Raw genomic sequence first — 72,089 nt, forward strand, 5'->3', positions numbered from 1 at the left:
TCATAATGAAGCTTCAAGTCCAAGAGGGACCTCAATCACAACCAATACAGCAACTTTATGATTCTATCATCCAAGGAGGGTCCAGATATGAAGTTACAACCTTAGATCTAGCCCATAGCTCATCCTTTCAACTTAATACTTCACCAAAAACCCTAAAACTCAACAATGGAAGAGATTCACAAGAAGAAAGGCGATTTGGTTACCTCCAAAAGATGATGACTAAGATAAGAGCTGATTTCCACACTCCACTTGCCCCAATACCCTTTTCCTCTAAGCCTCTTCTCGCCAAAATCCTCTTTTCAAGCTTCAATCACACAATGGCACACACACACATATTAGGGTTTTAAGGGCTCTCAAAGACTGCAAGGAGGCCAAAGGAGGCTGAGGCTCCTTTAAATAGGGGTGCAAACCCCGAGATTTAGGGTTTCATCTGCTAGCTCCTACTCGCCGAGTCCCAAAGTGGACTCGTCGAGTAGGTCACTTAACATGCGGTCCCACCCCGCTGCTACTCGACGAGTAGGTCGACCGACTCGTCGAGTAGGGCTTCAGCCAATAATTCTTATGTAATTAATACCTGGTAATTGGGGCGTTACAAAAAGCATAAATGAAACCGGTCTTTTCTGGCCGTGATTTTGGGGGTGTCACATAAATAGTAATAAAATACATCATCCCACTTTCCTTTCATCTTATAACAACATTCTACTTTCAGATCTACCCAGTTTTAGCAAATGTATTACAAATACAAAGTGACTTCACTGCTTAATTAGGTAAAAAAATTTAGAGTATAATGTCCTAATAAGCAAAACAATTATAAGTAGAATATCAGACATATTATATTCTTTAAGAAAATAAATGACATCAGGAGACAAAGGTGATGGCCAAGTTTGTCTTTCATTTTGTTAAATACTAATTTGTCCCACATAGCATAGGAGATGCAAGATATGATATCAGACATATTATATTCTTTAAAGAATGGAAAACTAAAAGTGCTGAAGAAAATTTTGTACATTGTTACCTTTATTTAGTGATGCTTGACTCCCTGCATTAAATGCAACTGCATTAGACAGTCTTTCTCTTAGACCACCAGATGACTTTACTGCATTCATACCAACACTGAATTAAGTAGACACCTAACTGAGTATCATCAATAAGCCTTACTGATTAAAAAAAATACATAAATTTATCATATGCTCTGTTGTATAATCATGGAACACAGTAGGTTTTTGGACTTTAGCAGTAGTAATAAAGACGTTACACCAAAATAAGAAACAGGGACAGGAAAGTAAACTTCATAGGGGACAAAATATGGTAATGACAGGGAAGGGAAAAACTAGAATATATGCAGTTTTGGTAATCTGAACAGGGAACAGAGTATACCAAAGCTTTAGAGGCTTTTCTTATTGAACTTGATAACTCGGAAAAGTGACACAACAGTCACGTACATAGCTAGACTATTTAAACAAAAAAACTTGCATAAAAATAGGAACTAACTCCACTAAGCTAGACTATTTAAACCGGGACAGGAAAGATTCAACTTTGATAGACTTGAAAAGAAAGAAAAAAGCACAAGTAAAAAAGAAATAGAAACCACTTGTATAACATATTGTACAAGTGGTAAAACATCCAAAAACTGACGTTTATGACCCTTTTGGAGTATTCCTTTGCCACAGTTTTGTAAAACTCATATACTAATAAATAAGAAAAAGAAACTGACGTTTATAGCCCTATTGGAGTATTCCTTAACCACACCTTTTGCCTCAACACCTTTTGCCTCGACATTATTGTCATTGTGTAGCACTTATCTTTGATTCTGTAACCATCCACATTGTCAATGTGTACAGACTTCTCTATAGAAATAGAAGATGATCTTACTCTGTTCACATCCACATTATTCTCTACCTCCATCTGTGTTGTTGAAGTTGGAACCTTAAAAGAAATGTTCTTAGTTGCATTAAGTTGTGAAGCTTTTTCAGCAAATATGGAAAGGCATGAGATCTGATTGGTTAATTCATCAACCGGAATGTCTTCTGTAAGCAAAAAGTAAAACATAAACTTCAACTTAAAAAAACTAATATAGAAAAAGACATAAATTAAAGGAGAATATATTATATATCAATGGAAACATACTAGATTGGATAAGTTTCTCAATGGTAATGATATCAGATGTTTTATCATTACATGACTCCTTAAGTAGATCAAGCAAAGAAAGAACTGTTTGTTTCCAATACTGAAATACAACAGCAAGTGTAGACTTTCCTTAACACATCAAATCATGAAGCCATTGATACCAAAATGTCTGGATCTCCTAGTATTATGTTCATAGATTGTTGGAGCCTTTGGATAATGACAGGTAAGCATTCAAGTATTCTAATACATGTCATCTGAAACAACAATAAAAAAAATGTTGAACTCCATTGGTCATGCACTCATGCTATGAATACAAATGAAAACTCTTAAGGAATTCAGAAAGATAGCTTAATCATACATGGGCGATCTTGTTGTCAATGAATGTGGCACCCCATCCAAGATCGGGGTTAAGAAGTGAGATCTAGAAGATGGAGAATATATTAGTAGTATAAAACATATAATGATGTGATAATGTAAAAATATAAAAATGATAAAAAAAAATAATAAAAAAAAAATAGGATGTCCATGAATAAGAAGCTTACAACACTTATCATAAAAGTAGCAATGGATCCAAATCCAACAAGTGAGTTCATATTTGGAGAGCCCTTAAAGAATGCCTTTAGACCATCATAAAGCAAATATGAGAAAAGTTTCATTGGATATATATATATATATATATATATATATATATATATATATATATATATATATATATATATATATATGTATTAAAAAATTGTACTAAAAAGACAATAGTATTGAAGTTGGTGTCTTCCACCACAAAATATCCAAGTGATGAAGCTTTTTTATTCACAAGAAAAATAAGAAAATAGGTTAGGGGATGTACAAAAGATGATGTCATCAGTCATTCTTAGAGCCTAACCTGAGTTTCTTCGGTTCCATAGGCTCGAACCACTCTTCTCGCTCTCTTTTTCTTGTTATTTGGTGCGCTTAATTTCGAAACCGACCGAATCTTTATAGCAGGTTCTTCATTCAGGCTTGAAGAATTTTCAAAATCCAAGGACGTATTCGTATTTTTGCTTATTACTTCCTTGGATGCCTCCAACTTCTCCATTGGTTTACCTGATTTTGGAAAAGGTTATATACAGGAGAGAAACAATGTATACTCAATTTTATTGAACTCAGACACCAAACTATTATATAGCTATTGATTTTTATAAAGTATATTTTTTTATCAATTTCATTTTACTAAATTTATAAAATATATATTCTTTTACCTTATTTACAAGCACGTTTACTTGGTCTTTGAACATTTCCTTCGGGTCCACAATATCAGCACAAAGCTTATTTTCAAATTTAATGCAGTGAAAAAGAATCTAAAAAGTAATAGTAAGCAACTAACCTTCAAGTTTCTAACTTGATGGGCACACCCAGTAGGCATAAATACAGCATCCCCAAGCTTCGGGACAAAAGTCCATGGTTTAATTTCTGATGACAACAAAAAAGATAAGCAAAATCAGAATTTTTATAACAGTGCAAGCTGATACAAAGCCTTGCAAATGTTTACTAACCAAACTTTTCTTTAAGCTTCCTTTTATGGTCCATGGTTAAGTGTCACACCCCAAAACCGAGAACGACGGAAACGTTCTGGGGCGGAGGACGTCATGTAATGTATCATAACAATGTAAAGTAGTAAACAAGCAACAACATCATCCATTGTATTAATAGTATAATTTTAATTACAAGTGTGTTCTTTCATAGTATGAGACAACATAATAAATAATCAAAATAAAAGAGGAGTCTTGATTTCTCCGTCTTCACAAAACCTGGTCTTCGTACCTGTCTATTTGTGACCTGAGAATACAAGTTATTTTGAAAGCGAGTATCAGCAATAAAGCTGGTGAATTCATAAGTATTAATGTGTCTTTGATTTGTAAAAACTATAAAGTAAAGACTTGTAAACGTTTGGAGAAAAGTATGAAAATGTTTGTAAGTAATTGTAAACGTTTGAAAACCCTAGAAAATCCTATATTTCCTACTAGTATAAAAGTAGTCTTCTACCAAGACTCGACTGTTTTGAAAGTAGTCTTCTACCAAGACCCGACTGTGTTGTAAGAAAGCATCACTGTAAATGTGACGGTTTTTCCCAGTTTAACTATTATTATAAAAGTTATAGTCTACCTCGTCGATTATGTGTATGACTCACAATATAAAGGTAATAAGGAAAAATAGTTTATCTATATCAAATATATCCTACCTCGTCGTTCATGTGAATGTGTCACAAAATAAAGGAAGGAGAATAATATAATAAATAAAGATGTATCCTTTTGCATTAGGATATTCACAGCGTGGAAACTCGCCGAACAGTACAACCGTGGACACCCGTCGACGCTCCTTTTCCCTACTGTAGCAAATAGCTTTGGTCCTGAAACTTTTGTAACATATCCTATGTAATAGTATCTATTAAACATATTAATGTAGACATGTTCATGTAAGCGTATCTCTGTAAACGTATCAATGTAAACATATCTCTGTAAGCGTATCTATGTAAATGTACTCATGTAAGTGTATCGATGTAAACGTATTCATGTAAGCGTATCTACGTAAACGCATTCATGTAACATGTAATGTATTAATATAGACTCATGAATGAACTGACTCTTGTGTGATTCCTTGTACTTGGAATTGTAAGTAGTATCTCCTAACTATACCTATTATAGTTACTAGTAATGTACGAGTATAACCGGAAGTATACCTTTGCTACCCAAAGGTGCTGAACTGACTAATGGAACCTTTATACCTATATATGTATACATGATATATAAATAATATTTACACGACATTCGGACGAGCAACCGATGCCCTAAGGGCACATCCCAACGAGGAAAAGGAAATAAAGCGAGCTAACCATCCTAAGTCCTTTAAACATTATTTATATAACTATAAATATGTAGGCATGCATTTGACAATATAAAAGCGTAAAAGAAGTTTTGTAAAACCTTTGAAAATTTTAATACTAAGAAACGATGACCTGATGCCAGTTTATAAAATGATTGAAAGTATTTTGTTTGATAAGACAATTTAAGTATAAGGAAAACCTTTGATTGAAAACACCTTTGTAACAGAGTTTGAAAGGATCTTACAGTGTGTAAGACAGTTTGATAAAGAGTTTTAAACATGTAAAAACGTTTAAGAAAGTCATTTGAAGGAATTTGTTTGGTAAAACAGTTAACGTATAGTAAATCCATTTGCATGCTAGTTATTAATCACATGTGATTGATATAATAACTAAACATGATTCAACTCGTATCCCCCCCCCCCCCCATAAAGCATTTATAAACATTTAAAAACAGTTAAAAGGTTAATTAAGGGGTATGAACTCACATGATTGATTGGGAGAAAGCAAGATGAAAATCGAGCAGAACTTATATTTGGAAGAGTTGATTTTCTCAGGATTCTCGGAAATCTCGGGAGTGTAGAACCTTCCTTCGGAACTTGAGTGTGAAAACTGGGGCTTTGGGATGGCTTTTCGGGGTAATTACGCAGAGTAACAACACTTAGATGGAAAGAGATGAGCACCAAACTCGGCACCCTTAAGTTTCTATTTATAGGATCATTTCTGGTGTGTCACGTCATGACCATCTGTGTCACGTCATGGTGAGCAAGATCTTATCCTCTTCCATGGATGGGATGCCCTCAGTCTCTTTCCGGGTCGTGGCAAACTATGTCACGTCGTGACAGATCTGACAGCCTCGGATTTTGAGCCTTAAACTTGTAAAATCCGTAACTTTCGCGTACGAGCTCCGTTTTCGACGTTCTTTATATGCACGCGTAGGTAAGAATATACTCTACAAATCTCGTTTAGACTTCGTCAGCAAATTTTGATTTTATTTTTAATTATTTATTTTTAATAGGCCGGGGCACGAAAAGTCCGTTTAAAATCCATAACTCCTTCATTCGATGTCCGTTTTCGTCAGAATTTTTACCGTTGCGCTAATATTTTTGAGACCTCCGATTCTCATTTAGGTTGTTTCGGCCAAAAGTCTCTCGATCTCTATTTCGAGTTTTTAGCTGTCTACTGCTATATCCGGAACTTGGAAAAATCATGACTTCCTCATACGAAGTCAAATTTGGACGTTCTTTTTACGTACGTTTACGGTTTAATGATGTCTACAACTTTCATTTAGATACCTAAGGCTAAAAAATATTTTATTGAAACTTCTCGTTTTACGTCTATCAGTGTTGTCAGTTTTTGCCACGAATCTTAGATTTGTCATAACTTCTTTGTTATAACTCGGATTTTAGTGTTCTTTATATGTACGAAAACCTTGTTACGATTCCTACCACTTTATTTAACCCAAATAAGATTTTAGGAACGTTATATTTTGACCTGAATGTAGCACCCGGTTCCTGGTACGTAAATGTTATTTGAGTATTTCCTTTCTTTTAGCCTTGGACTCGGCGAGTCATAGGTCCGACTCGCCGAGTGGATGCGGGACCCGAGACACGTTTAAGTTGGTGACTCGGTGAGTCCATATCCTGGACTCGGCGAGTCACAGCTGTTGGATGAAACCCTAAGTTTCAGGGGTTTGCACCCTATTTAAAGGACTTATCAACCCCAAGCCGGCCCCCATTGACCCTTAAAGCCCTGTATCTCTCGTTCTAAGCTATTCTTTGAGAGTTTGAGGTTAGTGGATGTGTTTTTGAAGGCTTTGAAAGAGGAAGGAAGTAGATCCAGAAGAAGGGAAGCCATCCAAGCATTATTTGTGTTCTTCCAGCAGTTCCTTTGAGGTATAACCCGTTTTCCCCTTGATTCTATGCTTAAAACTTCATTTGGGTCCTTCTTGATCTAATCCCCAAGCTTGTATGTGCATTGTATGTTGTAATAAGGCGTTTGGCCTTTGGACCTAGGCAAGATTGAGCTCCAGGAGCTCAGATCTGTTAGCTTTTTGGCTCCATGTTGCTTGTTAGCCCTAGGTCTACCCTTTTGAGACATTTTGAGCCCTAAAATCCATATTGGTGAATATCCACACGTAAAGTTGGAAACTTTACGTGTGATTCGTGCCCTAGAAGTCCAGATCTATGAATGGCATGGACTGGAATCGAGCAAATCGGTATATTTTAGGAGTGTATGGCAACGACTCGGCGAGTCTGCTCGCGAGTCTTCGAGTTTGTCCCCTTTTTCATAGTGTCGAATGAGCAGTGAGTCACAGGGTGTGACTCAGTGAGTCAGAAGCTTAACCCATCTATGGAGGTACTCGGCGAGTCAATGCCCTGACTCGGCGAGTTCAAGGCAATCTCCTTAGATCAAGAACAGACTCGACGAGTTGTTCATACAACTCGGCGAGTCTTAGCATGAGTGTTCTTCGGATGAAGATGAACTCGACGAGTTGTTCATACAACTCGGCGAGTAGGATGAAGGACTTGAATATTGGTCATGAAGGCGAACCCGTCGAGTCGTCGCCTAACTCGACGGGTAGGATCGGGATTCAGGGCAGTCGTTTGCGTAGGGACTCGGCGAGTTGGAAAGCCAACTCGGCGAGTCGAGGTCAACTGAAAGTTGACTCTGACTTTGACTTAGGGCAAGGTCAGGGGTAAAATGGTCATTTTACCCAAAGGTCAGTGAGCAGTGTTTGATTGAGTATATTGTGGGAATTGCAGCCGGAGGGTTTCCGGAGCAGCAGCAGCAGCAGTAGTAGGTGATCAGTTCCCACACAGACCAGCAGCTATTTCGCGGTGAGTTTCCTTCCCAGTAGGAACGGGTCTAAGACACCAAGGCCGACCCATGTAGACGAGATGCTAGTACTAGAGTGTCGGTCGAGCCCGTATCTCTGTTGTAGTTAAGTACGATATATGTGTTAATATGATAGAATTGCTTATACTTGTTGTCTGCGTGATACTTGTATGTTATGGGTTAGTGGTTGAGTGTGGGCAGGGCCCATATCTCTCCGAGGTCGGAGTGTGGGCTAGGCCCGTATCTCCCAGATAGCGAAGTGTGGGCAGGGCCCGTATCTTCACAAGTGTGGGCGAGGCCCGTATCTCCCGGCTAGCGAAGTGTGGGCAGGGCCCGTATCTTCCCGAGTGTGGGCAAGGCCCGTAACTCCTAGCTGAATAATGGTTGGTATATGTTGCATGGTATGTGGTATTATGGGGGAACTCACTAAGCTTTGTGCTTACAGTTTTTAGGTTTGGTTTCAGGTACCTCCTCAGCTAGGGGAAAGGAGTCGGCGCGGTAGCGGCACGTCACGCACACACTCTCCGGTTTCCGCATTTACGAGCTTCACTGGGATTTGTACTCTGATATTTTAATTGAATGTATGAATTGGCTTTTAGACATGGTTCACTGGTGTGATATTTTGATCAGACAACGTTTTAGCATTTTATATTTTCTAAAAGTAATGTTTTTAAAACGAAATTTTTGGTCATGAAAATTGGGTCGTTACAAGTTGGTATCAGAGCCCTGGTTTGAGGGATTCGGACACACCTTCGGGAGTGTCTGGACTCAAATCAAGGGATTAAAGGATTTTCTAAAAGAAAATGTTTTCTAAAATGGAGAAAAGAGTTTTGAAATAACGAAGTGTGTGATGTGCGCGACCGGCCGAGCTCAAGTAAGTATTCCCCAAAGCACCCATACCGGTTTATGTTGTGTTTATCAGCTTTCGTAGAACAGCATGCTAGAATAGGACTAAGGATCTAGGAGTGATGCCTTATGTGCCTGCTATTTGTGTTTTAGTTGCATGAAAAATTGCATGCTAGTTATCGGGTAGACAGTAAGTAGGATAGCCTAATTAGGTTATGCCTGGTAGTATGAGCTTAGCACTTTATGCTAGCTCAGTTCCTGAAGGTGATAGAGTTAGTTGAGATTGTTACCCTTATCTGAATGTCGCTTGCTTCGTGCTTCGTGGGACTCTGAATAATGGGAGTTAGCCATTAGGCGAATGCGTCACGTCACGTGTGACCAGGGTTGAATAATCTTAGAGTGCCGGATTTGATCCTACTGCGCAGCTCTTGTTTGAGTCCAATCGTTGTAGGGACGAGTCGGATACTCGAAGGATTATTTGGGCCTCGTCACATGTGATGGTATTCGGGTAATGGATAACTGGCATTACAAGGAGGCCTGTAGCAGCTGAGGACTGGTTAGAGTGGAACTAGAGATTTCCCTAGGGCAAGCCTAGGATAAGTATAGCAGTGATCAGCAGTAGTGAAAGGGATCTGGTGGAGTCGAGGCAATCCTTGAAGAAGGTACGGATAGATGTGGAAGGTAGTATGGGCCCGTACTACTGAAAGCAGAGGATCTGTACCCGAACCAAGGATGGCCAAGATAAGACCAGGGAACTTGTAAGTAGATGTGATCCCTCAGGGAATATGAGTATCATTAATGATTGTTGTGATGTATTGCAGAATGGTGGTGCTTCGATCGAGGCCGGTAGATGGCGGCTCAGGAGAGGGGTCAGGTTCGGGATCAGGTTCCGAGCCAATTGATGAGGGGCTATGCGAGTTCATCGCGTCAGAGGTCACCAGGGGTATCCTTGAGTCGACTCCCATTATTTTTGGGTCGATCAAGGAAGGGATCATGGAGTTGATGGAGGATCGCCTTCGGGCATTCAGGAGTGATATGGCATCTAGCCAGTCGGGATCTCGCACGCTGTCCTTCAAGGACTTCAGGGGCAGCGGTGCGTCGGATTTCCATGGGGTGAAAGACCCTATTGTTGCCAGGCAATGGATTGCAGACATCGAGTCTGCCCAGTTGACTAGCTTCTGCCCCGAGGGGTCGAAGGTGAGGTACGCAACGGGATGTCTACGGGACCGAGCCCGGGATTGGTGGGAGTCAGTGGGTGACTCGTTGGGAGCCTCAGCTATCGAGGCTATGACCTGGTCGGACTTTGTGACCAGGTTCAGGGCAGAGTTCACGCCGGCGGTCGAGCTTCAGCAGCTGGCCAGGGAGTTTCTTTACATGAGGCAGACGACGAAGACTGTGGCGGAGATCACCGCCAAGTTCAGGGAGAGGGCTTTGTTGGTGCCCCAGTATGCCGGTGACGAGGACATGAGGAGGACTCGTTACCATGATATGCTACGAGCTGACATCCGGGAGCATGTTAGCTTTTCGGCTTGCCCTACCCTGGACTCCATGATTGCCAGGGCAAGGGAGAGGGAGATAGATTTGGAGCACATCCGGAAACGGAAACTAGAGGAGGGTCAGGCAGGAGGGGCTTCGGGGAAGAAGCCCAAGGGATCAGATGGTAGGCCGAAAGGTCAGTCAGGACCGAGCCGCTGCGGGAAATGCGGCAGGACACATGTGGGGGCATGTAGGATGGGTTCAGTAGGCTGCTACAAGTGCGGCAAGGCAGGGCACTTTAGCAGGGATTGTACTGCTCCAGTTTCAGCTATTCAGACATCGGAGTTGCTGTGTTTTCACTGCAATCAGAGGGGCCACAAGAAGGCCAATTGCCCCCAGTTGACAGTTTCAGCGCCAGTGAAGGCGCCAGCTCCAGCGACCCTGTGGATCACGGATGGTCGGCAGGGCAAGGCAGAGGCTCCAGTGGTGAGGAGCCGGGCATTTCAGCTGACTACCGAGGAGGCACGCGCCGCACCCGATGTGGTGACGGGTATGATTCTTTCCCTCTATCTTATTTTTATGATGTTATGTTATTGATATGTGCTCTGTATGCTTTAGGATCGTTCCATGTGAACGGCATCCCAGCTCAGGTATTGTTTGATTCGGGTGCATCCCGATCGTTTGTTTCTCTTGCGCTTAGCAAGAGGTTTCATGAGGCTTCAGGAGAGTTAGATTGTCCTTTAGAGGTAGAGATTGCTGATGATCGTTCGGTGCGAGCATCGATGGTATTCCGAGATTGTGTTCTGCGATTGTTCAAGGAGCGTTACTTGGTAGACTTGGTTCCCATACCGTTGCGTGGGAACAAGGTGATTATTGGCATGGATTGGTTGAGCCCTAATGGGGCGGTGATAGATTGCGCGCAGCAGCTAGTGCGGGTCAGGACCCCAAGTGGGGGAGAGTTAGTAATTCATGGAGAAAGGCCGCAGTGTGGACCCGCTGTATGTTCAGCAGCGAGGGCTAGGCGCTATCTCCAGTAGGGATGCGCAGGTTATGTCGCGTATGTGATGGATACCCGAGAGGCGGGTAATGCATCGATGAGCGAGGTTCCGGTGGTTCGGGACTTTGCAGACGTCTTCCCAGAGGAGCTTCCTGGGATACCTCCGGATCGACAGGTGGAGTTCAGGATCGACCTTGTTCCTGGTGCGGCTCCGATAGCCAAGGCACCGTATCGGTTGCTCCTCCCGAGATGCAGGAGTTGTCTACGCAGCTGCAGGAGCTGCTAGACAAGGGGTTCATTCGTCCGAGCAGTTCGCCCTGGGGAGCCCCGATTCTGTTTGTGAAGAAGAAGGACGGGTCGCATCGGATGTGTATAGATTATCGGGAGCTGAACAAGGTAACGGTGAAGAACCGTTACCCGCTTCCGAGGATTGATGACCTCTTTGACCAGCTTTAGGGCGCATCTTGGTTCTCCAAGATAGATTTGCGTTCGGGTTATCATCAGATTAGGGTCAGGGAGGAGGATATGCAGAAGACCGTGTTTCGGACGCGCTATGGCCATTATGAGTTCGTGGTGATGCCGTTTGGGCTCACCAATGCTCCTGCCGCGTTCATGGACCTCATGAACCGTGTATGCAGACCGATGCTGGACCGGTCTGTGATAGTCTTTATCGATGATATCTTGGTTTATTCCAAGACCCGGGAGGAACATGAGGAGCATCTGAGAGAGGTGTTAGAGACCCTGAGGAGGGAGAGCTTGTATGCCAAGTTCTCCAAGTGTGAGTTTTGGTTGCGCGAGGTGCAATTTCTGGGACACCTCGTCAACCAGAACGGGATTCTGGTCGATCCGGCCAAGGTCGAGGCCGTGATGAGATGGGAGGTTCCGAAGTCTCCATCTGAGATTCGGAGTTTCCTGGGATTGGCAGGCTACTATCGGAGATTTATCCAGGATTTCTCCAAGATAGTCGTGCCCCTGATGCGGCTGACAAAGAAAGTCGCGGTCTTTCGGTGGGGACCCGAGCAGCAGGCTGCATTTGAGATGCTGAGACAGAGATTGTGTGAGGCGCCGATCTTAGCCCTGCCAGAGGGCGTAGAGGATTTTGTGGTTTATTGTGACGCGTCCATTTCTGGGTTGGGCGCGGTGCTGATGCAAAGGGGGCATGTCATTGCTTACGCTTCGAGGCAGCTCAAGCCTCACGAGGCGAACTACCCGACGCACGATTTGGAGTTGGGGGCGGTGGTATTTGCCCTCAAGATTTGGCGACATTACCTCTATGGGGTTCGGTGTACCATCTACACGGACCACAAGAGTTTGAGGTACCTCATGGATCAGCCGAATCTGAACATGAGGCAGCGACGGTGGTTGGATGTGGTGAAGGATTATGATTGCGAGATCCTTTACCACCCGGGGAAGGCCAATGTGGTGGCCGATGCGCTTAGCCGCAAGGCGGCGCCGATCAGGGACGTTTGCATGAGGATGACCGTGGTGACTCCCCTGTTGGAGCAGATTCGAGAGGCTCAACAGGAGGCTATCAAGGAGGAGCATCGGAAGAGCGAGCGTGTAGTAGGTCAGGTTTCCTCCTTCGATTATGATAGTCGAGGATTATTGACACTACACCGTAGGGTGTGGGTGCCGTATCACGGAGGCGTGCGCCAGATTTTGATGGAGGAGGCGCACAAGTCCCGATTCTCTATTCATCCCGGGGCGACGAAGATGTATAGGGATCTTCGTCTAGACTATTGGTGGCCCTGCATGAAGTGGGATGTGGCATGGTATGTCGAGCGATGTTTGACCTGCAGGAAGGTCAAGGCCGAACATCAGAGACCGCATGGCAAGATGCAGCCGTTGGATATTCCACTGTGGAAATAGGAAGATATCACGATGGATTTTATCACGAAGCTTCCCAGGACCGCACGTGGAGTGGATTCGATTTGGGTCATCGTGGATAGATTGACCAAGAGTGCTCACTTTATTCCGATTCAGGAGAGCATATCGGCCAAGAAATTGGCCGACATCTATATCAGGGAGATTGTGGCACAGCATGGGGTGCCAGTATCGGTGATCTCGGACAGGGATGTGCGTTTTACTTCCAGGTTTTGGAAGAGATTCCATGACGAGTTCGGCACTCGTCTGCATTTTAGCACTGCCTTTCACCCGCAGACGGATGGGCAGAGCGAGCGGACCATCCAGACTCTGGAGGATATGCTGCGGGCGTGCGTGCTAGATTTCGGTGGTAGCTGGGATACCTATCTTCCCCTGGCCGAGTTCTCCTACAACAACAGCTATCACGCGAGTATCGACCGCCCTCACTTCGAGATGTTATACGGACGGAGGTGTAGGACCCCGATATGCTGGGGTGAGGTTGGCCAGAGAGTCATGGGAAGCACCGAAGTGGTGCTCAAGACGACTGAGAGGACCCAGCAGGTCCGGAGCAGGCTTCAGACTGCTCAGAGTCGGCAGAAAAGTTATGCCGACAAGCGTCGATCCGATTTAGAGTTCCAGGTCGGGGATATGGTTCTCCTGAAGGTGTCGCCGTGGAAAGGCGTCATCCGATTCAGGAAGCGGGGCAAGCTGGGCCCGCGATTCATCGGACCGTTCAGGGTCGTAGCCCGGGTGGGCAAGGTAGCATATAGGCTGGATCTGCCAGCCGAGCTTAGCCAGATCCACAGCACTTTCCATGTTTCGCAGTTGCAAAAGTGCCTAGTAGACGATTCTGCAGTAGTACCTTTGGAGGATATTCAGGTTGATGACAGCCTGAATTACATTGAGCGCCCAGTCGCAATCCTCGACAAGAAGTCGAAGGATTTGAGGAACAAGAAGGTGGAGCTAGTGAAGGTGCAATGGCAACACCGCAAAGGTTCGGAACGGACTTGGGAGCCGGTGGACGAGATGATGGAGCATTATCCCGAGCTGTTTCAGGATCGAGCAGCAGACTTCGAGGACGAAGTCTAAAATAAGTGGGGGAGATTTGTAGCACCCGGTTCCTGGTACGTAAATGTTATTTGAGTATTTCCTTTCTTTTAGCCTTGGACTCGGCGAGTCATAGGTCCGACTCGCCGAGTGGATGCGGGACCCGGGACACGTTTAAGTTGGTGACTCGGCAAGTCCATATCCTGGACTCGGCGAGTCACAGCTGTTGGATGAAACCCTAAGTTTCAGGGGTTTGCACCCTATTTAAAGGACTTATCAGCCCCAAGCCGGCCCCCATTGACCCTTAAAGCCCTGTATCTCTCGTTCTAAGCTATTCTTTGAGAGTTTGAGGTTAGTGGGTGTGTTTTTGAAGGCTTTGAAAGTGGAAGGAAGTAGATCCAGAAGAAGGGAAGCCATCCAAGCATTATTTGTGTTCTTCCAGCAGTTCCTTTGAGGTATAACCCGTTTTCCCCTTGATTCTATGCTTAAAACTTCATTTGGGTCCTTCTTGATCTAATCCCCAAGCTTGTATGTGCATTGTATGTTGTAATAAGGCGTTTGGCCTTTGGATCTAGGCAAGATTGAGCTCCAGGAGCTCAGATCTGTTAGCTTTTTGGCTCCATGTTGCTTGTTAGCCCTAGGTCTACCCTTTTGAGACATTTTGAGCCCTAAAATCCATATTGGTGAATATCCACACGTAAAGTTGGAAACCTTACGTGTGATTTGTGCCCTAGAAGTCCAGATCTATGAATGGCATGGACTGGAATCGAGCAAATCGGTATATTTTAGGAGTGCATGGCAACGACTCGGCGAGTCGTTCATGTGACTCGGCGAGTCTGCTCGCGAGTCTTCGAGTTTGTCCCCTTTTTCGTAGTGTCGAATGAGCAGTGAGTCATAGGGTGTGACTCAGTGAGTCAGAAGCTTAACCCATCTATGGAGGTACTCGGCGAGTCAATGCCCTGACTCGGCGAGTTCAAGGCAATCTCCTTAAATCAAGAACAGACTCGACGAGTTGTTCATACAACTCGGCGAGTCTTAGCATGAGTGTTCTTCGGATGAAGATGAACTCGACGAGTTGTTCATACAACTCGGCGAGTAGGATGAAGGACTTGAATATTGGTCATGAAGGCGAACCCGTCGAGTCGTCGCCTAACTCGACGGGTAGGATCGGGATTCAGGGCAGTCGTTTGCGTAGGGACTCGACGAGTTGGAAAGCCAACTCGGCGAGTCGAGGTCAACTGAAAGTTGACTCTGACTTTGACTTAGGGAAAGGTCAGGGGTAAAATGGTCATTTTACCCAAAGGTCAGTGAGCAGTGTTTGATTGAGTATATTGTGGGAATTGCAGCCGGAGGGTTTCCGGAGCAGCAACAGTAGTAGGTGATCAGTTCCCACACAGACCAGCAGCTATTTCGAGGTGAGTTTCCTTCCCAGTAGGAACGGGTCTAAGGCACCAAGGCCGACCCGTGTAGACGAGATGCTAGTACTAGAGTGTGGGCCGAGCCCGTATCTCTGTTGTAGTTAAGTACGATATATGTGTTAATATGATAGAATTGCTTATACTTGTTGTCTGCGTGATACTTGTATGTTATGGGTTAGTGGTTGAGTGTGGGCAGGGCCCGTATCTCTCCGAGGTCGGAGTGTGGGCTAGGCCCGTATCTCCCAGATAGCGAAGTGTGGGCAGGGCCCGTATCTTCACAAGTGTGGGCGAGGCCTGTATCTCCCGGCTAGCGAAGTGTGGGCAGGGCCCGTATCTTCCCGAGTGTGGGCAAGGCCCGTAACTCCTAGCTGAATAATGGTTGTTATATGTTACATGGTATGTGGTATTATGGGGGAACTCACTAAGCTTTGTGCTTACAGTTTTCTGTTTTGGTTTCAGGTACCTCCTCAGCTAGGGGAAAGGAGCCGGCGCGGTAGCGGCACGTCACGCACACACTCTCCGGTTTCCGCATTTACGAGCTTCACTGGGATTTGTACTCTGATATTTTAATTGAATGTATGAATTGGCTTTTAGACATGGTTCACTGGTGTGATATTTTGATCAGACAACGTTTTAGCCTTTTATATTTTCTAAAAGTAATGTTTTTAAAACGAAATTTTTGGTCATGAAAATTGGGTCGTTACACTGAATTTGACTGGTGTTACATTATATTGTCTCGAAATATCGGGTTGTCACATTAAGTAAAATGTTTTATCATGGATTGGGTGGATAACATCGACCATGAAAAGACAATGGAAGATATTACTATTTAGGAAGTAGGAATGTAAGGATACACATAAAAGAATTTAAATTAAAAGTAAGGACTACCTGCTCCACTGGTATGAGTCCACACATTCACTACCATTCCAAATAGTTCCTTATCATCTTGAGCTTTGTGTAACTACTTCAGTTCCTTTATAAATTCATGATGTTCAAGTTCAGGGGTCACAGTTGCAGTATGAGTCCACACATTCACCTGCATGTCACCAAAATACATATTCATGAATGAAAATATATAAAATGATTAAAATACAAAGTTGGTTAGGTGTGCAAAATAGAGAATATAATCAATGCATCTCTTTGAAACTATTCTTCATAAGAAAATTTGACATGACAAGTTGAATCTTCAGAAAAGACCAGCACCCACGGAAAGCCCAATCCACATTGGAATTCAAACTCTCACATTGTGGCTGTTGAGACTAGAACCCTTTCTAGTTTCTGCAAAGAATCTGAAACCCTAGGGGCAGAACGGGAAATTTAAACTCTTTCAATGAACACGCATATGTTAATACATCAGAGTGGCTCCCACCAGCTGCCAGCTTCCTTACTTCCCCCAAACACCTGTTTCGATTATTCATCAGTCAAACCTTCAAGTCAAAGGAGAGAGAGAGAGAGAGAGAGAGAGAGAGAGAGAATGAGAGATATACCAATCAACTGGAGATGACATAAGTGCATTTCTGGTTAACTGCTTGTCCATAGCTGTTATAACCCCAACCATGGATTCTACCATCTTGTGTGCAGATAAGTTTGTGAGAATGTCCACAAGCAACCTGTTTTACACCAAATGGAAGGACCAAAACCGGAATGTTCCGAAACATGGTTACAGAGTTGCATGAAAAGATTTTGTTTTATGCGCCCAACCCAAGTTAACTAGATTGACCACCACCCCAAGCGTATAAACCTCCTTTTGAAGTCAAAGCAGGTGACATTTAAATGATTATCAGATAAGCATTTAAAGGAAATATTACACATACAAATAGAGTGTTTTTTATTCTTTTTTATAAGATAGAAACGTAAAAACTACCAAGTTATTATCCGTTTAATTTATAGTATTAGTAGTATTAAAATCTAAAATTGTTATTGTGTTTCAAAGTATTAAAAAAAGTGCAAGATATTCAAATAAGTTCAAAACATAAAAATAAATCCAAAATAAAATATCAATTTAATTTTATAATGTAATATTACAAGTAACAAATATTACACTCAAAATGTTATTATGAAATTAAACAAACTTAAAATACATTATATTTAAAGTTATTTGATATTTTCTAAGACCAAAATGGTGTCGGTTTGTAGAGATTTAACACTCTAGAACCACAAACATAACTCGTCACATATAAATGACCCCAGTTGCATCACTCTTCACAACCTTTGTTATTGATGTCTTAAAAATCCTAGTTAGCCTAAGCTTAGGGATAGATAGACCATTTTATAGACATGTCCAATTAAACTATAGGTTACGAATGTTAAAGAATTAGCTTCGTTACTAGACTCGGTTATTAATTTCAGTTAATTCTCTGTTAGTGTTTTATTTTCACTCAATATCATATTATCTCACTATGAATATATTGGTTTTTCAGTTTAACAAAATTCATTAAACATTTCAAATAACTATTCAAGATTATATGAATGAGAAGAGCAATAATATCCTAGTTGAGTTAATCAAGTGTTGTGCCAAGAAACAGAACACACTAGATATAAAAATGAAGAAACCCTAGTCAATGCTTCTTAAGATTAAGAGACACTAATTGATTTAGGCCCTAAAATTAACAAAGAAGTTGTGCTAGCATCCATGCTTGTACAAGGAGATTAGAGAACTAACCAGTGAGTGCATACTCAGGAGCTAAGAAACTGATGGTGCCTGCTACGCGTGTATGCAAAGAATCAAGAAAAGAAACATAAAAAAAAAAAGAACTTAATTAATCGACTAACAAGAAGACTTACTGGATCAGTGATTTTACAAAGTCAAAAGCATCAAAACAAAATAAAACCCACCGATATTAGAATATGAATGAATTAGGGCTCACCTGAATTTGAGATCTATCCATTCATGTAAATGTGCAGAGACATGCTCACTCTCAAGAGCCATGCGATGCTTATGCACAAAATCAACAGGGTTTTCGGCCCAAAGAGGAAGCTTAACACAATCGGACGTCATCGATGGAGAAGTGCAGAGTTTCTCTCTCTCTCTCTCTCTCTATCTGTCTCTCTCTCTCTCTCTCTCCGCCTTCACCCGTGTCTATAGTCTTCCTGAGTTTTGAGTACACACAAATCAATTGAACATCGATGGTCGGCGTGAGCGATGATTGAACATCGATAAAGACTTACATAACAGATGAACCTTCGATTAAACTTTCGATAAAGATTTGATGATAGAGACTTAAAGTTATGGCGATGGTCGATGATTGAACATCGATGGTCGGCGTGAGCAGGAGTCGAGCAAAACCAGCGAATCGATTGAACAGGGAGAACAGATTGAGGGAGGGAGGGTTATGTGATACGAACTCGAAACCCTAGTTCAAGCAATAGTCGATTTTGTGGCCCTATGAAGCGATAGAGATCGATCTATGGAGGATGTGCGTCGTTATTTGAGGGTTGAAAAAAAAAACCTAGTTTCCTAAACTTTGTGAGGACGAGGTTTTCTAGTTTTTAGATTCCTGCAAGGTATTAAGGAGTGGTGGAGAAGCGGATCGGAGAGAAGAGAGAAGGAAGGAGAGGGGAGAGTAGACTGCGAAGATGAAAGATAGAAAGAAGGTAGAAGACCGGTTTTCAAAATTTTGAGGATTTCGTTTCCCCCTCTGCTAAACGCGCATTTCATTAAAATTATAAAGTGGCAGGTATAGAGGACGCGCGTTTAAAAATAAAGCTCCCTCTGTGTTTTAAATTTATTTTCTATAGACACTAATTTAAGGGCACACAATAATGCGTGATATAAATCCTTAAATTTTTTGAAGAGATGACACTTTTTTATTGTCCCTCTCTTTTGTGTAACATAAATCAACGAGTTTCGTGGTTTGCGCGTCGTAAAAGGATCTTTTTCTTGTAGCGTCGGGGTGTGCACATGCAAGCTTCTTACCAGATTTATCTCGATGCAATTTTTTTCACGATGTGGTGCAGTGTTGGATTATCTGGCATTTCAGAAATGCAGTCCTTTTTAATTCTTCTCGGTTAAAAGATGGGAGATTTATGAGATGGAGTGGTTTCTCAATCTTTTTTTATGTGGGTGAGAAAATGAAATTGAAAGTTTGCGTGATGTTTGAGCTTTTGGTGGCTATGTTTCTTTGTGTTTCATTATTGTTTTTTTTTTTGTTGGAGTAATGCTATTCGGAAAAAGAAATTGAAAGTTTTTTTTTCCCTGATTTAACCATTTAGAGTTTGATTATTTTTTCAATAAAAAACATAATAACATGGCATAAAATTTTTTAAGTAATCATATAACTTAAAATTCTATTGAAACCACTATAACTTTGGATGTTTTCCAAGGTTAACCATCCAATTAGCCTTTTTTTACGATTTAACCATCAAAATTTAGAATTATTTTAAAAAAACAACCTTAATTGTATATGTCAATAACCATAATTTTTTTCTAAATCTCCCAAATAATTTCGATATTCATCTTTATATTCATAAAATATTACGCACTTGAAATCCTTAGAGTTTTAAAGTATAATGACTTAGGAGGGTAATAAGGTTTCCAGTTTGTCCGTATTAGATCACTAAGGTTTTCTATGTGCGTATTAGACCAATATGGTTGTTATTACCGTTTAAAAATAGTCCTTTTACCGGTTTTAACCGGTAAAAATGACTATTTCTAAACGGTAATAACAACCATATTTGTCTAATACGCACAAAAAAAATCTTGGTGACCTAATACGGACAAACTGGAAACCTTATTACCCTCCTAAGTCATTAACCCTAATTTTAAAGACAGTGAGAATATATAACCATCAACAGTAAACTACTTCGTTTATAACTCGCGTCGTCCCATATAACCTGTTACTCCTCTATATGGCGAAGCTCTTCATCTATAGTCATCCATTTGGGGACATCCGATAAAATTGGAAGGATACAGAGAATATTAACATGGCCCCTGCGCAAGGATGACACATACAAATCGAGAAATGGTCCAAAAAAAAAAATTAACCCTTCGTCGCCTTCTCTGGAACCCTAATTCCCTTTTCAAATGCTAATAGAGTTCAATTGCAATTCTTACGTTTCAGTAATTCATCTACTGAAGTCATGATCAGACAACATGTGGATTTTATGGTCAGATTGATCTTCTTGCTGATGTCTTCAGTCATTTGTGGCAAGTAAGGGTGATCTTTCTTTCTATAAAGTCTCCTTTAAGTTTTTTACTTTTCCTGTCATTAAGCTTCATGTTTTATAAACTTTCGTTTATGTGTTGTATATAGTCTTTATGTGTTTGTTTATGTGCTGATTTTTTTATTCATTTTGAAACTTCAGTTTCTTAGTTCATGTTGTGGCTTTGCTTTTTATAAAATAATTGATAATAGACATCCTCTGCAAGTCCCTGTTGGTTTTACATTTCCATTCGTTATCAAATGTAGACATTGATGGGAGGTATCAAAGTGAGATTGTTTTTGTACACATGGATGTGTTCATGTAAACATCTAAATGACTAAAAAGAAGTTATTGATAAAATGTTGCATATTTATGTAATGAAGATCATCAATCATATGAGTTTTTGGATTTAGAAGTTTTGGAAGGGTTGTGAGATAAGTTTAAATGGAAGCAACTATTTTCAGTCAAACAAATCAGTCAGATTAATTAGTAAGCATGCTTTCTAAATAATCAGGGTTAATGATTTAGGAGGGTAATAAGGTTTCCAGTTTGTCCGTATTAGGTCACTAAGGTTTTTTTTGTGCGTATTAGACCAATATGGTTGTTATTACCGTTTAGAAATAGTACTTTTTACCGGTTAAAACCGGTAAAAGGACTATTTCTAAACGGTAATAACAACCATATTGGTCTAATACGCACAAAAAAAACCTTAGTGATCTAATACGGACAAACTGGAAACCTTATTACCTTCCTAAGTCATTATCCCGAGTTTTAATGGATGCTTATTTTTCTGAATCAATAGCTCATTATATAAGTAAAAAAAGTAGTACGAGTATATATACATAACATATTATATATAGATAAGTATCGATGATTGCATAAATAATAGAATATACTTGAATATACCTCTTGGCGTTCCAAAAATTAAATCTACCAAGCCTTTTCCAAAAAAGTTTTTCCGTTCCAATTTTTTTTCGTTAATTAAAAACAAATAAACTCAAATTGCAATAATCTTTATAAAATTTGATTTATTAAAAAGTAAAAAGTCATAACTTCATCTACCATGCCTTTTTCTATAAATTTTGATTTATTAAAAAAGTTCAAAATATACAGCTTCATCACATGTTGTGAAAGGAGCCATGACAAATAGATAGTCATGACGCATATTGATATAGCTGGATACGTCTCCATCTATGTTGATCCATTGCCACTTGTCAGGAAAAATGACTTACATACTGTGTGCCCTTAATTTTGAGATCTTGATATAGATGTCATACCTTGATATACATTACACTGCATTACACGTCATCAATACATGTAGTGTATTATTGTACACAAATACACGAATACAACTTGCATATGTAGAGTATATGAGATTCGATGAAATCTGCTTTGGAGATTCTAAATTATTTTATTTTTTATTCTATATTATTCATTGGATATCAATTTAAGAGTTTTATTGTTTTCATAGTAACTTTGACTCTAAATTATGTAATAATTTCGATACTTTGTTTTAAGAATGATGCGCGTCAGAAGAGCCTAAGCATAATTAATAATGTCATTATGTTTAACTCATGGAGGTTATATAAACATCGATATCTTCATGTAATAGAAAAAACAACGTAATTAGTAAGTATGTATGATATTTGTTCCTTCGAACCACGTGATTTTCAATACCTTTTATGTTATATGAAAAGTGAATAACATAAAATTTTGAGAAAAATTATTTCATATTACACTAAAACATTTCAATACAGAAAACAATACATATATTATGAAATTAGATTCGTCCTCACTTCCATCAAGAACACGTATCACACATGACTTGCTTACAACAGAAAGAGCATGTATTTGTAATAAACTTATTCGTAGGACGAATTTATGTAGTCAACACTTTTATAGTTTCTTTCCATGATATCATCTTCATGGCACGATGTATCCTGCAACGAGCAAAAAATGACCAATCAATATATGAGTATATAAGAATGCAGCATCGAAGGACAGACCCCTAGGAACTTTCCCAAATGGTGGCAAAATATTCTCAAATGAAAGTTTCAGGAAAAAGAAACATTTAAATACAATCGTCTAGGTTTTCATTGACTAGTTTTCTTTTCTTTTTATGATTTTTTTATGCATGAGTAAATTTAAGAAAAAAAAAAGAAAAAGAAGGGCTTGTAAGCGTTCTTTTTTCTATAAACTATTGTTTTCTCGCATAATCAACATATTTAAATGAATAACTTAACGATGTGAAAGTCTACTTGCATTTAACCGATTAAATACAACATAATGGGATAGATGTTGGGTTCATGTATACCAATATTATGTCATTTAGATCCATTGACGTAGTCTTCAAAAGAATTGACTTTATTAAATAAAAAGTTTTAACAGCATAGCTTGTACATTGTCTGTTTGTCTTCTTACTCGTTGTATTGTAATCGCTAATTAATATATTGAATAGTTATTGGATTGTTCAATGAAAAAAATTAGTTGTTAATATATGTATTTCACCAAGTTTTTATAAAAATAAATCATTATAAAAAATAATAAATATATATAAACATTTAAATGGTTATTTGACATTTGATTAAACACAATAAAATTTAATGCATTTCAAATGCCCTAAAAGAAGTTGATGCCTACACTATGAGTGTATGCGTATCCATAAATGCAAGTTGATATGTCAAAAATCAATACAAAGCATGAATTATTCAAGAAAAACACATCACTTACTCCCACACTTCTTCCCGATTGGCCTCTTTTTGATGTTACATCGCTTAGGGATGCCTATCGCAATAGCAGGCTTTATACCAGCTTGGATAGCCAATGGAGAAAGCAAAACCGCACAAAGACACTTTGGTGCAGTATTGATTAAAGCGTTAACCTTGGTACAACACATTGGTGGAACCTTAGCCTTGGCATTCCCACCTGCAGCCAAGCATGGGCTCAAGCTAAGGGCAGCAGACCGAATAGGTGTTTTTCCACACTCACCAGCTCCATCGACTTCTAGAACAGAAGTTGATGCAGCCAAGAAGTACAAAATTAATAGAGTTGACAATGCAAAGCATGTGTTTGATGCCATTGGAGTGTAAGTTGTTGAAAAAGGTAAAGGTTATTGGTTTAGTTAAATAGATGAATTGGCAATAGGGTGTGAAAAGAGAAGGTTAGTGGGGTGGTTGTGGGATTATACGTGGAGGGAGTATGTGGTTGTGTTAAATTTCTTGTAGTCACTTTATAAGTGTAATGATTTTAAAGATGGTGGTACATAACGTTTAGGTGACATAAGGGTATGCTCTTTCGTTTAAGTAGTGCCTTCTTATTTCCCAATTCCCATACTTATTAATATGTAGTATGTAGACTTTAACTAATTTACTACTAGAAGGGGAAAGAAACTTTAATTATGTTACATTTATAATACATATATTTTTATCTTCAAAAAATTTGTATACACAAGTGTGTAGTTGTACAAATAAAATTTGTGTTTGCATTATATATTCTGGATTTTTTTTCTACGTAAAGTATAATGAAATTATTAAAGATGTAACTTCCCAACTTTTATTTCACGTATTATATTTATTTAAGTGCAATTGGAAACTGCTGAAGTTTAGTTGAGTTGGATTATTTATGGTGCGTTTGGTTGTGGAAACTTTTCCAATTTTCTAGGAAAATTTTCCAAGAAAAACGGAAATTCTGAAAACGCGTTTGGTTCGTTTAGTTTTCCAAAGTTTTCTAAGAAAATGAAAATTTTCAGTTTTCCAAATTGTATGTAAATTAGAAAAGTTATTTTTACAGTTTTTCAAAGTTTTCCAAATTTCTAAAATGAAAAATGAAAACTCCACCCCTTCCAACCAAACGTGTTTTCATTGAAAATTAAAAATGAAAACTCAATCTTATTTTCTGAAAACATTTTCATAAAAAATAAAAACAGTTTTCCACAACCAAAGACACCCTTAGTGATTTATAAATTAATAAGTCTAGTGATTTAAAATTTTCTACATGGAATAACTTTCAAAATCATATCATTATTTTTTTTCATGGCCATGGTACCCTCTACAGCTAAAAGCCTTAAGGGCATGCCCTCAAGGCTCAATGGCTTCATCATATGGGCTACCTGTTAATTACTGTTAATTACTTAATGGACTAAAATAAATAAGAGGAAAAAGGGAGCCCAAATTGCCTAACCTAGACAATAAAATAAAATAAAAATGCTCGATGCTTCTAGCCTTCTCTTTCACTGGACCAGTGTCCCACAGACTCCAAAGAAGCAAACAAAAAATCGTATTTTCTCTTTGTCCCTAGTCGTTTGTAGTTTGTACACGGTAACAAGAAAACTATTGTAACTCGATAGTCTTATTATTCTTTGTCTTTATAATTTAAAAAATAAGGTAATTTTTTTAATCTAATTTGTAGTTTTTATATTTTAATATTATAAACCATGAATTTATAATTTTATGATGTTATAAACTTGTACTTAAATTATTAATTTAGGACAAAATTTTAAAAATGGTCCTTATGCTTGTCAAAAATTTATGCTTGTAAAAAATCTATGTTTTTTATCAAAAGAAAATTTGGTGATGCATTAGTGATGTAATTTAGGATACATTATGTGCTTTTGGTTATTAGTGATCTAATTTAGGATGCATCATGTGGTTTTGGTCTGTTCACATTTTTGTATAGTTTTGGCTTATACCATACCTAAAATGATAAAATTACCCTTAAATAATTTTTTTTAATTCCTTTTAATTATTTTATTATTATTTGACAAAATTGCAAAAATGATCCTTATGCTTGTTAAAAATTTGTTGTTTTGGTCCAAAAAAGTTTGGTGGTATATTAGTGATCCAATTAAGGATACCTTATGTGCTTTCGGTCTATATGGTTGGCATTTTTGTGAGGTTTTGTTTTATACCCTATCTAAAATGATTAAAATACACTTAAATAATTCTTTTTTAATTTCTTTAATTTCTTTTATTATTATTTTAATTAAAAAAACAAAAAAAAATCTCAATTACCTACCCACCCCTCTTAATTTCTTTTGAATATTTGGAACCATCACCTGGTCACTACCACCACTCGATCACCACTAACATCGAACCGTCGCCCTCCTCACCGGAACACCACCATTCTTCTTTGATACATACTATATCATATTCACTGTAACCTCAATAAACCACCCTTATATTAGGGGTGTCAAAAAGTCTCATGGGACCCCGTTCCCGTGGGGGCCCTGTCCCGTTTGGGGGATTTTTTTTTTAAATCGGGGGCGGGGGCGGGGGCAAGGTTAACCCCCGTTTTATTTTCGGGGGCGGAGGCGGGGTAGGCAATCTCGTCCCGAAACCCCCATGGGGACCCCGTTAATAAATTACACATATATTTACATATATTAATTATATAAATATAATAAATAATAACATGATTTTAAGCTTCCAAAATTCATTAAAAAGCATGTTTTTACGTTGTTAGTATAATTTTTAAAATGCTATAACTTTTTTATTTTTAACATGTAAGATTTTGCTATAAATAATTATTTGTTACCTAAAAAATAGCTTCTTTTAGCCTAAATAACAACTTCTTTTAGCCTAAATAACAACTTCTTTTAGCCTAAAAAGTTGTAGCCCAAAATCAATCGGGACGGGGGAACGGGGGCGGGGGTAATAAAGGGGATTCGGGGGCAGGGGTACAAAGCTTGAACATTCTGGGGGTGGGGGCGGGGGAACGGGGAAATTTTGGGGGCGGGGGTGGTGGATGCACTCCCCGTCCCGTTTGCCCCCGTTGACATCCCTACCTTATACCGTCACCAAAAGCCACCTACGTCACATCGAACCACCTACAACATACCAGCCGAACAACCCTTAAAACCTCCATTTGTTTCGAACTCTTTATTACAGCCACTTGCATCATCAACACCAAGATGAACCCTACGATAAATATGGTGATTTATTTAGGTATGCGGTGGGTATGGTTTGTGTACCCTACCTTTGGCGAATGCAGGGGTTAAACCGAAAATGGTTCTAAAAATCAATTCACCCATCGAAATCAGAGGAAGATATAAGTAGGAAGGGACTGGATGTGTGTCCATCGGCGTTTGGATGAACAAGATTGGTTCTGGTGGTAGGTTTATTTCTAATAGAGAACCATATGAGCGGTGGTCGTTTTTCATAACAATGGTAGAGGTGGAGGTTGATGACAGTCGTCGCCCCTCCAGGCCACCGACGTTCATTTCCCTAGCTTTTTTATGAACATATTCGACGATGTACCAACATAAAATAGAGGCAAAGAATTTCTCGATCCAAATTTGTATCTTGATTGAGATGAACTCTGGTGGGCGATGTTGTTGACATGTGATGGTGAGAATATAGGTTTTCGAGGACCATATATGTGATATAAGTAGTGGTGATGATGAACCGAGCACAACCCATCGAGCACGTTTTCCGTTTAAGAATAGTGGTTGACTTCGATGGGGGAGGTGACGACTTCTGGTAGCAGCAGTGAGTTTTTTTGATGTAGAGGCTGAAAACAAACTCGAAAAAATGTTTTAGGTTTAAGTGGTGGTGGTGGTGGCATTTATATATATATATATATATATATATATATATATATATATATATATATATATATAGAGAGAGAGAGAGAGAGAGAGAAAGAGAGATAAATAAAGAAAAAAAGAAAGAGGGATGCACTTTTTCTATTTTTAATTCACTAAAAATATTAATTTAAATATAAAAAACAAAGATAAGGGGTATAATAGTCTTTTAAAGTTGATAGGGACGAAAAACACATTAAGTATTCAAATTTGGACCACTGGTGCACCACCAAACATTTTTTGACCAAAATCACATAATTTTGATAAGCATAAGGGTCATTTTTGCAATTTTGTCTTAATTTAGTTAAAAACTTGTACTTACAGTTTATGAATTATGGTATTGAGTTTTGAATATATGGGTCATGTTAATTCAGTTTTGAATATATGGGTTATTCAACATAGTAAAGTGATAAAGTAACCAATAAACCATACCTAGTGGAAGGTATGGACGATTTTATGACATAGTAAAGTGATAAAGCAACCAATAAACCATATCTAGTGGAAGTATGGATGGTTTTATGACAGAGAAAAAGAATAAGTGTTAACCATTTATTCTTATTATTTGAATGTACATGACATATACCATTGGTCTTCCATAGGTTTAAATGTAACGACCCAATTTTTATGACCAAAAATTTCGTTTTAAAAACATTACTTTTAGAAAATATAAAAGGCTAAAACGTTGTCTGATCAAAATATCACACAAGTGAACCATGTCTAAAAGCCAATTCATACATTCAATTAAAATATCAGAGTACAAATCCCAGTGAAGCTCGTAAATGCGGAAACCGGAGAGTGTGTGCGTGACGTGCCGCTACCGCGCCGGCTCCTTTCCCCTAGCTGAGGAGGTACCTGAAACCAAAACTGAAAACTGTAAGCACAAAGCTTAGTGAGTTCCCCCATAATACCACATACCATGCAACATATAACAACCATTATTCAGCTAGGAGTTACGGGCCTTGCCCACACTCGGGAAGATACGGGCCCTGCCCACACTTCGCTAGCCGGGAGATACGGGCCTCGCCCATACTTGTGAAGATACGGGCCCTGCCCACACTTCGCTATCTGAGAGATACGGGCCTAGCCCACACTCCGACCTCGGAGAGATACGGGCCCTGCCCACACTCAACCACTAACCCATAACATACAAGTATCACGCAGACAACAAGTATAAGCAATTCTATCATATTAACACATATATCGTACTTAGCTACAACAGAGATACGGGCTCGGCCCACACTCTAGTACTAGCATATCGTCTACACGGGTCGGCCTTGGTGCCTTAGACCCGTTCCTACTGGGAAGGAAACTCACCTCGAAATAGCTGCTGGTCTGTGTGGGAACTGATCACCTACTACTGCTGCTGCTGCTCCGGAAACCCTCCGGCTGCAATTCCCACAATATACTCAATCAAACACTGCTCACTGACCTTTGGGTAAAATGACCATTTTACCCCTGACCTTGCCCTAAGTCAAAGTCAGAGTCAACTTTCAGTTGACCTCGACTCGCCGAGTTGGCTTTCCAACTCGCCGAGTCCCTACGCAAACGACTGCCCTGAATCCCGATCCTACCCGTCGAGTTAGGCGACGACTCGACGGGTTCGCCTTCATGACCAATATTCAAGTCCTTCATCCTACTCGCCGAGTTGTATGAACAACTCGTCGAGTTCATCTTCATCCGAAGAACACTCATGCTAAGACTCGTCGAGTTGTATGAACAACTCGTCGAGTCTGTTCTTGATCTAAGGAGATTGCCTTGAACTCGCCGAGTCAGGGCATTGACTCGCCGAGTACCTCCATATATGGGTTAAGCTTCCGACTCACTGAGTCACACCCTGTGACTCACTGCTCATTCGACACTACGAAAAAGGGGACAAACTCGAAGACTCGCGAGTAGACTCGCCGAGTCACATGAACGACTCGCCGAGTCGTTGCCATGCACTCCTAAAATATACCGATTTGCTCGGTTCCAGTCCATGCCATTCTTAGATCTGGACTTCTAGGGCACGAATCACACGTAAAGTTTCCAACTTTACGTGTGGATATTCACCAATATGGATTTTAGGGCTCAAAATGTCTCAAAAGGGTAGACCTAGGGCTAACAAGCAACATGGAGCCAAAAAGCTAACAGATCTGAGCTCCTGGAGCTCAATCTTGCCTAGATCCAAAGGCCAAACACCTTATTACAACATACAATGCACATACAAGCTTGGGGATTAGATCAAGAAGGACCCAAATGAAGTTTTAAGCATAGAATCAAGGGGAAAACGGGTTATACCTCAAAGGAACTGCTGGAAGAACACAAATAATGCTTGGATGGCTTCCCTTCTTCTGGATCTACTTCCTTCCTCTTTCAAAGCCTTCAAAAACACACCCACTAACCTCAAACTCTCAAAGAATAGCTTAGAACGAGAGATACAGGGCTTTAAGGGTCAATGGGGGCCGACTTGGGGCTGATAAGTCCTTTAAATAGGGTGCAAACCACTGAAACTTAGGGTTTCATCCAACAGCTGTGACTCGCCGAGTCCAGGATATGGACTCGCCGAGTCACCAACTTAAACGTGTCCCGGGTCCCGCATCTACTCGGCGAGTCGGACCTATGACTCGCCGAGTCCAAGGCTAAAAGAAAGGAAATACTCAAATAACATTTACGTACCAGGAACTGGGTGCTACAAATCTCCCCCACTTATTTTAGACTTCGTCCTCGAAGTCTGCTGCTCGATCCTGAAACAGCTCGGGATAATGCTCCATAATCTCGTCCACCGGCTCCCAAGTCCATTCCGAACCTTTGCGGTGTTTCCATTGCACCTTCACTAGCTCCACCTTCTTGTTCCTCAAATCCTTCGACTTCTTGTCGAGGATTGCGACTGGGCGCTCAATGTAATTCAGGCTGTCATCAACCTGAATATCCTCCAAAGGTACTACTGCAGAATCGTCTACTAGGCACTTTCGCAACTGCGAAACATGGAAAGTGTTGTGGATCTGGCTAAGCTCGGCTGGCAGATCCAGCCTATATGCTACCTTGCCCACCCGGGTTACGACCCTGAACGGTCCGATGAATCGCGGGCCCAGCTTGCCCCGCTTCCTGAATCGGATGACGCCTTTCCACGAAGACACCTTCAGGAGAACCATATCCCCAACCTGGAACTCTAAATCGGATCGACGCTTGTCGGCATAACTTTTCTGCCGACTCTGAGCAGTCTGAAGCCTGCTCCGGACCTGCTGGATCCTCTCAGTCGTCTTGAGCACCACTTCGGTGCTTCCCATGACTCTCTGGCCAACCTCACCCCAGCATATCGGGGTCCTACACCTCCGTCCGTACAACATCTCGAAGGGAGGGCGGTCGATACTCGCGTGATAGCTGTTGTTGTAGGAGAACTCGGCCAGGGGAAGATAGGTATCCCAGCTACCACTGAAATCTAGTACGCACGCCCGCAGCATATCCTCCAGAGTCTGGATGGTCCGCTCGCTCTGCCCATCCGTCTGCGGGTGAAAGGCAGTGCTAAAATGCAGACGAGTGCCTAACTCGTCATGGAATCTCTTCCAAAACCTGGAAGTAAAACGCACATCCCTGTCCGAGATCACCGATACTGGCACCCCATACCGTGCCACAATCTCCCTGATATAGATGTCGGCCAATTTCTCGGCCGATATGCTCTCCTGAATCGGAATAAAGTGAGCACTCTTGGTCAATCTATCCACGATGACCCAAATCGAATCCACTCCACGTGCGGTCCTAGGAAGCTTCGTGATAAAATCCATCGTGATATCTTCCCATTTCCACAGTGGAATATCCAACGGCTGCATCTTGCCATGCGGTCTCTGATGTTCGGCCTTGACCTTCCTGCAGGTCAAACATCGCTCGACATACCATGCCACATCCCGCTTCATGCAGGGCCACCAATAGTCTAGACGAAGATCCCTATACATCTTCGTCGCCCCGAGATGAATAGAGAATCGGGACTTGTGCGCCTCCTCCATCAAAATCTGGCGCACGCCTCCGTGATACGGCACCCACACCCTACGGTGTAGTGTCAATAATCCTCGGCTATCATAATCGAAGGAGGAAACCTGACCTACTACACGCTCGCTCTTCCGATGCTCCTCCTTGATAGCCTCCTGTTGAGCCTCTCGAATCTGCTCCAACAGGGGAGTCACCACGGTCATCCTCATGCAAACGTCCCTGATCGGCGCCGCCTTGCGGCTAAGCGCATCGGCCAACACATTGGCCTTCCCCGGGTGGTAAAGGATCTCGCAATCATAATCCGTCACCACATCCAACCACCGTCGCTGCCTCATGTTCAGATTCGGCTGATCCATGAGGTACCTCAAACTCTTATGGTCCGTGTAGATGGTACACCGAACCCCATAGAGGTAATGTCGCCAAATCTTGAGGGCAAATACCACCGCCCCCAACTCCAAATCGTGCGTCGGGTAGTTCGCCTCGTGAGGCTTGAGCTGCCTCGAAGCGTAAGCAATGACATGCCCCCTTTGCATCAGCACCGCGCCCAACCCAGAAATGGACGCATCACAATAAACCACAAAATCCTCTACGCCCTCTGGCAGGGCTAAGATCGGCGCCTCACACAATCTCTGTCTCAGCGTCTCAAATGCAGCCTGCTGCTTGGGTCCCCACCGAAAGACCGCGGCTTTCTTCGTCAGCCGCGTCAGGGGCACGGCTATCTTGGAGAAATCCTGGATAAATCTCCGATAGTAGCCTGCCAATCCCAGGAAACTCCGAATCTCAGATGGAGACTTCAGAACCTCCCATCTCATCACGGCCTCGACCTTGCCAGATCGACCAGAATCCCGTTCTGGTTGACGAGGTGTCCCAGAAATTGCACCTCGCGCAACCAAAACTCACACTTGGAGAACTTGGCATACAAGCTCTCCCTCCTCAGGGTCTCTAACACCTCTCTCAGATGCTCCTCATGTTCCTCCCGGGTCTTGGAATAAACCAAGATATCATCGATAAAGACTATCACAGACCGGTCCAGCATCGGTCTGCATACACGGTTCATGAGGTCCATGAACGCGGCAGGAGCATTGGTGAGCCCAAACGGCATCACCACGAACTCATAATGGCCATAGCGCGTCCGAAACACGGTCTTCTGCATATCCTCCTCCCTGACCCTAATCTGATGATAACCCGAACGCAAATCTATCTTGGAGAACCAAGATGCGCCCTAAAGCTGGTCAAAGAGGTCATCAATCCTCGGAAGCGGGTAACGGTTCTTCACCGTTACCTTGTTTAGCTCCCGATAATCTATACACATCCGATGCGACCCGTCCTTCTTCTTCACAAACAGAATCGGGGCTCCCCAGGGCGAACTGCTCGGACGAATGAACCCCTTGTCTAGCAGCTCCTGCAGCTGCGTAGACAACTCCTGCATCTTGGGAGGAGCCAACCGATACGGTGCCTTGGCTATCGGAGCCGCACCAGGAACAAGGTCGATCCTGAACTCCACCTGTCGCTCCAGAGGTATCCCAGGAAGCTCCTCTGGGAAGACGTCTGCAAAGTCCCGAACCACCGGAACCTCGCTCATCGATGCATTACCCGCCTCTCGGGTATCCATCACATACGCGACATAACCTGCGCATCCCTGCTGGAGATAGCGCCTAGCCCTCACTGCTGAACATACAGCGGGTCCACACTGCGGCCTTTCTCCATGAATTACTAACTCTCCCCCACTTGGGTTCCTGACCCGCACTAGCTGCTGCGCACAATCTATCACCGCCCCATTAGGGCTCAACCAATCCATGCCAATAATCACCTTGTTCCCACGCAATGGTATGGGAACCAAGTCTACCAAGTAACGCTCCTCGAACAACCGCAGAACGCAATCTCGGAATACCATCGATGCTCGCACCGAACGATCATCAGCAATCTCTACCTCTAAAGGACAATCTAACTCTCCTGAAGCCTCATGAAACCTCTTGCTAAGCGCAAGAGAAACAAACGATCGGGATGCACCCGAATCAAACAATACCTGAGCTGGGATGTCGTTCACATGGAACGATCCTAAAGCATACAGAGCACATATCAATAACATAACATCATAAAAATAAGATAGAGGGAAAGAATCATACCCGTCACCACATCGGGTGCGGCGCGTGCCTCCTCGGTAGTCAGCTGAAATGCCCGGCTCCTCACCACTGGAGCCTCTGCCTTGCCCTGCCGACCATCCGTGATCCGCAGGGTCGCTGGAGCTGGCGCCTTCACTGGCGCTGAAACTGTCAACTGGGGGCAATTGGCCTTCTTGTGGCCCCTCTGATTGCAGTGAAAACACAGCAACTCCAATGTCTGAATAGCTGAAACTGGAGCAGTACAATCCCTGCTAAAGTGCCCTGCCTTGCCGCACTTGTAGCAGCCTACTGAACCCATCCTACATGCCCCCACATGTGTCCTGCCGCATTTCCCACAGCGGCTCGGTCCTGACTGACCTTTCGGCTTACCATCTGATTCATTGGGCTTCTTCCCCGAAGCCCCTCCTGCCTGACCCTCCTCTAGTTTCCGTTTCCGGATGTGCTCCAAATCTATCTCCCTCTCCCTTGCCCTGGCAATCATGGAGTCTAGGGTAGGGCAAGCCGAAAAGCTAACATGCTCCCAGATGTCAGCTCGTAGCATATCATGGTAACGAGTCCTCCTCATGTCCTCGTCACCGGCATACTGGGGCACCAACAAAGCCCTCTCCCTGAACTTGGTGGTGATCTCCGCCATAGTCTCCGTCGTCTGCCTCATGTCAAGAAACTCCCTGGCCAGCTGCTGAAGCTCGACCGCCAGTGCGAACTCTACCCTGAACCTGGTCACAAAGTCCGACCAGGTCATAGCCTCGATAGCTGAGGCTCCCAACGAGTCACCCACTGACTCCTACCAATCCCGGGCTCGGTCCCGTAGACATCCTGTTGCATACCTCACCTTCGACCCCTCGGGGCAGAAGCTAGTCAACTGGGCAGACTCGATGTCTGCAATCCATCGCCTGGCAACAATGGGGTCTTTCACCCCATGGAAATTCGGCGCACCGCTGCCCCTGAAGTCCTTGAAGGACAGCGTGCGAGATCCCGACTGGCTAGATGCCATATCACTCCTGAATGCCCGAAGGCGATCCTCCATCAACTCCATGATCCCTTCCTTGATCGACCCAAAAATAATGGGAGTCGACTCAAGGATACCCCTGGTGATCTCTGACGCGATGAACTCGCGTAGCCCCTCATCAATTGGCTCGGAACCTGATCCCGAACCTGACCCCTCTCCTGAGCCGCCATCTACCGGCCTCGATCGAAGCACCACCATTATGCAATACATCACAACAATCATTAATGATACTCATACTCCCTGAGGGATCACATCTACTTACAAGTTCCCTGGTCTTATCTTGGCCATCCTTGGTTCGGTTACAGATCCTCTGCTTTCAGTAGTACGGGCCCATACTACCTTCCACATCTATCCGTACCTTCTTCAAGGATTGCCTCGACTCCACCAGATCCCTTTCACTACTGCTGATCACTGCTATACTTATCCTAGGCTTGCCCTAGGGAAATCTCTAGTTCCACTCTAACCAGTCCTCAGCTGGTATAGGCCTTCTTGTAATGCCAGTTAGCCATTACCCGAATACCATCACATGTGACGAGGCCCAAATAATCCTTCGAGTATCCGACTCGTCCCTACAACGGTTGGACTCAAACAAGAGCTGCGCAGTAGGATCAAATCCGGCACTCTAAGATTATTCAACCCTGGTCACACGTGACGTGACGCATTCGCCTAATGGCTAACTCCCATTATTCAGAGTCCCACGAAGCACGAAGCAAGCAGCATTCAGATAAGGGTAACAATCTCAACTAACTCTATCACCTTCAAGAACTGAGCTAGCATAAAGTGCTAAGCTCATACTACCAGGCATAACCTAATCAGGCTATCCTACTTACTGTCTACCCGATAACTAGCATGCAATTTTTCATACAACTAAAACACAAATAGCAGGCACATAAGACATCACTCCTAGATCCTTAGTCCTATTCTAGCATGCTGTTCTACGAAAGCTGATAAACACAACATAAACCGGTATGGGTGCTTTGGGGAATACTTACTTGAGCTCGGCCGGTCGTGCACATCACACACTTCGTTATTTCAAAACTCTTTTCTCCATTTTAGAAAACATTTTCTTTTAGAAAATCCTTTAATCCCTTGATTTGAGTCCAGACACTCCCGAAGGTGTGTCCGAATCCCTCAAACCAGGGCTCTGATACCAACTTGTAACGACCGAATTTTCATGACCAAAAATTTCGTTTTAAAAACATTACTTTTAGAAAATATAAAAGGCTAAAACGTTGTCTGATCAAAATATCACACCAGTGAACCATGTCTAAAAGCCAATTCATACATTCAATTAAAATATCAGAGTACAAATCCCAGTGAAGCTCGTAAATGCGGAAACCGGAGAGTGTGTGCGTGACGTGCCGCTACCGCGCCGGCTCCTTTCCCCTAGCTGAGGAGGTACCTGAAACCAAAACTGAAAACTGTAAGCACAAAGCTTAGTGAGTTCCCCCATAATACCACATACCATGCAACATATAACAACCATTATTCAGCTAGGAGTTACGGGCCTTGCCCACACTCGGGAAGATACGGGCCCTGCCCACACTTCGCTAGCCGGGAGATACGGGCCTCGCCCATACTTGTGAAGATACGGGCCCTGCCCACACTTCGCTATCTGGGAGATACGGGCCTAGCCCACACTCCGACCTCGGAGAGATACGGGCCCTGCCCACACTCAACCACTAACCCATAACATACAAGTATCACGCAGACAACAAGTATAAGCAATTCTATCATATTAACACATATATCGTACTTAGCTACAACAGAGATACGGGCTCGGCCCACACTCTAGTACTAGCATCTCGTCTACACGGGTCGGCCTTGGTGCCTTAGACCCGTTCCTACTGGGAAGGAAACTCACCTCGAAATAGCTGCTGGTCTGTGTGGGAACTGATCACCTACTACTGCTGCTGCTGCTGCTCCGGAAACCCTCCGGCTGCAATTCCCACAATATACTCAATCAAACACTGCTCACTGACCTTTGGGTAAAATGACCATTTTACCCCTGACCTTGCCCTAAGTCAAAGTCAGAGTCAACTTTCAGTTGACCTCGACTCGCCGAGTTGGCTTTCCAACTCGCCGAGTCCCTACGCAAACGACTGCCCTGAATCCCGATCCTACCCGTCGAGTTAGGCGACGACTCGACGGGTTCGCCTTCATGACCAATATTCAAGTCCTTCATCCTACTCGCCGAGTTGTATGAACAACTCGTCGAGTTCATCTTCATCCGAAGAACACTCATGCTAAGACTCGCCGAGTTGTATGAACAACTCGTCGAGTCTGTTCTTGATCTAAGGAGATTGCCTTGAACTCGCCGAGTCAGGGCATTGACTCGCCGAGTACCTCCATAGATGGGTTAAGCTTCCGACTCACTAAGTCACACCCTGTGACTCACTGCTCATTCGACACTACGAAAAAGGGGACAAACTCGAAGACTCGCGAGCAGACTCGCCGAGTCGTTGCCATGCACTCCTAAAATATACCGATTTGCTCGATTCCAGTCCATGCCATTCATAGATCTGGACTTCTAGGGCACGAATCACACGTAAAGTTTCCAACTTTACGTGTGGATATTCACCAATATGGATTTTAGGGCTCAAAATGTCTCAAAAGGGTAGACCTAGGGCTAACAAGCAACATGGAGCCAAAAAGCTAACAGATCTGAGCTCCTGGAGCTCAATCTTGCCTAGATCCAAAGGCCAAATGCCTTATTACAACATACAATGCACATACAAGCTTGGGGATTAGATCAAGAAGGACCCAAATGAAGTTTTAAGCATAGAATCAAGGGGAAAACGAGTTATACCTCAAAGGAACTGCTGGAAGAACACAAATAATGCTTGGATGGCTTCCCTTCTTCTGGATCTACTTCCTTCCTCTTTCAAAGCCTTCAAAAACACACCCACTAACCTCAAACTCTCAAAGAATAGCTTAGAACGAGAGATACAGGGCTTTAAGGGTCAATGGGGGCCGGCTTGGGGCTGATAAGTCCTTTAAATAGGGTGCAAACCCCTGAAACTTAGGGTTTCATCCAACAGTTGTGACTCGCTGAGTCCAGGATATGGACTCGCCGAGTCACCAACTTAAACGTGTACCGGGTCGCGCATCCACTCGGCGAGTCGGACCTATGACTTGCCGAGTCCAAGGCTAAAAGAAAGGAAATACTCAAATAACATTTACGTACCAGGAACCGGGTGCTACATTAAAATGGTATAAACAATTTATTTAACCATATTATATGATATAAATAACTAGTTATTCCCTTTATTATTATTTGCATAAAAAAAATTCCTAACTAAATACAAGTGTTGATGTTATTTATTAATAATCATATTACTTAATAAATAATCAATAAGTTTTTATTTGTTTTAAGGTGTAACCATATAAGATCATATGTTATTAGAAAATATCATTTCATAAATATTCTTGAGCATAAAGATCTTTCAATAAGATGCCATTATTGACTTAAATGATCTTTTCAACTATGTGGTCGTAAATTCCTAAACAAAAATTAGGAATATGCAAGGACGTTTTGTCCCTATATGGTTTAATTAATATGGTAACTGACTAGAGTATAATATAAAGATGAATAGAGCGTTTTGTTTGTGTTTTATTTATTTAGATGTCATATTGAATTACAACTCGCTAATGATGCATTTGACACTTAGGGCTTTAATGGTTGGAACAAATTGAAGTCAATTTTAGTCGTGTCGGTGCGGTTAATAGTTTTTATAATATATCTTTAAAAATGTGAAGATCTAGTGAAACAACACCAGTCTATATATGTTGCCTTTTATAAGCTAAGTACCAGGAAAGTGTATTGCGTGTGATTAAAAGTTTATGTTGAGGCGTGTAGACATCTACTTAATATTTCATTGCTATTTTGTGGCCATGATTAGTCGAAAATGTCTTTTTATAGAGGACATCTAACGACCCAAAAATCATAGTGAAATTTTTTATTTTTCAAAACCATTATATACTCCATAAGCCATTAAAAACAATGTTTCCAAAAGCATAATTATCAAATCAGAGTATCTATAAACATAGTTATCAAGTCAGAGTATCCACAAACATCTCTCAACATAAATCCCAGGATAATGTGTATAATCATGCCTTCGCCTTGCCCCTATCCTCAGATGTACCTGAAACCATAAAATTAAACTGTAATTTAAAGCTTAGTGATTTTCCCCCAAAATACCCCACACCAAAAAACATATATCAATATGCATGTTGGCTCTATAGTCTCCTAACTGGATTGCCTCTGGCCCACAGTCTCCCAACTGGATTGCCCTGAGTTTGTTGGCTTACAACACAGAGCAGTAAAGCCTCAACCCAACTGCACTATGTCGATATATGCAACAAATAAACATAAACATATAACCAACAAGTATATGTAATTAGTGCCTTCGACCCACTATGTCTAACAGTTTACTATAACATAGCAACATCCTATATACCAAGATACATAACACAAACTAGTAGGTCGGAATTGGTGCCTTCGACCCATGAGTACAATGAGGAAAACTTACCTCAAAGTCCAAAAGATAGTTGCACCGATCACTGCTCCAAATACCGGCTCTACAGGTCACTTATTTAACAAATAGGGACCAAATCTCAATCTACTACTCAAATTACTCTATTTGACCTAGTAAGACAAGGTAATTAGGGTCATTCCATTCTCACGTCGTAAGCCACAAGTTCTCACATCATGGGGAAAGCTCATAATAGCTTGATGCAATAAGCTCTTATTCCTTTCACAAAAGCAACCAAAACTTTCAGGATGTCTTACCAACTTCAAAACATCATAAATATCGTGGCTTTTTAGGCATGCATGGCAAATACATGCCTTAAACACAAGCTAGGTCTAAAATGGTGCAAAATATGGCCAAGATCTCATGCAAAAGCTCAAGGTTCTATGAAACTTCAGATCCATGATCTTAATCCATAAAAAGGACCCTGTGGATCCATAAAGTCGGCAACTTTCTAGAACCCTAACACTCTTATTAGTTATAACATGAAGAAAACCATGGAAAACCTAGATCTAAGTACTAGGAATCATTAAGAAATGAACTTTGAATATGCACAAGGGTCTAGAAGAGTGAGAATGAATGATAGTGAGGCTTGAATGATGAGATGGTGTACCAAATGTTCTTCCGGCAGTCTCTATTTTGATGGATAACCCATTTTAATGGGATTTAGGTTATGTCGACTTTTCCTTGGGTGTTTGATGAGTTGCAAGCTCTCAAACCACTGTTAAACTTGTATTAGTCTTCATATAGACTTTATAAGTCATTCAAATGTGTTAACTCTCGAAAATAACCCACCAAAAACATCAACACCTCTCAAGAACCGAGCATATGGCGGGATATTCTATTTTGGTTGTTTTCTTTGGAGTTGTATGGGTTGTTGGATCTTATATCTCATGCTAAAGGTGTATTTTAGTCCCTTTAGCATGTGATGTCAAGTATAGGCAACAAGAAACAAGTTTATAGCTTTAAAGGGCATTAAATCTTCTTATACACTTTAATTTTGGGTTTTTATATCAAAAAATGTTTTCTACTAAGTACAATAGGTTCCACCCATGGTTAGGTCACTTCTAAGTACCTTTGATACCTAGAAATAAGATTGTACTCCTAAATAAAGAATAGTCATATCAAAATGCACATGAAGTTACATTTTTGCATATTTATCGAGTTCTTAAGTATTGAACGAATCCCAATAGTTTTCAAACTCTTAGATGTATTTTAGACCTTTCTTAAGGTTAATGGGCCCTATACTTTGACTTCCCTAACTCATTTGGTTTCCTATTGGTGCTTTGGACCAAGAAACGACTCCTTTATTTGAGTTTTGTCTCGGAACTCACAAATCGAAGAAATTCATTTCAGGAAGGTTTTTGTCTCATGAAACTTGATTTTGGTTGAGTGTTAATATTAAAAACATAACCCACATCATGTATTACAAGTTGGTTTGGGTTTGGGTCTTGGAGAGGGGCAAAATGGTCTTTTGCTCCTGGATTAGCTTTTAAATAGGCTTAGACTCGATAAAGAAGTATAAATATAGGTTTTACTTTAATTTTAAATTAGGGTTACTTATTGTGTAGTTTTGGGGAAGACTTGATACCTCCAACTTGAGCGTGTAGATTGTATATGTTTTCTAGTGAGGTGAGTTCTCATGACTTACTTATTTTGTTGACTATGTGATGTTATGCCACTGAAGGTCCCAATGTGGGTAGGTGGTGTAATGGTGAAGAGCACTAGGGGTGCAAATGAGCCAAGCTACTCGCGAGCTACTCGAGATCGAATCGTTAAAAGCTCGACTCGAAATCGATTTTAAACGAGCTCGAGCCGAGCTCGAGCTTAATATTAAGCTCACTTATTAAATGAGCTCGAGCTCGAGCCTATGTCATTAAGCTCGAATAGGCTCGCGAGCCTAAACTGTGACATCCCCAAAATCACGGCCAGAAAAGACCGATTTGTTTATGCTTTGTTTAAAAATCAGAGTTACATTTTAAATGAAAGTGTTGCGGAATTTGTCCCAAAACAAAAATATGATAAAGATTTATCAAAAGCATTTCCATAGAAATGTATTTCATTAAAAGACTCGGGATGTCATGTTCGTACAGATCAAAAGCATAAACAGTACAATATAAGCCTTACTACATTATTTCATATCTACAGGCCTATATCCGTAATCCCTCGTCCAAAACATCACACCTATGCTCATGCGCCACTACCTGTAATACATAAAACTGAGTGGGTCAGGCTTGGGAGCCTGGTGAGCACATAGGGTTTTCAACCCACAATAAATAAGTTTATTAATTTCATCGATCAACAATAACCCGATTACCCGTTCCCGTTATCCTCACTTTACGTCCCTAAACACCTATCATAAGGGACCTAGCCTAAGGATCATCATCGGGACGGACACTACTGCTAAGGGGATTCCTCAGCAATAAATGTCCTAAAGGCAACCATGTGGGGGATGGAGTACACCGGTGAACATATCGTTCACAAACACCTACAGGTTGCGAGCCTGCTAGTGTTCCACTGGACTGTCTAGAAGAGTCCGTGGTCGTCATCCATACTCCGCTAGATGACAGAATCAACAACATCAACATCGAGGCCTCTCATCATTTTATCACACATCACCTATTGCATCTACCCATGTTTTACCCCAACATTTTCGTAGATATAAAATACATATACAGTTTAAATCATTGAAAACATGTATAACAACGTTCATCTAGCATAGATAGCAAGTATTCAGATAATATGCACACATAGCATGTAATTTATATAAAATACTTCATATCTATGTGTAAGTTGAAAGTAACTATGCACTCACATGTTAAGGTGATGATTCCAAAATCGGGCAGCGCTTGCTTCTAACGATTCTATTTTCCTTCGACGAAACCTAACATTATTATCGCTAAATTTTAGTCTAATATCTACCGTGACCAACTATTAGTCTTAGTATTATTATTATTATATAAGCGTTAAACAATATTTTCCAACCACTATGTACAGACAGGGGCAGACATAAAACACCGGAGGGCAGGACCATTTTGGCATATAGCACTTCTGAAATCCAACAACCCTATGCGGCCCTTTAAACCAGATTCTCCGTACCGCGAGTAGTTAAAAAAAATATTATAACGACACTTATATAAGTTATAATAATAGCTCAAATATTTATTATAAGTTCATAATAACAATACTAATTTTAAATATAAGCTATATTAAAATAAGGTAAGCATAACTTACTTACAAGGGGGTTTTAGCTAGGAGTCGGGCTCTGCAGGGGCAGAACTTCGTCGCTGAATCTTTCTAAGAAGGATTCGTGCAGCGCTTCAGCGCTCACCTTACTATACTAAGCTACAGAAAGAGAAGTCGAATCATGAGGGACCGAAATGCTCAGGGGATAAGGAGAGAAAGACTCTTGAATCAAGAGAATGGTGCAAGAAATATGAGAGCCCAAGGCTCTTATTTATACTAATTGAATTTTCAAAAACTACCCTCCATAATTACTTAATGACCTTTTAGTTATATAAACAACTAAACACCCCTCTATAATACTATTATAAATGGATTTAATGATATTTGTACTAAACTAATGTCGAAAAAACTCAACATTAGTCTTATAATGACCGCCTCGTCGATACCTTTCTAATGATATATACATATGTATATATATGTGTACGTATACATGATTTATACTTTATTTTAATACGTAAATATGCTATTATAATTTGTAACTCGTTCATACGAACTCCGTTTTTGACGTTCTTTATATCCACGCGTAGGTGAAGACGTACTCTATAACTTTCGTTTAGACTCCGTCGGCTAATTTTGAATTTATTTTTAAAGTTATATTTTTAACAAGCCGGGACAGGATTGGTCTGTTTAAAATCTCATAACTTCTTCATACGAAGTCAGATTTGGGCGTTCTTTTTATCGATGTTCTTAGTTTAACATATTCTACGACTTTCGTTTAGATCACTAAGGCTAAATCTCGCTCTATCGTAAATTCACTATTCATGCTTCCCGGTATCGTGCCGGTTCTGTCGTGAAACTTCGACGGGTCATAACTTCTTCGTTATAACTCGGATTTCGGCGTTCCTTATATGCACGGAAACCTTGAAACATATTCTACAACTTTATGTAGAGATATCAGGATTATCTCACACTTTAATTTTGACGCTCATTTTTATTCTTTATTAATTATACATTTATAATTAAATAATAAACACATATAATTCACATAATACTCAAATATTTCATCTTTATTACTTCAAAAAGAGTTACAAGAGTTGACCTAGACTATTACATTGACAAAAATGCTTAGCCCTGAAACCCGGGCGTTACATAAACAAGCCTTTATATAGTATAATTTATTATTATTTTATTATATTAAAATAAAAACATATCATGGGAATTATGGATTTACGGTATTAGTAAACGAGCTTCTTAACGAGCTCGAGCCGAACTTAAGCTTATTTAGACACGTCAGATAAAAAATGAGTCGAGCCCGAGCTCGAGCCCGAGCCAAGCTTGTATAATTCTTTACGAGCTCGAGCTCGAACCTCATATAACTTAAACGAGCCCGAGTCGAGCCTGGTTTGCACCCCTAAAGAGCACTAAAGGTCCCAACGTGGGTAGGTGGTTGACCACTGAAGGTCCCAATATTGGTAGGTGGTCGATGCAGGGCAACTAGAGAATAGTCTCTCGGAGGGAGGTTATAGTTGTGACCCATCAACAGAATGCTAACATATATTATGTGTTTAGTTATATGTGATAATGTAAGTAATATGTGATTTATCACCTGATGTTTATGTGTATTTATGTGTATTGCACATGATCTGTATAATGGATGAGTGTTGTGACTACTTACTAAGCCTTAGGCTTACAATTGCTACTTTATGTCTTTAGTTGTTTTTCAGGTTCGAAGGGCAAGGGGCTAACATGATTGTGATATCTAGGCATTCTCGAATGGACATAACATCTAGTTCATCTACTCTATGTTGCGATATGGGTTTCAAAACAAGACTTAGCTTCCACATTTTACTACGATTATGTTGATGTAATGCAAAAGATAACTTTATGATTTTATTAATGGTTATGAATAAAACCTTTTGATAAAACATACACTTTAATTTTCAAAAATTTAAGGGTTGACGTTTGGGATGTTACAATATGCCTGTCGATCGCCATAGTGAAAGAGGAAAAAATGTTATTCATGGGGAAGAATGGGGCTAATAGACTTTTGGGAGTTTTCTTTAAGACTTTACATAAATTATCCATACATTATTTAAAAATGTCAATATAATAGAGATAACAAAAAGAATGGTATAATAATCTTTTTACACATTTAATAGATCATCTTAGATGGTAACAACTTCAAGAATCATAATGCAAATTTTAGAAACCCGACGACCCATTTCAAAATTTGAAAAACTTAACTAAAAGTGTAGATTGGTGTAAATTTAAGGGATTGCAAAAATGGTCCCTATGGTTTGCCGATTTCTTTGGGTAAGGTCTATAAAAAAGTTTATTAGCAAAAAATGTCATCATTTGGTGGTTTAGTTGTGGTTTTGGTCCATATTTCGTTAACTTTAACATTTGGTTGTTAACTTTTTAAAAATGACAATTTTACCTTCAAAGACCATTTTTGTAGTTAGCTTTTTTTACCAAATTATAAGGATCATTTCTGCAATTATTCTTTTAAAATTTATTGAATTATTATATATTAATTCTTCTTTCTTTTTTTAATTTTATTGAACTATTATACATTACTTCTTTTTTTAATTTTAATTTTATTGGATTATTTTTTTATCTGATTATTATATATCAGTTAATTTTATTTTTAATATATAATATTTATATATTACTAATTTTTTTTAACTATTGTTTTAAATTTTTTTATTTGATTATTTTAAAAAAATTATTAGATTTTTTTACTGGATTATTATATTTAATTTATTATATATATATATATATATATATATATATATATATATATATATATATATATAATAAACAGTATTTAGTGGATCATTAATTTATTTTAAATATATAATATGAATTCTGTGACATCCACATTTTCACGGCCAGAAAAGACCGATTTTGTTTATGCTTTATAAAAATCAAAGTACCTCTTTTAATAAAAATGTTGCGGTATTTGTTCTCAGTAAAACATGATAAATACGTTATCAAAGCATTTCCGAAGAAAAATATTTTTAATTCGTTTTAAAACATTTGGGATGTCATCGTCAATATAGAAACATAAGCATAAACAGAACTTACATTTATTTACACTAGTGATCCACATCTCTTTAATCTCTCAGTGTAAAGTGACTTCATCTCAAAACTTGTAATATAAATAAACTGAGTGGGTCAGGTTGGGAAACCTGGTGAGTACATAGGGTTTTTAACCCACAATAATATAATTATTATGTTTAAACAATCAAACAATCGACCCAATTACCCATCCCCATTATCTTGTTTACTCTTAAGGATCTATCCTAAGAGTCATCTATCCCCCATTCGTTCATTCTGAAGTCCTTTGCTTCCAGAGTTATAGGACTGACACTAAATCCATAGCTGCCAATGCTCGTTCATAAAACACTAATTCCATAGCTGTTGGGTACTAAATCCATAGCTACCGGTGTTTATCTAATAGGTACTAAGTCCATAGCTACCAGTGTTTGTCCAATAGGCACTAAGTCCATAGTTGCCGATGTTATTTGTTAGGCACTAAGTCTATAGTTGCTAATGTTTACTCACATCATCTTTTATCTCTCATCATTCATCTACCCATCTCATACCCAACATACTTGTATATTTAAAATACGTATACAGTTCAAATCATTTAAAACATGTATAAAAAAAACGTTCATCTAGCATAGACAACAAGTATTCAGATAATATGCACACATAACACGTAGTTTATATAAAATACTTCATATCTATGTGTAAGACGAAAGTAACTATCCACTCACCTGAGAAGGTGGTGACTCGGTACTCGGACAACGCTTTGTTTACTTTAAAATAATTTCCTTCGACGAAACTTACAAGGGGATTTTAGCTAGGAGTCGGGCTCTGCAGGGGCAGAACTTCGTCGCTGAATCTTTCTAAGAAAGATTCGTGTAGCGCTTCAGCGCTCACCCTACTATACTAAAACTACAGAAAGAGAAGTCGAATCACGAGGGACCGAAATGCTCGGGGGATAAGAAGAGAAAGACTCTTGAATCAAGATAATGGTGCAAGAAATATGAGAGCCCAAGCCTCTTATTTATAGCAATTGAATTTACAAAAACTACCCTCCATAATTACTTAATGACCTTATAGTTATATAAACGACTAAACACCCCTTTATAATATTATTTTAAATAGATTTAACGATATTTGTACTAAAATAATGTCGAAAGAACTCAACATTAGTCTTATAATGACCACATCGTCGATACCTTTCTAATGATATATACATATGTATATATATGTGTACGTATATATGATTTATACTTTATTTAATACGTAAATATGCTATTATAATTTGTAACTCCTTCATACGAACTCCGTTTTTGACGTTATTTATATCCACACGTAGGTGGAGATGTACTTTACAACTTTCGTTTAGACTTCCTCGGTTAATTTTGACTTTATTTTTTTAAAGTTATATTTTTAACAGGCTGGGGCAGGATTGGTCCATTAAAATCTCATAACTTCTTTATCAGATGTCCATTTTCATATGTCTTCTTATCGTTACGCTACTAATAACGAGATCTTCGATTCTCGTTTAGGTTGTGTCAGCTAAAAACTGCTCAATCTAATACTCGAACTTCGGGCTGTACACCGCTAAGTCGAAACTTCGAAAAATCATAACGTCCTCATAAGAAGTCAGATTTTGGGCGTTCTTTTTATGGACGCTCTCAGGTTAACATATTCTATGACTTTCATTTAGATTACTAAGGCTAAAATAAGCTCTATCATAAATTCACTATTTACGTCTTCGCGATGCTGTGCTGGTTCCGTCGCTAAACTTCGACGGGTCATAACTTCTTCATTATAACTCAGATTTCGGGTCTCTTTATATGTACGGAACCCTTGAGACATATTCTAAAACTTGGTTAAGATTAATTATTCTAAATAATATTTTGTCGAAAAGTCGTTTTCGACCCCTATTATCTCTAAATTTACTAGCCCGGATCTATGGGCGTTACAAATTCTTTTTAGTTTATTGGTTCTACCACAAAGTTTTTGGAATACACAAAAGCACCGCATTTCACTGTCGAAAATCGTCGGGACCACCGTTAATCACCTTCATTGGAGGTCCGACAGAGACACTACCAACGTGTTTCACCCAACGCCGCTATCCAGTAGCCACCTGCGACAACCTCTTCATAATCCGTCAGAATCTTTTATATTTGTCACCAAGCCGATCATTTTCCACTAGAACCATCACTATTTTAACCACCAAAAAGTCCAACCAAACACCCCTGTTAGTTCCTCTATTTGTTGCCTTTGATTAGCTTACACCACAAAATCATACTACTTGGTCAGTTCCTCCATTCGTTGGCTTCCATAACCCAGGCACAACCTTATAACGTCGAACCTTCAAGCCTGTACTACTTGAAAAGATCTAGCGGTGGATATGGTGGTTTGAAAACCCTATATCTAACATTGTCGCCATTGACGACAATGTGGGTAGTCAATTGGTCTAGTTTTGGTTGAGAATGATAGATTGTGGGCAACGATCAACGATTTCTAAGAAGATGATGTGGCGCGCAAGGGGGTAGAAAGCAACGAATGGAGGAGCTGACTAGGGGTGTTTGGATCGGACCTCCTGGTGGTTAACACAATATTGGTTGTTGTTGGGCTATATATTGCTGTGTCAATTTTGTATTGTATTATTATAGTCCATTAGTAACGGGTTGGGCTTGTCCACCCGGTTTCTTTATTGTGCTAGGGTTAGGGTATTTATAGTGCATGCATGCATCGTATTTTGTATCGATCTTCTTGTAACCCTAAATTGCCTTTACAGTAGCAGTTCTTAGTCGAGCTCTTCTACGACATGACAAATTAATCATTCAACACAACTTTGATCTCCATTATTCGTGTTTGATTATTTTACTTGTTTGAATCTATCAATCTTACTAGTTTTAAACTTATCAGTTGCAACAAAAAACGACCGACTTAGTGGCAAATCCGGAGGATTCCGACGAAATGTGAAAAGGTTGCTGCCGGTGGCTACTAGCAACGTTGGGTGGAACATGATAGAATTGTTTCCGTCGGAAATTCGATGAAGGTGATTGGCGGTGGTCCTGATGATTTTCAACGACGGGGTGCGACGTTTTTACGCATTTTAACGACTTTGTGGTGGAACCAATAAAATTAAAAAGAATTAATGTTACACATTAAAACTAAATTTATAATCCAATAAAAAAATGAATGGTTTTTTTATTTATTTTTATGGTAAATTTAATCTAATAAAAAAGAAATTAAAAAAACAATCTAATAAAAAATAAAAAAGAATTAATTAAAAGAAATTAATAATATAATAATATAATATTTAATTGTATATAAATATTATATATTAAAAATAAAATTAATTAATATATAATAATCAAATAAAAATAATCCAATAAAAATGAAATTAAAAAAAAGTTAATATATTATAATTTAATAAAATTAAAAAGATGAAGAATTAATGTATAATATTTCAATAAAATAAAAAAGAAAATTGCAAAAATAGTCATTGTAGTTTGGTAAAAAGAGACAACTGCAGAAATGGTTTGTGAGGAAAAAATTGTTATTTTAAAAAAGTTAACAGCAAATATTAGTTAACGAAATAAGGACCAAAACCAAAGTTAAACCATCAAATAAGGACCTTTTTTGTTAATAAATATTTTTTGAATCTTAACCAAAGAAATTGGCAAATATATGGACCATTTTTGCAATTTTTTCTAATTATTTTGAAATATTTGGGTTGGGGTAGAAGTTCCGTGAAAAAGGGCGCTTTCGATTTCGAGTCTCTTGTAAACCGACGAATCCTAGACAACTCCAACGCCATTTCCGTACTCACACCTTTAACACCACTACCCTCCATCTCCCTTCGGAGCTGCAATGAAACGAGGGTTCGAGTCAATCGAAATATCAGACGACGAATGGTCAAACCACGATTTCGATTCTTCCCGAATTCTCAATAAACCCTCCTCCAGAACCCCACCACCACCAATTGAGTCTTTCGCTTTCAGAGGCGGAAGCGGACAAGCCGGAACGCCGTCTAATCCTAAACCATCCTTTGACTACTTCTCGGACTCCTCTGACTGTGTTGAAGTTATCAAGGATGGAGCTCAACATGCACCTGAGAATTTGGAGGATGATGATTTCGGAGAGGCTCCATCGACGACGATTGAAAACCGTGGGCGGAGGTTTGTGATTGATGATGAGGACGATGAGGCGGTGGAAGATGATGCAGTTGATTTGGGCGAAGGGGAGGATGGAGATAGTGAAGATTTGGGGTTTGGTGAGGAGGTGGACGGGGGCGATGATATCGTCGGAAAAGCGTTGCACAAGTGTGCGAAGCTATCAACCGAGCTACGGAGAGAGTTGTATGGCTCCTCTTCTACCGATGCTTGTGATCGTTATGCTGAAGTTGAAAGTTCTTCTGTTAGAATCGTCACTAATGTGAGTTCGTATCTACATCTTCAGTCACCGCTGAGTTTAATTTCTATCTATTTGCACTAACAACGGTGGAAGTAAGAGAATACAATGAATGAATAGATTTATGATCGAAATTGCATGTTCATTCACTCACCAAATAGAAAACTTTGCCTAAAAGAGTTTAGTGACTTACGTTTTGCTTTCATTTCTACAGGATGATATATGTGAAGCATGTGGAATGGATGATTCAGGTTTTCAGCCTGTTCTCAAACCATACCAGCTTGTTGGTGTCAATTTTCTTATGCTTTTGTATAGGAAAAAGGTTGCAGGAGGTATGTATTCAATCTATTCACATGCTTTTGGCCTGAATTATATAAACATTTATGAATATGGTTGGCAGACCAAAATGTTCAAATCTATACACACATATATTACCAATGACTCACTTTACACAATCTCTTGAGAAGTAGTTTAGGCTGAATTCACCAGCTTTAAAATCAATAGTTAGCGTTCTTATAAGACCACATGTTATCATTCTTGATAAATATCATACTCAGAAGCTCATAAAGATAAAATTAGTAACTAAGACCTATAATACTCCATTGTCCTAATTTTAAGCTTCCACTTTCTTCTATCTGACATCTTGTCCTCCAAAAGTGCTGACTTCTAAGGCTGCCTTAACTTTCATTTTGCTCCAAACCTGTTTCATATATGGACACTCAAAAACAAATGATGATGATAGTTTATATGAGACTTACAGAAAGTATACTTGAGGTCAGAATGGTGATTCTAAATTTGTGCTTATCTCGTGTCTTCAGTTTCTTCCCCAATGTTTTGCATGTTCTATATTCAACAAATAATCAAGATTTGTTTTTCATGTCTCAAAATTTTGTGCACACATTCTTCTCCAGAGCTGTCCTTTTCAGCATACAAGTGTCTATTGGTTATCATGGCATTTTATAGCTTATCAATGCAATGTGTCTTGATGTCTTATCTATAAACATTTAACTAATTTTATATTACTTTCAACTTTCAACCCCATTTGATTTTATTGTGCAGCAATATTGGCAGATGAGATGGGTCTTGGTAAGACTATTCAGGTATGTCTATTTAAAGATTCTTTCATTTTTGCTAGAAATTGAAATAATCGTCTCTACATCTATCATCTTTTTAATTTTTTTTTTAAAAATCTTTAATCAGGCAATAACATACCTTATGTTACTAAACCACTTGGAAGATGATCCGGGTCCTCATTTAATTGTTTGCCCTGCTTCTGTTTTGGAAAACTGGGAAAGAGAGTTGAAGAAATGGTGTCCATCATTTTCAGTGCTTCAATACCATGGAGCTGCAAGAACAACTCATTCTAAACAGTTAAATTCTTTAGCCAAAAGTGGATTGCCACCCCCCTTCAATGTGATTCTTGTATGCTACTCTCTCTTTGAAAGACACAGGTTAGTAACTCATTTCTTTAACAATATCCAAAATCCCATAATGGATTGGGTATATTTATGCAGTTATACCTCTATCCATGAATAGAAAGACTACTTCCATAAGACAAAGCAAGTATACTAACTATAAAACATAAATCAAGGGTATACATGCGATAAAGCATAAAGCTTGGAATAACAATAAGGCTGAAAGAGATAATGTGTAAATGGGGAATAAGTTAGAGAGAAGAAGGTGAAAATAAAGAGTAGAGTACAAAATTAAGAATAGGAAAAGCACAAATATGATGAAAGTCAGTATTGTTTAGACCATTTTTATGCTACTACTCTTGTTCTTTGTAGTATTTGAGGCTTTTGTTGTAGTTTTTAAGATTCTTTCTACAGTGCTCAACAGAAAGATGATCGAAAGCTCTTGAAAAGGTGGAAATGGAGTTGTGTTTTGATGGATGAGGCTCATGCTTTAAAGGATAAGAACAGTTACAGATGGAAAAACTTGATGTCAGTTGCAAAAAATGCAAATCAGAGGTTAATGCTTACAGGGACACCTTTACAAAATGATTTACATGTATGCATCTTTTAAACTCTTTTTCATTTTCAATTTTTCATGAGTTAATGTAGAAACTCGTGCTCTGTTACCATTATGATGCATTTAGACAATTTCTTTTGATGTCCAAAATGAAAAAAGTATAAGTAAAGGCAGAGAAACGAGGCTTTCACCATTAAGTTGTAACTATTTACAAATTTGCCCTCTGCCCTTGTTTGTTTTTCAGGAACTATGGTCAATGTTGGAGTTTATGATGCCTGATTTATTTGAAACTGAAGACATTGATTTGAAAAAGATGCTAAATGCAGAAGATACAGAATTAATTTCTCGAATGAAATCGATTTTGGGACCATTTATTTTAAGGCGCTTAAAATCAGATGTAATGCAACAATTAGTTGCAAAGGTTCAACGGGTATGTACTTTTATTAAATCTTTTTTTCTCTTTTGTGTATAATACAAAAAAGCACTTGTAAAACACTAAAACTTGTACTTTTAATTATAGATATAGCCACATAGTTATTTTCTGCAGTGATTAAAACCATTATACTTCTAATTTAGCCACTAATCATAAAAAAATTATAGTTTAGTGGCTAAATTAATAATATGGTGAAAGTACACTGTGCTTTTCTATACATGAACCTTTTTCAAACGTGGGTAAATAAGAAAAATGGTTTTTTTACAATCAAAAAAGTATACTAGTTTAATCACCACAGAAAATAGTCAATTGGCTAATTCAATAATTTTGACCCTTTCAAACCATTTTATCGATTTAGCCATTAAACTATCTATTTTTTTTTATCGATTTAACCACCAAACTATTTAATATTTAATCATAATGAAAATAGTTCACTTCTGTTGTTAACCAATAATACTTTATCTTTTCATTAAAACCACAAAAGTTTCAGACATCTTCTCAGATTGACCATTTTGACCTGTTATCACTTGGAAAAATAATGAATTGGCATATTTGCACATTTTTTTCTTCAAAATTTGACCATTTTTTGGTGCTTTGAGATTATTATATGCTGATAAATGTTTTGTGTTGTAGGTTGAATATGTGCACATGGAAATAGAACAAAAAACTGCATATCAAGAAGCCATTGAAGAGTATCGTGCAGTTGCACATGCACGAATGACAAAATCTGGAGAAGAAGTTAAAACTCCTAATCTTCCTAAACGCCAGATTTCAAACTATTTTGTTCAATTCAGAAAGGTATTATACTAATTATTATTATTCCATTTAATTATGAAAACAATACATAAATTTCAACACATGTTTTTAATTTTTTTTTTACTATCAGATTGCAAATCATCCTTTATTGGTGAGGCGTATTTACACAGATAAAGATGTCATCAGATTTGCCAAAATGTTGCATCCCAGAGGTGTATTTGGTGCTGAGTGTACTTTGGATAGAGTAATTGAGGAGCTTAAGGGTTACAATGACTTTTCAATTCACAAGGTAATTAATTAATTTCTCCATATTTTTTTTTCTCATAAAAAGTGTTGTATGAAAAATGATGTTTAAAGAACATAAGATAACTAAATTGTTGCTTGTTAATAGTTTATTCTGTTTCTATATAGGGGATTAACATTAACAAAATCGTTAGGTAGTAAATGTTCTATAAATTGCCAAAAATAGTAATGTAATATATGCAAGTGTAGTTTACTTTTTAGTTTTTACCCATAGTTGCTATGCACTTACATTTCTTTACATATAATAACAACATATTTATAATTTCATACCTGTAATAGCAATATACTTGCATTCTATTAATAAAGGGTTAAACTAAAAAAAAAAACTTATATTTTGTGTTTTTTCCGGATTAAACCTCAACTTTTATTTTTTTATCTGAAAAAAACCTTGTATTTTTTCATTTTTCCCGATTTGGCCCTTTTGGTCATTTTTTGCCAAAAAAATATGAAATGTGAGGGTTTTTTCGAGAAAAACTAAAAAAGTTGAGGGTTTATTTGGAAGCATTAAGAAGGTTGAAGTTTTTTTTTTTTTTGGGAAAAAAAAATACAAAGTTGAGGTTTTTTCGGAAAAAATAATAAAAATACAAGGTCTTGTTCAGGCAAAAAATGAATGTTGAATTTTAATCCGGAAAAAACACAAAATATTAAGTTTTTTTTTTTTTCTTCCCAAAATATAAGTATTCTGCTATTCTGTATAAAAAATAAGTAGATTGCTATTATCTATAAGGAAACACAAGTGCATTTCAATTACATATAAAATGATATAATCACATTAGTGTTATTAATTTCTGTTTCATTTTTTTTTGTTGTTGCAGCTTTTACTTTATTATTCTGATGGGAGTTCGAAAAGTCTTTCAGATGACCATGTTATGATTTCTGCAAAGTGCCGGGTAAATGATGAGATGAGATGAGATGAGATATTTGTGTGCAAATTTACATTTTTGTCCCTAAATTGACTTAACCTAACTTTGATTTATTGCAGGCATTGGCTGGACTTCTACCTACACTTATGGATGGTGGGCATCGGGTTCTTATATTTAGTCAATGGACTTCAATGCTTGATATCTTGGAGTGGGCCCTAGATGTAATTGGAGTTACATATAGACGCCTTGATGGGAGGTATAATTATAATCTACTAAAGTTAAATCTTTAAAAAAAATTCTATTAAAATTTTTTTTTGGCCCCTTTAGCAAGTTTACTGGTAATTTTCTGGTTTTACATAAAGATGTAAGGGATATTTTAGGAAAATAGTGAAGTTGAGGTTTAATATGAAAAAATGAAAAAATGTAAGGGCGAAATAAAAAAAAGGTTAATATCATAGAAAACCTTATGTATTTAGGTTTTTTTTTTTTTTTTTTTTTTTTTTTTTTTTTTTTTTTTTTCAGATTAAACCTTATTTTAATTTTTTTCTTGAAAAAGTCCTTTTGCAGTTTTTCATTTTTTCATTTTTTCCAAAAAATTTCTCACCTTTTTATTATTAATTTTCTGGAAAAACCCTCAACCTTTTAAGTTTTTTATGAAAAACCTTAAATATTACTTTTCCCAAAAAATCCTCACATTTTTGCAAGTTTTTCCAGAAGAAAACTACTAAAAGGGCCAAATTGAAAAAAATAGAAAAAGACAAGTGAAAAAAGTAAAGTTGAGGTTTAATTCGAGAAAAACACAAAATATAAGGTTTTTGATGATATTAAACCGAAAAAAATGTAAGGGATTTTCTATGAAGAAATAAAGTTGGGGTTTAATCCGAAAAAACCAATTATATAGGTTTTATTTATTTATTTATTTAATGTATGGTTAATATGTGCTTGGCATGCATTGGACCTTGACTCATGTCAATTTGACAAGAAAAAACAAACGTTTTTTTTTGGTCCTACCAAAAGAGTTGGAATAAGGAATTGCCCTTGATCTTTTTATTGTGAAAAAGACGTAAACGCCCTCTTCATCCACATCACCAAAAATAGCCTTAGAAACCTTCTCGGCTTGTATTGCTTTTGGCATGCATTGGATTGGAAATGATGATGTCAATGCTATAAAATGAAATAGGTGGGACAAGGGCTTGGTCTTGAAATAGGTGTGCAAAAGACGTAATTGCCCTTATCATCTATGTCATTTGAAAATAGCCCAAGAGACCTTGCTCTTGATCTCTTGACTTGTAGTACTTTTGGCACGAATGAAACTGATGTCAATGAGACAAAAGTTGCAATTTTTTTGTCCCAACCAAAAAGGTCAAGTAAAGACATGCTCTTTATCTCCCGTTTGTACAAAAGACATAAATGCCCTCCTCATTCACATCATCAAAAATAGTTTCGAAAGCTTTCGTGTTTTGTCCCATATACATTCTTATTAGATATTGTAAATTAATTCTTTTCAATTTCTGAATTTATGTTTATTATTTGTTTTTATGACAGTACTCAGGTGACCGAAAGGCAAACAATCGTGGACACATTCAACAACGACACTTCAATATTTGCATGCTTGTTATCAACCCGGGCAGGCGGGCAGGGGCTGAACCTGACTGGGGCCGATACCGTCATTATACACGACATGGACTTCAACCCCCAAATTGACCGTCAAGCTGAAGACCGTTGTCACCGCATCGGTCAAACCAAACCCGTTACTATTTACAGGTCCACCCCTCTCTCTCTCTCAGTATTATTGTAAGGGTAAAATCGTCATTTAGTCTCTCTCTAAGTTTATTTATTGGTCCGTATGATGCCAGGTTGGTAACAAAGGATACAGTGGATGAGAATGTGTATGAAATTGCAAAAAGGAAATTAGTACTTGATGCTGCAGTGCTTGAGTCCAATATTGAAGTGGAAAAAGAAGGTGAATCCTCTGATAAAACCATGGGAGAAATTTTGTCAGCTTTGTTGTTGGGATGAAAAACAAAATCTTCATTTTTCTATTTCTCTGATAATACAACAACAAATGAGGCCCCACCCCGATCTTGAAGATATTTCATGACTTTACGTTTAATCTGATAATTCTTGAAGAGTTAGTATTTTGTAACTTATCCATGAATTTAATCAATTTATGCATCATTTATATGGGTCGAAGCTTAAAGGTAGGAGTTTATAACTATTTGTAATCTGATCTACCAATGAAAGGATTTACATTATGTTTTAAGTGGGTAAAACAGAAATTATATTATTATGTAACACCCATTCACCATCAAACCATACTCCACAAAGTCCCAATTGGCCTTTGGGCTTTTTCGGCAACTAAGCCCAAATTTGTCGAACTTTTTAATAACATTAGCCCGAGCCTCCAAATCATTTGGACTTTGGAGTAGCTATGTAAAGAAGCAATCCTGCCATCCACCTTTTTAATAGCATTATCGAACAATTAACTAGAATGCTAGAGGTTTTTAAACAGACTACTTATTCATGTAAAATAAAGTTTATGAAAATTCAGATTAAAAGAATGGATTTAGTTCCACAGTGACTCATAATCCTGCATATAATCAATCAATCGTAAGCTTTGATTATTCAAATTGTGTTATGTCTACACTCGTACTAAAAATCATTAACAAGGTCAATTTTTTTTTTTTACCAAAATAACCTCTTTGAGTTAACCTAACTTTTCACTAGCTTAATTACATATGTTCTTAATTGAGTTAGAACTTAAAATTCCAAGTAAATTTATCAGTTTATTACAGATTATATTAGAATCAAATCCTGTATTAGAACCGATTCAATATTTGTTACTTATTACCGATAGAGTAAAACAAGTAAGGATTTTAATTACTGATTACCTAGAATGATCAAAGCATAATTCATATGGCCAGTAAGAGCCGAATAAAAATCAAACATTTTATTAAGAATAAAACTAATAAAACTAGACATAATCATAATAAAAAATAAAGCATAATGATTACAATACAACAATATTAGTCGAGTCGAACGAAACTGAAATCTAAGGACATGGCTAAAAACGAATAAGAAACAATAAAAAGTAATCTAAACTACAAATCTTACTAAACAAGATGAAATGGCCGGATTGCAATCTTCCAATCTTCGAAAATCACCGGAATTCATCAGAAACAAAGTCTTCTCCTTTTTCCACGTCATCATAACCCAACCTGTAGCAACCCTCAACAGTAGTAGTAGTAGTAGTACGCCACCTTGAAGTTATTTGCAACTGAAGTTAGGCATCAATGTAACAACGGCTTTGAAGAAAAATTAATTATTATAAGATTCTTTGCATTAATAAAAAAGTACAAAAATAAGTATTCATAAAAATTTTTATGTAGTTGATGACAAAAATTCAAGCAAAAATGCAAACCTCCATGACAAACTTTCAGTTTCAAAATCTAGAACCAGAAATTGATAATTGTAAGAATATGTAAACCTCCATGACAAACTTTCACAGAAATCGTTACCTAAATAACAAAAAATGACCAATAAAAGATATTTTGTTATTAACACCGTAATCTAACAATAATTTTTTTTCCAAAAAATCCATGGATATGCTTCTTTCATCGGTACTGTTAACGGAAACATCTCGACGTTCCCATCACCACCTTCCTCCGCTCGATTTGTCCGTAACAATGGAAGATATGGCAACGGCCGGAGTAGAAGCAATCTTTGACCAGTATTGAGATGTAGACGGATCGAGTAATGAGAAAAAGCATACAGGCGAAGGTGATCTGTGGTTGTACGAGGGCGGTGGAGTGTAAAAATCAAATCAATTTAGAGAGAAAAAAGTGGGTGGTGGTGGAAGGATCAGGAAACAAAAACTTGATTGGACGTTAGGGGAGGTTACAAACATCTTAGGCAAAGTACTATAAAGATTTGTGGCCAAATTCAGAAAGTGAAAAGTTTCCTGTTCCTTCATACCACGGGAATTAATAAATAAAAATAAAAATAAATATAATATTACGGGGTTCCAAAGCCTTCATATCCAAGAACCAATTCTTAACAACCTCGTTAGATTTAAAGTTTTTACATGAAGACACGAACGTGGAACTACAAAACACTACTTAACATTTATTGACTAATTCAAATCACTAGATATTGCAGCACACATTACACAAGCAGCTGAACGATGTGAAGCTTCAAATCGAACGCATAAGCTTCCGATTCTTCATTTTGTTTCATCTTCACCCAGTCTCCGTTAACGTTGGTCCTGAACTCTTCGGGCTCTGTTTTATCATTCAAATGCTATATCCAAAAAGTAATTACACTATTTATTAGTCAATGGATTGATACAATGCATGCTAAATTTGTTGTTTCTAAGTAGACTTACCGTCTTCCACACGATTCCTTGGCCAACACCCACAAATAAGTCAGCTCTGAGCTCAAACCCCCCAACAACTTGGATGGTTGCACAGACGTCAGTCGGTAAGTCAGACTCCTTAAAATAGCCCTTCACAAAATCGTCCTCCGAGACAACCTCCGGAACTTTCTTGATCTTTATCCACTTTCCACACACGCACTTTGCACATGAGAGCTATCACATTTATGTATACAATTAATAAGTAATTGTAATAAATAATAATAAAAACAATACAATAAATCCATGTTTGTTACCTTTTCAGTCCGAAGTTTATACTCCTTGTCATCCCATTTAATTGGGAGTTCCATGCCATGACCACACTTATCACATTCAAAATAAAGCTCAAATTTAGAAGGCCATAGGGATTTCACTGATCCTGAAATTTCTGCATATCGTGCAACAATGTTGTACATCCTTGTGGCCATTTGGGAATCTTTGTCTTTGCAAGTGGTGGTGTTTGCAAGGTGTTTGAAAGAAAGTACGTGTGTTTTTGCAAGTATGTGTCTAAGGCTGGCATATATATATATATATATATATATATATATATATATATATATATATATATATATATATAAAATGTGTGTAATCTATTAATAGAAATTAAGCTGGGTTAGGGTGAGATAAAAAAGGGAAAAAATGGAAAATATATTGAACTTGAGAATGCCAAGAATTGAACTGTGGTCCCTTAAAACAAAGGACTAAGTGCAACGTCTTTGGCCTGGCAAACTGCAAATTAATTTTGATTTTATTTGTGTAAAACAATATATATATATATATATATATATGTATAAATCAATTAATAAAGAAAAGGACTTAGAAGCGGAAAGGAATCGAACCTTAGTCAACTAGAAAGTGGTGTAAGGAAGGGGCCTTTTGCCAGCTGAACTAAATCATACTTTTTATTTATTTTACGTAATCTATTATATATTAACACATTAAAAATAAAATTAGGCTAAAATTAGGGCCCTATTTTTTTTGGGGCCCTGTGCAGTTGCACATCTTGCACACCCTTAGTAGGGCTGGCAATTCTCGACACGATCCGCGACACGACACGAAATAAATGAGTTTGGGTTGAGTTTTTCAACCCACCAACCCGCCAACCCGTTTATTAAACGGGTCATATATGAGTTTCTCAAAAAATAAACAGGTTGACCCGCCAATCCGTTTATATTCTTAATAAAAATTTATTTTATTTTTAAATGTATTTATGTATCGAGTATTACTATTTAATAAGTATTATATAATATATACCATTGATTCATAGACCATTTGACTGTTTTGACATTTTGACTCGTGATGGATAGTCTAAGGTCGTAAGTCGTAACCTATAAGGCTAAGTCTGTAACATGTTTCTATGAATTTTTTTAATTTTTATTTGGATGTTTAAGACTTAAATGTCTAAAATCCGAACCCATGAACCCAAATCTGACTCACGAACCCACCAACCCGTGAACCCGTATAAATAAATGGGTTGGCAGGTCATATATGAGTTTATGTTTCAAACACGCCAACCCATGACCTGTATATTTAAATGAGTCGTGTGTGGGTTGACATATTTTGACCCGCCAACACGCGACACGCCAACCCAAACACGACACGATTGTCAGGCCTAACCCTTAGGGCCGGTACTGAAAAAAGAGGGAGCTTATAGCTTATTGCTTATCCCTACCGCTATAAGCTATAAGCTATTAGCTAAGTTTAAGTGTTTGGATAGAAAACACTAAAAATTAGCTTATTGCGGTGGGGATAAGCTAAATAAGCTAATTTTAATAAGCATCCCCCATTGCTTATAGCTTATTGCTTATTTCTAATGCAAACACTTTGCAAAACCGCTTTCTCTTACCACTAATAAGCTAATAAACAATAAACTAATAAGCTATAAGCTAATTTGTAACGCTTGGTCCATGTATGAAACAAACCTTTTTTTATTGTCAAGTCTTGAATGGGACTCGACGAGTTGGAAGGCTCTAACTCGTCGTGTAGAGATTTCTCCAGCCGCGTATTTTGATGACCTAACTCGACGAGTTGGCACAGGAAGAGAAAACCCTAATTTTTTGGGTGTTGCACCCTATTTAAAGGACTTGACTTCTAGGGCTGGCCTCCTTACCAGCCTCCCTTGTCCAGAAGAAACCCTAGATTGTTTTCCTACTCGTCCATTGAGTTTTGTGAGTTTTAGAGTGATTATTGGAGATCTTTGGAGGAAGTCTTTAAGAGAGAAGTATCAAGCTTGGAGGAGTGATCTTGGATCTGGAAACTTTACATAAAAAGCTACATCTTTTAGGTATAAAGTCATAACCTTGATATGCGGCTTAGTAGATCTCATCTCTTGTAGCTTTGGCTTGGTTTTGGGACTTTGGCTTGAGTTGTCCAAATAAAAGAGCTTTACAGGGGTTGAGGGTGTAGATCTGACCCCTACATGACCACTAGAGGATTAAAGTTGCAAACTTTAATATCCTCCATGTACCATTCATGCAATATGTCCATTATGAAGCCAAAAATGAACCCTAGAGTGTGTTTCTAGCATGCATGGACGTAAAGTTGGATACTTTACGTGATTAAACCACCTTAGGACATCAGATCTGTAATTTGGAACATTGTAGCAAGGGTTAGGGGCTTAATGGGTCAAGACTCTCTTTAAAGGAGCTTGGGTTTGGGTCTAGAGCTTATTAGATGATCCTTGATAAAGTTGGAAACTTTAACCTTTTAGACATCTCTATGGATGAGGATCTGAAGTTTGGAACCTTTGGATTCAAGAAAAAAGGGCTTAAAACATCAAGTGGGTTAAAAGGCTGAAGAACTTGACGAGTTCATAGGTGAACTCGGCGAGTTGGGTTGGGGTTGCCCCCATTCTGTTGAAAAACGGAGGAACTCGACGAGTTGTAGGAAAACTCGACGAGTTGGATCGCGGTATCGTGATTCTGACTTTGGGGTGGACTCGACGAGTTAGGTCAACTTGGAGCTTTGACCTTGACTTTGATTTTGACTTTGACTTTGACAAAGGTTGAATTTTAGGGGTTTGAAGGGTTGAGTTGAACTAAGAAGTTGTTTATGTTTAGGGATTTGATAGAGTTGATACTCGGAGCTTGGACCTATTTAACTACAGTTCGCATTTGAGGTGAGTCTCCTCACCATACCAATGGGTCGAAGGCACCAAGGCCGACCCATTATGTGTTATGTGGTATGCTAGTTGATTATGTGATATGTGATATGCTAGTTGTCTTTGTGATACTTGCACGGAAGACCATAGGGGGGAGCCCGTGGCAGATGGATGTCAACCATGAGGGGGAGCCGATGGCATTCCAGGTAAAGACCATGGGGGGAGCCCATGACACATAGGTGTAAGACCCAGGGGGAGCCCACGGTATCCTGGCGTAAGACCCTAGAGGGAGTCCACGACATCCGTATATGTTTGTATGCATGGCTTGTATGGTTGATATGCTTATGTGATTATGTGGATTGTGTGGGGTATGTTAGGGGAACTCACTAAGCTTCATGCTTATAGTTTTCTTTATGGTTTCAAGTATCATCGGTTTGGAAAGGAAGGGTCCGACTTGATCGCAGCTCACACACCCGTGTTTTCCACTATATGTGATTTTGGGATGAACTCTGATAAATGTTTTAATTAGCAATATTTTTGGAATGCTTGTGTAACGACGTAAAATTCTGACCAAAATTTTAAATTCCAAAACACATTGATTTTAATTAAGACAAAATTGCAAAATTGGTCCCTGTGGTATGCATTTTTTTTGGGGGTTTTAGTCCAAACCCCGACTTTTTTGGCTTCATGCTCCTTTTGAGCTAGTTTTGTTGCGTTTTTAGTCCCTATGAATAGTGAAATGACTGTAATACCCTTAGGTTATTTATTTTTTTTATTTTTCTTTTATTTCTTTTTAAATCTAATACTAATATATTTATTTTAATAATTTATAAATTAAGAAGGGGCCCACCTCTCTCTCTCTCTCTCTCTCTCCCTCTCTCTCTTTCTTTCGTACGAAGCACCCTCTGAGTTCATCTTCTCCAACCTATTCTTCTTTACTACCCTCAAGTCTTTTTTCTCTCCATCGCAATGGTCGTCTTCTTGGAATTAAAAACTGGAAATGTTTGAAAATAAATTCCATCACATAGCTCATTAACAATCATTTTATATCACCTTAAATTAATGGATCTTCTTCTCCATCCTCACTAGAGCATACTCCGGTTCCGATTTAGGGTCCTAAATTTAATGTAGCTTCTTGGTAAGGAACTGTTTTCTTCAACATCTAGCCGACTCTGATTTAGGGTTTTAGAACCCAAGGTTGTTTTCCCCAACATCTAGCTGACTCTGATTTAGGGTTTCATAACCCAAGGCGGTGGCTCTGGTGTGTGATTAAGTTCTCAAGAACTACAACAATAGCGATTGTGTTTCTGGGCATTGTGTAGTTGCTGTACTTCTAGTGATGACAATATTGCAATCAGTAGTTTTCGGGCCAGAGCATAAGATTTCCATCATATGCGTCGCCAAAAAAAAGTTGATTGTAATCTCAGTGGCCAATCTGGGAAGATCGCCATTAACATACCTTGACTAGCAAGCTCAAGACAAAGACGAAGCTCACGTTAGAGACCGGCCATGGAAACGCCTTCAAGAAAGCATCGATGTAAGTTACTATAAAAATGGCTAATTTAGGCTTTTTTTGGTTTTTTTTATTTTACGAAACAATACCAGTTTTTCCTAGTGGGTTCTTTGTCTTGAGTTGCAAGTCCATAGTATTGAATCGAGAGTTACAGGTTTGATTCAACAGTAAGTCGATTGATTTCTCATTTATTTCATCATCATCAATTGAATTTGTTACTTGATTTCAACACCTAGTTTGTATCATAATTTCAGTTTCTGCAAAGCTTTGTGTAAGATCTAAGATTTTTGAGGTTTTGCGAGCTCGGATTCGGTTCATAAGTAATTTAGTTTCTGCAAGCTTGTCATCCTTAATCATCTCCAATGAATTGCGGGGACAAAGGATGCAGACCGATCTAGTTTGTCCTCCTCTTCATCTTATTGAGTTGTGTATGTATGTATGTGTGTGTCGTCCATGTATGTATATGTGATATGTTCTAATTTTTCAGGAGAGTTTAGAGAGATAAAAAGGAAACAGGAAGAAGAAGAAGAAGAAGTAAGAGAGAGAGAGATATGTGGGCCCAAATTAATTATTTATTTTCTTTTTCATTTAAATTAAATAGAAAAAACATAAAAAAAATATATCAGAAGGGCATTACAGTCATTTCAATTTTACGAGGGACCAAATTTACGTACAAATATGGCTAAAAGGACCACAAAGCCAAAAAAGTCGGGGTTTGGACTAAAACCCCAAAAAAATGCATACCACAGGGACCATTTTTGCAGTTTTGTCTTTAATTAATAAACCATAAATGTCACAAAGCCAATTCACCAAAACTCATGTTTAAAAGAAAACAATTTATAAAACTCCAGGATCTTCTAAATTATAAAACAATCTCCGGTGGGTGTGTACAATCATGCCGATGCCTTCCCGCAATCCTCGGAACTACCTGAAACACATAACACATAACACAGTAAGCACAAAGCTTAGTGAGTTCCCCAAAATACCACATACAACATATTAGCCACTCAAGGCTATAAATCAGTAAGACCCTCCGGTCTATATGTCTCAGTGGGACCCTCCGGTCCCATGGTTCGTTGGACCCTCTGGTCCGGTCTCAGTGAGGACCCTCCGGTCCGGTCTTAGTAACACATAAAATAGCATATATATATATATATATATATATATATATATATATATATATATATATATATATATATATATATATATATATCACACAGACAAATACATAACTCAAGAAAACACATATGACCCTCTGGTCACACATAAATACTACTCTAGGTAAAGTATAGTGAGAAGATTCACCTCGTAAACTAGCAAGTAAAAACCTCGTACTCGGAATCCTCGATCTAGCCTCCGCCTATCACAAGGATAATATCTCTAATTAACACTTTCCTCACACTCAAATACACCAAACGTTGTTCTCTCTTTCACTTTAGTACTAGGAATGGGTAAAAGACCATTTTACCCCTCCCTGACCTCCAAACCCTAGAGTCAACATAAATCAACTTGAGTCAACAGACTAAGTTGAGCAGACTCGCCGAGTGTACTTGTGCGACTTGTTGAGTCCCATCGTTTCTCAACAATATCATGAAGGTCCAGGTCGTCGAGTTAACCCCTAACTCGCCGAGCTGTCGCATGATCCAGCTAATCGGGACAACCCTAATCTACTCGCCGATTCGGCTCATTAACTCGGCAAGTCCATTCAGACCCAACTGGCATTCAGACGATTTTAAGGCAGGATACTTTTCCAAACTCCAGATCTATACTCTCAGGGCTCATTTATCATGTAAAGTCATAGACTTTACATCCATCCATGACTCGGGGTTATTACGACCTTAGTCACGACGGACCTGCGGATCGAGCCCTACCAGTGATGGTCAAGAGGACACGAGATATAGGCGAGCGGGTAAAGGCGACCGCTGGTCAGATGGTTGCGATGAGAGCTGCGGTTGAGTGCGCAGAGAGACTGACTCATGAGGTGGTTAGGGACTACAAGGAGAGACAAGCAACGTTGAAGGATCGACTATGTGCTACTGACCATCATTTGGGCAGACTCTAGGGTGCATCCACCTCATCATCAGCACCACCATACACTTCCCGCTGCGACTAGGATCAGCACCACCAAACAAACAGCTTACAACTCATTTTATAGAAAATATTGGATTTTCTGAAAACAAAAATGATTTCATCTCATTGAATGACATACATTTTTATACAAATGCTTATTAACTCACCAACTTAATTTTTGACACTTTTTCTCAAATTACATGTATTTTTAGGAAAACGGTAAAACATGTTATCAATAGCTTTTGAAGATTTGACGATAGAGCGTTAAACAAATATTTTGACATCATTATGTAATTGACTTTTTTGGAACGTGTAACACATACAATGATGTAACTTTTTCAATTACATATATGATGGTTGTGTTTACTTTCTTTACTATTCAATTGTTATGATATTGTACATGACGTCCTCTGCCCCCGAACGTTTCCGCCGTTCAGGTTTGGGGGTGTGACAGATTGGTATGAGATCATTGTTTATAGTGAACTAAGTATATCGAACCATATAAGATATAAAAACTATAAATACAACGAGACTAAAACACTCTGACTAAGAGTTATACTTTTTAAATTATATTAATATTTTTATAAAAAGTATACATGCATACATACGTCTTATTACATTGTCGTAATACAAACAAAAATAAAAGTATTAAAGATGCGTTGAACACTACGAGAATGTCTGAGAGTATGCAATCATGTCTGGAATGAATATAGGATGATCAACTATATTTATTCGAGAAGTGACTAGCATACACTTGGTAATAATTGTAGTGGGCAACAAAATCTAAAAACTTACCAACCCATAAAATTGAGAACCAAACGTAAAATTTAATATACTATAAGAGTATTTTATGTGACTACTATATTTAAGCTTCGATATTTATTTTCATACATTTAAGTTTTTCATATATTTCTCATACCCCTATTCTCGCACAGACACAATGGCCGAATTTCACCTACCAGGATACCCTATTTCCCAAATCAAGGAAACGAAGGTTGGATCGTAGAAGATCCAGAGGAGGATTCCGAAGAAGAACCAATCGAGGAAGAAGAACCAATGGAGGATGAAGAAGAAGAGGATTCAGAGGGTACTGACTCAGACCCAGAAATATATAACCCACCACAGATTATACAACACCCCGCAGTCGGACATGAATTTCAAGGACCGACGCCAAAAGGGGCCATGCACCTGCGAAGGTGGAGTCAGGAAAAAGGTGTCACACCCCGCTAAAGCGGAAATGCAAGATATGACAGCGATAAAGGTTTCATTGCAAAAGATAAAGACACATCACCATAGTAATAGTTAAAAGTTTACAACCCATAATTTAAAGAAAACAAAGTACAAATTTTCCAAAATGACATTGTTCAAAAGATAACTTCGTAAAATAACTTCCACACGATGCAGCATGCTTTATGATGATGAATCTTTATATCCACTTACTAATTATTTCCTGAAAAAGCATGTAAAACGAGCGTCAACTATGAAAATAGTTGGTGAGTTCATAAGTTTATAAAATCAAGATTTGGTATAAGGCTTTCCATAAATACAAGTACATTGCGTTAATGAGAAACAAAGTTCATTACTATAATGAGAAACAAAGTTGATTGCTATAATGGATAAACGAGTTTGTATGTATATGAGCAAATAATGAGTTCACAGCCAAGCCTATGACTGATGCCCTATCAAGATCTATGCTTATCGTTCCATAGATTAATATGGTATCATGCACTCAAGCTATCAGGCGAGCGAGGAGTTGTCAATTCCTAATAGTGTTATCCATAATAACCATTGGCTCAAAGAGTTAATGGTTGGATTAAAGTATAAGGGAAGGGACTTAAGACGATAAGGCCTCATGTTTCAAGATGCATAAACATACATAGCATAATATAGCACAATTTAGCAATCAAGTTTGATACAATTAGTTTTAAAAACAAGGAATAATAAATAGATTTTCAGACATGCTTTTCCACCCCAAAACATAAAAACCAAAAATAGGGGAGTCGTGAATACTCACAATTCTTTAAGTAGGTACAAGTGGTACCTCGAAATATACTAGCGCCTTACTACCGGGATCCTACGACATCAAACACACACTAGTGAGTTTTATGTCGAAATCTAATGCTAATATACTAAATTCTACATATAGAGAAATGCTAAATTTTTGTTGCATTATTAGTTTTATATTAATTGGTTACAATTTTTCTGAAATTATGAAATTTTACAACTCATGAGATTAAGATAATTTTTGGATATTAATTTTCCAGATTTTTGTAATATTATTTGAGGGTATTTTAACACATATTAATTGGTTACAATTTTTCTGAAATTATGAAATTATCGCACCGGGTTTGTCACCGTAGACGATAAGAGTTTCTTTAGACGGGAGGTTTAGACGGACTGCTTTCTCGTAGCACATGATGTCGGCGCGATGAAGACTTAACCAATCCATGACGGTAATAACGTCGAAGCTTTTTATTGAGACCGACATGAGGTCGATTGGGAATGAATGGCTATCTAGAGTTAGGGTACAACCTAAGTATATGCTATTCGTACTTTCAGTTTTCCCATTAGCCATTTCTACTGTGAATTGTTCCTTAAGTGTGTGTGGTTGTTGTTTAAGCATGCGAGAAAATTTATGGTTTACGAAGCTTCGCTTCGCTCCACTATCGAACATAATGCATGCATAGGAGTTATCGAGGAGGAACGTATCAGTCACCACTGTCGGGTCAACAACTACTTCCCCGTGGCCTATAGCTAGTACCCTCCCTGCTCCTCCAGCATTTTTCGCTTTGGGGCAGTCCCTCTTAAAGTGGCCTGCTTCGCCACATCCATAGCAGGTCGGGCTCGCGCCAGAGCCGGGGACTTGGGCGATCGGTTTTGCCGGAGATTTGCAGAAACGGACTGTGTGTCCTCTCCTGTGGCAGTTAGAGCACTGCATTTCATGGCAGGGGCCATTGTGGTGGTAGTTGCATTTGTTGCACTTGGGCAAACTTCCAACATACTGTCCCACCAGAGTAGTAGTAGCAGCAGCAGGGGTTATTGCGGCATGCACTGCCACAATTTGCTGCTTTTTGGCAGCTCGTTTCGTCTTCTTCCTTTCCTCCCAGAGTTTCCGCTTTGTGTCAGCGGGTTTGGAGGGTTCTGAGAAGGCTAGGGTTGTTGTGGTTGCAGGGGTTTTGACTCCATGGTCAATGAGTCGTTGTGCCAATCGTTTGGCACTGTCGAAGGTAGCAGGGTTAGATGATAGGACGTTCCCTTGATACGGAGGCACTAGCCCCCATATGTACCTTTCGATCTTTTTCCCTTCAGTGGGAACCATATTGGGGCAGAGGGCCACCAGTTCGCTGAATCTGGCGGTATAGGAGACTACGTCGGAGCCCTTCATGGTTAGGCTCCACAGCTCCTGCTCTAATTTCTGGATCTCGCCCCTCGGGTAGTATTCCTCGATCATGAGGTCCTTCATGGTTTCCCAACCCATGTCATTCGCCACTACTAGAGTTAGTGCCTTAACATGGTCGTTCCACCATGTCAGGGCCTTTCCTTCAAAGGTGCATGTGGCATATTTTACTTTGCTCACAACAGGGCATGAACAGATTTCGAAGACCGCTTCAGTCTTCTCGAACCATTGCGAGAGGGCAATGACTCCGCCGGTCCCATGAAAGGACTTCGGCTTGCAGTTGGTGAAATCTTGTAAGAGCACTCTCTCGAGCGCACAGGGGTTTCAACCGGGGTTGATTCAACAGGGGTTCCACCTCTGCTGGCATCAGATGAGTGATACTGAGCCATGGCAGTTGCCACTGCTGCTGCTACGGCAGCATTCAGGGCTGCAGTATCGATGACCGGAGGCGGAGGAGGTGGTGGAGGTGTAGGGTTATTCCGGGGAGACTTGCGAGGAGGCATCTTTCAGCTATAAGTTTATAAAGATAAGAAAAGTGGTAAGAATCAATTTGTAAGCAACGTGAGAGTGACACATGGGCTAACTAACCATAGCCCGACAGTTGAATGAGTGTTTGAGATCACAATAAGGAATATTAGTAGGAAAACACAAGTGTACAGATTTTTCCCACAGATTAGATAGATGTCAATAATACTGGTATTACTGATGTAATAAGTTCAGGGAAAATCGACCTAACAGTAGGTCTTACATCATACCATACAGATAAGTTTGACAGTTCTTAGATTCCTAAATAGAGTACTGAAAGTTAGGAATATTTTACAGACAAGTGCTACTTAGAGCACAGATGTTAAAGGCTATTCCTTAACCAAAAGACAGAGATGTACTAGACATTATCTAACGAAGATGGGAATTCCTCGAGCGAGCCCTGATGTCTGACACTTGATGAAACACCTCTTGAAGGTGTCGCTCCTGAGCCCTTTGGCGGGCTCGAAGTTCCAAGACTTCAGCTCGGGAGGCAGCCAACTGTTGCTGCAGGGTTTCATTGGTCCTCCGAGTCCGTTCCATGTATTCTTCAAGATGGCGGATGCGGAATGTGTTGACACCTGAGTTGGCATCAATCTCCATGACCCGGTCGATGGCTGCTCGACCTTGCTCAACATTACGAGCTATTCTGCGGATAATGACGGGCAGAGCTCGGTCAGCAGAACCACCTTCACTGACGTTGTAAAAGCTTCGGTCCCCAAAGTATGGTAAGGGTTGACCCTGTTCATCACTCCAGCGATTCAAGTTGGTTGCCCACAAGGGAGTAGGACCTGGAAAAGCTGGTCGGGGGTTGTTGTTCGGGGCTTGACCTGCTAGCGGTAGGTTGTTGACTTCAGGCTCGGAGTCAGATCCATCAGAAAATCCTTCTGCGAGGTGATCATCCAAAGGGATTGGATGCTCATCTTCGGGCTCTTCTTCGATCCACCCGACATTGCCTTCATTTGGAAAGTACGGGTCTCCGTGATGGAATCCCGCCATTTAAATCTACGCGAGAAGAGAGGTATAAGAATATAGTATACATGTAACTAGTAGTACAAAATACACCTATAGTATTTTAAGTTTAAGTTCTACTGATCTTCTTGTCGTATTGTTGGTAAGTTTTTAGACTTGTTAACATATCACAACCATTCTAGGGCATATGCTAATCACTCCTCGGACCACCATAGTTGATCAGGCTATGCCATTCCCAGGACTGACCATACATCCCCGAGCTCACTTGTGATATTTAACAATCGTAATACTTTTGTTCTTGTCATTGTGACACTGATTTTAGTATGAATGCAGACTAGTATACTTGATTAAATATTTTAATATTTAAAGTATAGACTCTTGGTCAGAGTGCTTTAATCCCTAATGGGTTTATAGTTTAGTATATCTTTTATGGGTTGATATACTTGATTCACTATAAACAATGCTCTGATACCAATCTGTCACACCCCAAAACCAAGAACGGCGGAAACGTTCTGGGTGGAGGACATCATGTAAAGTATCACAACACAGTAAATGTAAATAAGCAAACAACATCATCCATTGCATTAAATATATAATTTTAATACAAGCGTGTTCTGTACAGTTATAGACACCAAAATAATGTAAATCAAAATAATAAGATGAGTCTTGGATGCGCTCCATCTTCTCAAAAGCTGGCCTTGGTACCTGTCTACTGATGACCTGAGAATACAAGTTATTTTGAAAGAGTTTATCAGCATTAAGCTGGTGAGTTCCTAAGTATTTTAGTGTCGGTGTTTGTTATAAAAAACGTTTGAACCTGTCTCAAGTGTAAGTTTGTAAAATGTAAGCAAATGTTTGTAAGTGTTTGTAAAAGTTTGAATTTCTCAGAAAAACCTATGTTTTATATTAAAGTAGCCTTCTACCAAGGCTTAACTGTTTTGTATGCTCGTTTGTTGTAAAAGTGTGTAATTTCCCAAGTGTAACTATCATTTAACAAAATATAGTTTGTACATTAATGTTTAAGTGAAATAATCACTAAATATATGTAATGTGTAAATCATTGTAGTACTGTAGTGTTGTATTATAGGAACTACTGCTGTACTAAGTACCTTAAACCGGATTTATATTAAGGTATTATGTGATAAATTGCACCATACTATAGACTGGTAACAACGACAACGTATAGTCGAAAAATAAGGTATGACGTTTGGCACCTGCAGACCTGTCGGTCCTACTGTAGCTAGAAACAAGGTGTAGGATAGTCAATCCAAAATAGATCTATACACAAACTCACGCTCTCCCTCCAAGAGACTCTGGCTACAACTCGGGTCATGACAATTAAGGCATGCTCCCATACAATGGATCACAATTGTTAACGTATTCATGTATATGTAATGTAATGTTACTTGTTCTAGTATCGTTGTATATGTTCTCATCCTAGTACAGCTGTATATGTACTCTTAGTAATAAGTATTGACTCATGAATGAACTGACTCATTGATCTAGAAATTGTAGTAGTATGATCCTGCGTTACCCCGATGGTAACTTACTAATGATGTACTGATACGTATGAATAAAGGAGTACTTTTATGTCTATATATGTACATTTGATACATAATTAATATTGAAACGACCCTCGGAGGGCTACCCAAAATCCCACCAGACCACATCTCAAGCGCGAAAAGGAAATAGGGCGGATGACCTTCCTAAGCCCTTTAAACATTGCTTATATATCTATACATATATGGGCATGCAATTTATAAGAAGTATAATAAAGTTTAAATAAAAGTATTTGATAAGAAAAGAGTTTGTAAAACAGTTTGAAGTAAAACAGTTTGAATAGTGATAAAATCATTGGTTTTCTAGTTATTAATCACATATGATTGATGTAATCACATGATTGATGTAATCACATGTGATTGATGCAATAACTATAAGTATTTAACTTTTATTCCCCCCATAAAGTATTTAAAACATTTAAAGGTATTTCAAAGGTTAATTAAAGGGGTATGAACTCACTTATGGTGAGTGGATTGGATTGTAGTGTCGGATACCGTGCTAGGTGGCAAACGGAGACTTGTTCACACGCACGAGCCTAGTTATCAGATAATGAGCATATATATAATTAATTAGCCAAATAATAACTTAATGAAATAATTTGGGACACTTAGGAACATGTAAACACTTTGTATAAGTGTTATAGGTCCTAAGGGTTGCTTCTAGGTTGTTATGGGACAAGGCTAAAGGGGTTTAATGTACCAAAGGGCCTTATATAAGATTTTACTACCCACTAAACCCCACACAAGGAGTTTACGGTCGTAAATCCTT

At 39.0% G+C, this 72,089-nt stretch overlaps 2 protein-coding genes, 1 long non-coding RNA gene and 1 other non-coding gene across 4 annotated transcripts; 2 read left to right on the forward strand and 2 right to left on the reverse strand.

The window, feature by feature from the left end:
- The first annotated feature begins 20,339 nt into the window (after positions 1-20,339).
- On the forward strand, positions 20,340-20,445 carry LOC111913391 (U6 spliceosomal RNA). Its single transcript, XR_002857520.1, has one exon. It is a non-coding gene; the product is annotated as a U6 spliceosomal RNA (small nuclear RNA).
- Positions 20,446-22,322: 1,877 nt separating this feature from the next.
- On the reverse strand, positions 22,323-23,712 carry LOC111913385 (non-specific lipid transfer protein GPI-anchored 15). Its single transcript, XM_023909101.3, has 2 exons — positions 23,342-23,712; positions 22,323-22,551 (listed from the first exon to the last, which is right to left on the reverse strand). The coding sequence occupies exons 1-2, from the start codon at positions 23,688-23,690 to the stop codon at positions 22,535-22,537; spliced, it is 366 nt and encodes a 121-aa protein (XP_023764869.1). The 5' UTR covers positions 23,691-23,712; the 3' UTR covers positions 22,323-22,534.
- Positions 23,713-48,803: 25,091 nt separating this feature from the next.
- Positions 48,804-56,039, forward strand: LOC111913386 (protein CHROMATIN REMODELING 19). The gene is made up of 12 exons (XM_023909102.3): positions 48,804-49,474; positions 49,665-49,782; positions 50,510-50,550; positions 50,651-50,901; positions 51,280-51,460; positions 51,666-51,851; positions 52,488-52,652; positions 52,741-52,899; positions 53,729-53,803; positions 53,896-54,032; positions 55,322-55,540; positions 55,633-56,039. Exons 1-12 carry the CDS (start codon positions 48,911-48,913, stop codon positions 55,793-55,795), a joined length of 2,259 nt encoding a protein of 752 aa, XP_023764870.1. The 5' UTR covers positions 48,804-48,910; the 3' UTR covers positions 55,796-56,039.
- A 661-nt stretch (positions 56,040-56,700) lies between these two features.
- Positions 56,701-57,767, reverse strand: LOC122198237 (uncharacterized). Its single transcript, XR_006192256.2, has 2 exons — positions 57,198-57,767; positions 56,701-57,036 (listed from the first exon to the last, which is right to left on the reverse strand). It is a non-coding gene; the product is annotated as an uncharacterized LOC122198237 (long non-coding RNA).
- Between the last annotated feature and the right edge of the window lie 14,322 nt (positions 57,768-72,089).

This window comes from Lactuca sativa, chromosome 5 (genome assembly GCF_002870075.4).
Source record: "Lactuca sativa cultivar Salinas chromosome 5, Lsat_Salinas_v11, whole genome shotgun sequence".
NCBI lineage: Eukaryota > Viridiplantae > Streptophyta > Magnoliopsida > Asterales > Asteraceae > Lactuca > Lactuca sativa.

Coding starts and splice junctions, on each gene's coding strand:
- LOC111913385 (XM_023909101.3), bottom strand. CDS start 23,690: ATGGCATCAAACACATGCTTTGCATTGTCAACTCTATTAATTTTGTAC.
- LOC111913386 (XM_023909102.3), top strand. CDS start 48,911: ATGAAACGAGGGTTCGAGTCAATCGAAATATCAGACGACGAATGGTCA. Junction 51,852..52,487: donor TAGTTGCAAAGGTTCAACGG/GTATGTACTTTT, acceptor TTTGTGTTGTAG/GTTGAATATGTGCACATGGA. Junction 55,541..55,632: donor AAACCCGTTACTATTTACAG/GTCCACCCCTCT, acceptor GTATGATGCCAG/GTTGGTAACAAAGGATACAG.